General features: G+C 39.6%; 2 protein-coding genes, 1 long non-coding RNA gene and 2 pseudogenes across 3 annotated transcripts; all 5 read left to right on the plus strand.

The window, feature by feature from the left end:
* Positions 1 to 23,116: 23,116 nt before the first annotated feature.
* LOC126790192 (indole-3-acetic acid-amido synthetase GH3.17-like) lies at positions 23,117 to 25,766 on the plus strand. The gene is made up of 4 exons (XM_050516347.1): positions 23,117 to 23,657; positions 23,747 to 23,848; positions 23,952 to 24,799; positions 25,049 to 25,766. The coding sequence occupies exons 1-4, from the start codon at positions 23,368 to 23,370 to the stop codon at positions 25,636 to 25,638; spliced, it is 1,830 nt and encodes a 609-aa protein (XP_050372304.1). The 5' UTR covers positions 23,117 to 23,367; the 3' UTR covers positions 25,639 to 25,766.
* A 13,703-nt stretch (positions 25,767 to 39,469) lies between these two features.
* LOC126791699 (uncharacterized) lies at positions 39,470 to 41,291 on the plus strand. Its single transcript, XR_007671849.1, has 4 exons — positions 39,470 to 39,545; positions 39,691 to 39,780; positions 40,761 to 40,850; positions 41,232 to 41,291. It is a non-coding gene; the product is annotated as an uncharacterized LOC126791699 (long non-coding RNA).
* Positions 41,292 to 47,828: 6,537 nt separating this feature from the next.
* On the plus strand, positions 47,829 to 52,945 carry LOC126790863 (uncharacterized). Its single transcript, XM_050517222.1, has 4 exons — positions 47,829 to 49,160; positions 49,931 to 50,502; positions 50,597 to 50,816; positions 51,113 to 52,945. The coding sequence occupies exons 1-4, from the start codon at positions 47,961 to 47,963 to the stop codon at positions 52,460 to 52,462; spliced, it is 3,342 nt and encodes a 1,113-aa protein (XP_050373179.1). The 5' UTR covers positions 47,829 to 47,960; the 3' UTR covers positions 52,463 to 52,945.
* A 2,693-nt stretch (positions 52,946 to 55,638) lies between these two features.
* LOC126792337 (uncharacterized protein At4g14100-like) lies at positions 55,639 to 56,439 on the plus strand (annotated as a pseudogene).
* A 3,656-nt stretch (positions 56,440 to 60,095) lies between these two features.
* Positions 60,096 to 60,706, plus strand: LOC126791683 (uncharacterized protein At4g14100-like; annotated as a pseudogene).
* The last annotated feature ends 2,567 nt before the right edge of the window (positions 60,707 to 63,273 follow it).

Here is a 63,273-nt window from a genome sequence, read left to right on the forward strand (position 1 = left end):
TCTCTCTCCCGCCATGGCTCCAGCTCCAGTGTTCAAAGAGAAGAAGTTGCTGACGAAACTGGCCAACGTGTTGGAGCTTCTGGACAACATCGAGGCAATGGAGAAAACCTTCAAGCTGCTGGAGTCGGAATCAATGCCGGTGGTTGATCCGAGGCTTTTTGAGAAGCTTGAAGCTCCTCCGGGCTCGGACTGCGATCCTATTGCACATCTGGCCATGGTTGATTTGAACCAGATGAGCAGAGAATTTGAGTCTGGAATTGGACAAAACCTCAAGAGAGCAAAGGAGCTGATGAGGTGTGACTACCGGTTTCTGCTCTAGGTGCTCCTCGTCTCCGGCGGAGTAACAACCATCACTCCGAAGCTTCCTTGCTCGGAAGTGGATGAGAAGGTGCTGGAGATGCTCGGACTGTCTCTGATTGGGGAGCAGCAAGGAAGCAAGGAAAATGCAGAGGCAAAAGTGAAGAAAGCTGTGAGGAATGTGAACATTCCGGTTCCGGAACCGAGCTCAAGTAGCGCCGTCGGCGAGTGGATGAAGAGAAGAGCTGCAGTATTCGGGGAGCATCTTACGACCTGTATCGATCGCACCATTCGAGCCGGTACCGAACAACTCTTCTCCCATGGCTTGAGCCGGATCTCCGGCGGAAGAATGAGTGAGTTTTTAAACTGATTTTCCATCTCAGTTTGGTTTGGTTTGGGTTGATTGAACCTAATTGTTGCAATTGTTCATTAGAATTACTCATACAAGACAAGAAGGGACTTGAAATTGCTCTTCAGGACTCCAAATCTAATGCCGGAAATAGTGGCGGTATGTTCCTGGTTCGATTGAAGTAATTTTTAGATGATATAAGTTATCTTAAATACTACCTGATCCGTCTATTTCGTAATCAGAATCAGTGAAAGGGATTGTACAGGCATTGAAGGCTAAATCCAAGAGGGCGGCGGATGGTGAAGTGAAAGGGATACCGGTACCCAAGGCTTTTCTCGGGGACTTTCCAGTCGATGGCGCTAGTATGTTCCTTGTCATGTCATCCTAATTTTACCTGATCATATTTATATTTTATACTAACTTGTCAATCTAATTGGAATCACCAGAGAGAAGGATAAACGGCATTGAGATTGGTCTGAATAAGTCGGGATGGTATGTGGAGCATGATGGGGATTCGTGATGGTATGATTTTGCTCTGATCTGCATGTAGATTCTAGGTTTGCTTCTGGTTTGGTAATGTTCATTGTTGTTTTCTTATCCAGGCGAAAATGAGCAGTGGACATATTGTGCAGATTCTAACTCATCAGGGAAGTACATAGATTGGTGTTGAAAGTCTAGATTTCTTTTAATGTCAAATTGCTCTTTTGTCAGCTAGAAACAAGCTGTACAGACAATTATATCTCTAATAGGTGATATTTGATGGATTAGGCAAAGTTGGCAAACTCATTTACAACGATGAGCCTCGTTATAGTTTTGGTGATTCTGGCGGATAAGATGAATCATAGTTTGTACCTTGTTCTTGTGTGCTTGGTAAACAAAAGTATATGATACGACTCTTGTACCTATATACCTTTTGGGCTACGTGGTGCAATTGTCAGTTATATTTGCTCTTTATATTTTATGTCTCATCATCCATTTCCATTTTCCCATATCTATAGCTATCATGAGCTTCAGGGGTGAGATGTTTATTTGTTTAAGGGATGTGAGTTAATTTGGATACAGCTAATACTGATGCTTACTTTCTGCAATACTAATTGCTTTTTTTTTTAATCCCAGTATCTGAACTGTTTCTCTTTCGGTTCTGCTTTGAAGTTGTTTAATGTGGTCCTAGTCGTAAGTTTTGTCTAAAGAGTTTTATAGAAGGGAGAGGGGAAGGAATATAGGAGGACAGAGAATCTCATTGTAGCCTTGTGGGTGTGAAGCTAGTGAGGTTGAATCTTCTTGGTAAAGATTTCTTGTCGTTATGGTCTTGCTAATGAGGATTGAATCTTTGTGGCGAAGTTTTCTTGTTGTTATGGTCTGTAGTCACGGGTAGAGGAGAGGGTGAGGGGGGTGAATGTAGGAGGGAGGGCAGTCTTGTTGTGGGTCTGAACTGTGAAGCATATGAAAATTGAATATCATCAGGGTTATTTGAAAGTGGTATGCATCAGTGATAGTCGACTAGGTGGCATGGAATGTAGGGGGAGGGAAGACAATCTTATTGCGGGTGTGAAGTAAGTGAGATTTCAGGTTATTGTGAAGTGGTATACATTAATAAAACTCTACCCCGTGTCATGGTTTGGAGCAAGTAAATCATGGAAGGGGAGGGAATAGACTTGGTGCCTCTTATAATTGTTGAAGAAAGTAAGACTTGAAAGTTGAAATTTATCTTAGTTATCTAGGATATTGGGAATATATATTCCCTTCTATCAGGTATAGATGGCTTCCATGATTAGGAGTAAATCTTAAGCAGGAGAGACTGAGTATTTTCAAGGATATCAGGAAGTTCTCATAAATCAGGGATAGTTGGCTTCTTGTCATGGTTAGGTGTTATATATTGAGAGTTTTAAGTCGTATTGTTTTGGTTCTGGAAGTGCTTACAGTTGTGGGTGGATGGTTTCAGGTGAGATTTTAATCAGACCAAGATGTCGGGGTTGTTGGAGATGAGAGATCCCACATCTAAGAAGTGACAAAGAAAATAAAGCTTATAAGTGGGTGGATAATAACCAATTGTACCGAGACCTTTTGTGATTAAAACCCAACACCTGTGAGGTGGCTAAGTTGGGACAATATCGGTACAGTTGGTCCACGGGCCACGCTTGTCGCTGTTTAACATGATATCAGAGCGGGTCCCTCTCCAGTCGCGCCTCCAATCTTTCGTGGGCCCGAGTTGGGTGCCACTTTGTCATGCCATCGGAGGATTTCCGATTGGATGACCACTAAGTGTCGTTGGTTACTGGACCTTAGTTTCTTTCATCTCAGTATGTGAGATGTTAATCTGTCACGTGCAGACCTAAAAATTAGGTTGCACGTGAGGGGGCGTGTTGGAGAGAAGAGATCCCACATCTAAGAAGTGACAACGAAAATAAAGCTTATAAGTGGCTGGATAATAACCAATTGCACCGAGGCCTTTTGTGATTAAAACCCAACACCTGTGAGGTGACTAAGTTGAGAAAATATCGGTACAGTTGGTCCACGGGCCACGCTTGTCGCTGTTTAACAGGGGTGGTGCTTTACGATCAGAGATAGGTGAGGTATGGTCTTGAGTTTTTTGAGTGGGTACCAGAGAACTCACGGAACAAGTGATTATGGAGTGAAGTGTGGAGTCTGCTGAATATACATATAGTGAGAGTTAAAATCGTACCAAATGCTGGGGAAATGCTTTATAATCAGGGATATGTATGTGTTGTGTTGGCATAGCCTTATGCTCGCCATAATCAGCACAACTATCATCGCATTAAGGCTAGTGTATAGCACAGTCTTACAATACTAATAGCAAGTCAGCCACACTAGCTACGCAATGGGCCTCCCCGCGGCCCAAACTGACTACGGATGCGCCCTCACGCGCATCTCAAAGAAGGCTCCAGAGAGCACCTTAATCGGACGTCGTCCCACATCGAATGGTAGGTAAACGATCTACTTCAACTCAACAATAAAAGGTCAAACTCTTGACCTTATAAGGTAAGTACACTGAACTCCATACTATAACTCTGCATAACTTACCATCGCCCTAACTTAAGCGTCGGAGAGTCGAAGACCACGCCGCCGTGGTCTCTACTTTGACGACGTGTGTTACCTGTGACAGGAAGGAGACGAGGAATACGGCGTACCATATCCACGAGGAGCACGGCGTACTAAATCAAGTGTAGTCACAACATCAACATTGGCGCCGTCTGTGGGAAACCGCAACAAAAAGTCAAAAAAAAACCCCATGCAACACCTAGCCAAACAACTACACTTCGACATGGGCACTACCAATCCCTCCCCCTCTACTCCGGCAGACGATCACATCGAAGACATCACAGACCTTAGCCTCAACCACCCTCTACCCTCCGCCAACGACCCTTTCATCCTCACGCTTACACCCGGAACAGTCGTCAGTACTAATGCGACTCCGGATCCGGCAACCGCCGCAAGAATGGAAAGCATGGCTCGCGATCTAACCGATTGCCAGCAGCGCGAGGCACTGGAACGCGAGAAAACAACAGCTCTGCAGGGCGAGCTTGACAAGATGCGGACACAGCTCGAACGGGCCGAGCGCAGTCATTTACATGGGGAGTCAAATCGCGAGGGCAGCGCGCAAACGAGAGGACGCGAACAAGTTCACTTAAGCATCAGCTTGACCCCCTCCGAACTCGCCAAGAAACGGCCACCATCACCACGGCGTATCCACAACCTTGAGGAAGGAAGCACAAGCGTCACCTCCCATTCTAGACCCCACACAACTGCTCACAACAGCAAGTCTGCCACTCTAGCCCTGATCTTGCAGCGCCTAACAGCAATAAAACAACGGGATGCCAATCCACGGTGCCAACCAGTGTTCGCCGCCAGGCCAGGCCCATTCACTACGAGAATAATGAACACCGTGCGTCCTTCTCAATCCAAGAGCCCAAAAATCACGCCGTACACAGGCGAAGGCGATCCATTCCGGCACATTGATAACTTCAAAAAAGTCACTGCCAGTAGAGAATTCGACGACGCCACCTTGTGCCACCTATTCAGCGAAACACTAGATGGGGATGCCATGAATTGGTTCTTCGAACAACCGGCGAACTCTATGGATTCCTTCACGCAGTTGACCACAACATTTCTTAATCGGTTTATCCTCATGGCCGGAGCCGCCCACACAATTGATGGCCTATTTCAAGTAAAACAAGAGAGCAGGGAAACATTGGGCACCTTCGTCATGCGATGGCAGACAGCAACATCCAAATGTCGAAACCTGAACAAAACGCTCGCCTTGGCCGCTTTTAAGGAGGGACTACGGTCAGAAAACTTCTTGTTCCACATCAATGTGGACCCTCGAATGCGCGGTGCCACATATGATGACATCATGACTGAAGCAGTACGATACGTTCAGGTAGAATACGTCACATACGGAGAGAAGCGGACCCCAGTACCATCAGACAAAACCACTGTGCCGCAGACATCTACACACAGTCCCCCTCCAGCGCGAGCTCTTCCCTAACACAGAAGACCATAGCAAAGGCATGAAAAGAGAGTGGCATCAAGCCAATCACCGTGATACGCGCAACAACGATCGGCACAGAGGCCGGGATAAGAACAGGAGACTTAGCCATGAACGTCGCGACAACAGAGACCCTCGCCAAGTTAACGCAATGGGACGCCGTACTGAACACACACCGCCTAGGGAAGAGACCCTGGAAGACTTTTTCCACAAACATCAGGGCACGCTGAGGAAACCAGCAAGACCACTACGCCCCCAAACCGAAGCAGAAACTGGTAAGTGGTGCAGGTTTCACGAAAATGGAAGCCATAACACGAATGATTGCCGCACCCTCCGCATACTAAGAGCCAATGGCGACACGGGGGTTCACCTAACGCAGCAAAGGGTACAGCAGAATGTGGTCGCCGCAATCGAGAACCTGCGCCGCATCAACGTCATAGAGGGAGGAGCCCCGAAGACCAACATGTCTAACCGAGCAAAAAACCGCTTTGACCGCAACAATCACCCAAAGCAGGTGTACGCCATCACAGGAGGAAACGCTAAGCGACAGAAGGAAGGATGGAAACCGATCACCTTCACTGAGGAAGAGGAAATTGGCATCTCCTTACCCAATGACGAAGCTTTCCTCATAGACGCAATCTTGGGCGGACAGTGGGATGTAGGGAAGATGATGATCGACACGGGATCCGCAGTCAACGTCCTATTCAAGAGCTGCTACGAAAAAATGGAGCGTAGCGGCAAGAAGTTGGTACAAGACCACGAACCGCTAATCAACTTCTCTGGTGACATAACTCAACCCCTAGGCTCGGATTACATGACAGTACGCATTGGGACCGCACCACGCACAGTTTGCGTCGAAGTTGAGTTCATCACTACAGCTCCTACAACGGGATCATCGGCCGACCTACACTTAACCGGATGCGAACTTTCATCGCCGGACACATGATGCTCATAAAATTCCCAACTCCGCACGGAACAGGACAGGTCCGGGGTTCACAATCCGTGGCAAAAGATTGCCAAACACGCGCAATTCGACAGACGCGCAACCGACACGAAATCCTGGCAGTACACGCCACAATAAACTTGACCGACAAGGTCGTCGACGCACGAGATGGCGAAACGTCGAAGGGAAAGAGCAAGCAGAAGGCTACGCCATACGAGGCCAAAACTCCGGCAAACCCTGAATCCTCATTGAAAAGCATTACGCCATTCCCAAACCATCCGGAGCGCAAGATCAAAGTCGGCGCAACTCTGAGTCCCACTGTTGAGAGAGATTTAACAAGTTTCTTGGGCGACAACGTGGAAATCTTTGCATGGTCCTATAAGGACATGCCCGGCATCTCGCACGACATCATCATGCATGAATTGCACATCAAACCTTCCGCATACCCAATTAAACAAAAGCGCCGAAGCTTCGACGACGAAAAGAGCACGGCAATACGCCAGGAAGTTGACAAATTGAAGGGCATGAAGTTCGTCCGGGAAGTACAGTACCCTGAGTGGATCTCAAACTGTGTTATGGTCCGTAAAGCCAACGGTAAATGACGAATGTGTGTGGATTACAAGAACGTAAACAAAGCATGCCCAAAAGACAGTTTCCCCCTACCGAGAATTGACCAGATGATTGACGCAACGGCAGGTCACGAGTTGCTAAGCATGATGGACGCCTACTTCGGGTACAATCAGATACGCATGAACCCGGCGGATCAAGAAGCTACGACCTTCGTCACTGATAGAGGCCTGTACTGTTATAACGTAATGCCCTTCGGATTAAAAAATGCGGGCGCTACGTATGTGCATTGCGTCACACAAATGTTTAACCAACACATCGGTCGGGAAATCCAGGTGTACGTCGATGACATGCTGGCCAAAAGCATAAAGGCCGAAGACCATGTAACCAACCTCCGAAGCATCTTCAATGTGCTCAAAAAATACAAGATGTGATTAAACCCGGAGAAATGTTTTTTCGGCGTAACAACAAGTAAGTTCCTGGGCTACATCGTCAGTCAACGCGGCATAGAAGCAAATCTCGAAAAGGTACAAGCATCCTGGATATGGCGCAGCCAATACTCAAGAAAGATGTAGAAGCCCTCCAAGACAGACTCGTGGCATTATCTCGATTCATATCAAGACTGACTGACAAGTGTGAGCCGTTCTTCAAATTGTTAAGGCGCTCCAAGAGTAAACTGATCGAATGGACACCGGACTGCCAAGAGGCCTTTCAGGGATTAAAAGACTACCTCGCCGCAGTACCATTACTGTCAACCCCACAGCCGGGTGAACCCTTGTACCTTTACCTCGCAGTATCCGCAACCGCGGTCAGCAGTGCCTTAGTTCGCCGTGATGGAACTAAAAAATTGCCAGTTTTTTACGCAGGACAGGCCATGAACGGCCCAGAGACAAGATATCCAACACTGGAGCAATTAGCCCTCGCGCTCATCGTAGCAGCCAGACGACTACGCCACTATTTCCAAGCTCATATCATCCACGTACTTACAAATCAGCCTCTCAAACAAGTACTACATAATCCAGAACACTCCGGGCGACTCAGTAAATGGGCTATCGAGCTGACAGAATTCGACATCGAATACAGGCCACGACCCGCCGTAAAAGGACAAGCCGTAGCCGATTTTATAGCAGAAATGATCCCTCGAGATACAGCGGAAGTGGAACCAGATAATGTCACCAACCCCATCAAGATTTCGCCATGGAACTTGCACATAGATGGCTCCAACTGCGCCAAATCTAGCGGAGCGGGGATCATCTTGAGCGGACCGGGGGGACTCGAACTTGAGTATGCTCTAAAATTCAACTTTGTCGCCTCCAACAATGTAGCGGAGTACGAAGCACTGATTGCAGGACTACAATTGGCCCTCAGTACGGGTGCCACCAGCATTAATGGGACGGACCGTACAAAGTCATCCAAATCATAGCACCAAACACGTACTGCCTAGAAGACAAGTACGGAGAGAGATTAGCCCATCCTTGGAACATGGAACAACTCAAGTATTATTACAAGTAGGGGTCCGCGCGTAGCGCACGACAAGGACTCGAACTGTTTGAGTACTTTTGGCACACTGCTATAGCTATCTTTGTACAAAATGGCTACGGCCAGGCTATCAATGAAATGAGCAATTTTTCAAACCATTGATCCTTACTACGCTAGCGTACTATGGCAATTAAATTCCTTCGACAGACAATTTCATTGTGCGCACAACAAAGATAGAATTAAGCATACAGCCAAAAGTACAAGACAACAACCACAATATTGCTACAGCAATAATATAAAAAAAACACTTGGGTCAAAAGAACTTCTATTCATCAAAAGATAGCAAGTTCGGCACAAAGGCCGTTACAGAAAATGCAAAAAAAAAAAATTACAGAAACATAAAGACTACGGCGACATGAGACGCATTACAACGATCTTATCACCCTATCCTACTCCTCCCTCGCAGCTTGGTACGCCAGCGTTGCTCAGACCGCATCGCCGATACTCGCAGTTTCTAGCCCCGCCGCTTCCCCCGATTCGCCTTGCGGCGGTTGTGCATCCTGATGCTCTGAGAAGGATGAGTAGGAGAAGGAGTCTCCGGATTAGAATCAGACCTGTCATTATCATAAGAAAAACCAGAAGAAGAAGAATCAGACCTGTCATTACCATCTTCGGCCTCCGCAGCAGGAGCAGGCTGCGTAAAGGGCGGAGTCACCTCATGTGGCATGGACGGCGGTTCCAAGCCCTTCTCTGTCAGCCGGACCTCGTAGTCCGCGGGATCCAGCATCTCCAGCTCCTGGAACTGCGCTATCATGTCACCCATGGCCGTGACATAGTACCCTTCCAAGTACTTGGTCATCTCCGTGGATGATTTGAAGGCCGCCACGGCGCTAGACGCAGCCTCCTCTGCTACGCGAGCTTTCTCAGCCTCCGCCTCCTCGCTCATCCGTCTAACGAGCTCCTCAGCATCCGCAAGGGCAGACTGCGCTGCATCCCTCTCCGTTGCCATCTCTCGGGCAAGTGACTCCGCCACCTCCCAACGGGCAACCTCCTGCCGAAGGTCCTCCTGGAGGTTCGCCGCATTTTCCAACTTGGCCCTAGCATTGGCCAAGTCGTTCTCCAGCAGCAACACCCTTGTCGCGTAGGTGCCGTCCCGTTCAACCACTTCGGCGAGATGGCGCTGCGCCTCCAGGGTATCCCGCTCCGCATCTAGCAGGTTAAAAACCATCTTTGCCGCCCTCGTGGTAGCTAGACCGAGCGGACTCCGCAGGTCCAGACCAGACCCTTCAGGTCGCCTCAAGCCCCCGAGCCCGGCGCGCTGACTAAGTAACACCAGCTTCTCCAGTTCCGGAGCTCCTAGATGGCTCAAAGGACTGCGGTCCAAGACGGACAGGTCCTCGAAAACCCGAGACTCCGTGAAGGTGAGGGGCGCCAGTTGCGTAGTCCTCTGTTTTTTAGGAGGTGGAGCCTCCACTATCGCATCCTCCACATCTTCGGGAGCAACAGAGGATTTTGCTCTTTTCGAAGACGCGCCCGCCTTCTGCAGCTTCTTCTTCCTGCCAGTCTCAAGAGACACCGCCGGATCAGCCAGATGCGGATCGGTATCGATACGGCCCACTCCTTCCGCATCGCTGCGGCGCGGCAACCCCTACTCGTTTGGAAGGCTCACGTGCGGGGGAATTGGCAGATCCACGACTGCGGAAGAATCCTCGACCCGCTGCGCTGAGGCATTCCCCTTCTTCGTCGAGGCCGCCACCTTCTTAGACATGACGCGTCGCAACATCGTGATCGCTAGCCCTTCAGTATCCGACGTAACGTCGGGATCTTCCTGCTGCAGAAACCGGGCGTAACAGATGCGCTCTGATTTCTCGAAATTCCTGTTCACCGAGAGCGTCGTAGCTGCACATATAACATCAGATTAGTACGCCATAAATAAAGTAAAGATTGAAGAACATAGCACTTCTACTTACGATGGCGACGGAGTAATCCTTGCTCGAACAGGAGGTACGGGTTCGTCAATACCTTTAAATCGTGAACTAAGTCCTCACCTTGGCACCTCCAAAGATAAGTCACACGATTTACTCGGTCAACCTCTCGCTCGGACAACACCAATCTCCTTCCAGCTACAAAAAAAAAAAAGGTAGCGTCAGCAAACAGTCATTCCGTAGTAACAAAATTTAGGAAAGCATCGAAACCTACAATTAATGGCCTGAAACCGCGAGGGAATACGCTTCCCTGGGATATACTCTACCCCGTTAATGCGCCCATACTCCCACCCCTCCTCCACCACGAAGCTGTTTTTTCTCCAGTTCGCCTCCGAGGTGGGCCAGTTCTCCAAAACCTGGTACTCACTGCGCTCATCCCGCCTCACAAACCGCGCGGTCCCTCCATTACCATTGCGCTGGTTATAGTCCACCTTGAAGAAATGGAGTACCTCCGCCGCAGTAGGAGCCGAACGGTGGAATAGTGAGCAGAGACCGAGAAGGACCCGCCACATGTTATAGCTCACTTGGCCAAAAGCTAAGCCGAACTCCGCCACAAGACACTGCAGGCGGGGGTCTAACGGCAACTCCACCCCAAGTCGTAGTACGGAGGGACTTACTAGCGCATGCCTATTCGGCAACATTGAACCAAATTCATCACGCCGAATCGCACGGGCGACGATGGTAGCAGGTAACTTAAATTCCTCCACATAGCCATGCACTGCGGCGGAGTCAGCTCCATGTGGTTCTTCCACCTCCGACCTTTGCACACCGCTATCTAACCAACGCCTTACAGGCGCTGGCCTCAGCGTTGGGCCTGAGGTGCTAGTCCCCGAAGCACTTATAATACGGTCAGATACGCCTTCACTTTCTCCAATCTCTTCACGTTGCGACTCCATGGCGCTGGACGACTCACTCGTGTCCCAGTTCGCTAGCACTCTCACAAAGACAGTTGCACGATCTTCGCGATGCAAGTCGTTTCCACCACTACGCCGCACCAAGTCCAAGTAGTTGGCCTCCAATTCACTTGTCCACGACCAAGAGGATGACAACGCTGACCAACTTCCTTCTGCAGACGCGGAATCGCTATCAGTTAGTATAATTATCCTAGACATTACGCCGCAGTAAGCAACACCGAAGTCAAAGGCGAACAACCTAAAACTAGAAGTCAGAAAGTCAGTCAGATCTATCCTACGAACCTCGCAAGAACGAGTTTGAAGAACATGAAGAACACGAAGAACATGAAGAACACTAAACCCAGTTTACGGTGAAAACCCATCCGCACCGCCCATACAAACACCCCCACTTTGCCGGAAAACACCCATCCAAAGATCAAATAGACCCAAAACCCACAAATCTGCCGGAAAAACCCAAAACCCAAAACCACCGATTTACCCTACAAACACAAATCTACCAACAAACAACAAGCCACAAACCAAATAAAGAAGGATCCGATCAGAAAACATACCTCAAAAAGCCGATTCACACAAAAATCCCGATGAGTTCACGTTTGGAAGAAAAGGGAGCAGATGAGAGCAAAAGAGAGGGAATGGGAGAATTCAGATTTCGAAAACTTGAATATGTCGATAGTGATAGCCATTCTGTCCCTTTCACTCTCTTATAGTAAACTCCATCTCACGTCCAGCCCGTTGATTCCTCAAAAGCAATCCTTAACCGTCAGATTCAGAAAACCGTTACTCGCATCCTAGCCGTCGACCCAAGAGACGTCGCTCCAGATCTCTCACGTGGCCTGAGTTACCGAGGAAACGTTTCGGTTACATGCCTTAATTACATGCAATAACTGTCTTCTCGGATAACGTCACCCCACGAATTTGAAACGTTCGCGAAACATCCGCCCAATGCATGTACGACACGTGTTGTCCACAGCGCGAATGACGCTGTAATTAGTCTGCAAACACCACGCTCAAAGATAGCGATATAAGATGTCCTACGCTTAAGAACTCACTACGCTATGACGGACGCACTACGCTCAAAGATAGCGATATAAGACGTCCTACGCGTAAGAACTCACTACGCTATGACGGACGCACTACGCTCAAAGATAGCGATAAAAGACGTCCTACGCGTAAGAACTCACTACGCTATGACGGACGCACTACGCTCAAAGATAGCGATAAAAGACGTCCTACGCGTAAGAACTCACTACGCTCAAAGATAGCGATAAAAGACGTCCTACGCGTAAGAACTCACTACGCTTTGACGGACGCACTACGCTCAAAGATAGCGATAAGACGTCCTACGCGTAAGAACTTACTACGCTATGACGGACGCACTACGCTCAAAGATAGCGATAAGACGTCCTACGCGTAAGAACTCACTACGTTATGGCGGACGCACCACATACAGAGAGCAATCAAACGTACTACACAACAAAAACTCGGCATTCCTTAACCGGGGAGTAGGGGGACTACGAGAGGGTCCGCAAGACCCATTGCTGATTATGGCAAAACGCTCAAATATTAACTCCCCAGTCAAGAAATCACCTCCCTAGACTGGGAACTTGGGGGGACTTGTTGGCATAGGCTTATGCCCGCCATAATCAGCACAACTATCAGCGCATTAAGGCTAGTGTATAGCACAGTCTTACAATACTAATAGCAAGTCAGCCGCACTAGCTACGCAATGAGCCTCCCCGCGGCCCAAACTGACTACGGACGCGCCCTCACGCGCATCTCAAAGAAGGCTCCAGAGAGCACCTTAATCGGACTTCGTCCCACATCGAATGGTAGGTAAACGATCTACTTCAACTCAACAATAAAAGGTCAAACTCTTGACCTTATAAGGTAAGTACACTAAACTCCCTACTGTAACTCTGCATAACTTACCATCGCCCTAACTTAAGCGTCGGAGAGTCGAAGACCACGTCGCCGTGGTCTCTACTTTGACGACGTGTGTTACCTGTAACAGGAAGGAGACGAGGAATACGGCGTACCATATCCACGAGGAGCACGGCGTACTAAATCAAGTGTAGTCACAGCATCAACATGTTGCTTAGGATTTCGAGTGGAAGTGTGGAACAAGAGAGGAGGATGGGGAGTAGATTTTCTAGTGTAAGTGAATCAGGAGTTGTTTGGAGTCTGCTTATCATGCATCTAGTGTTGAATATTCGTTCTGATGTTGTGCAGCCTTTAAATTGAATACTTTTGACAATCTTATATGACACAAGTATTGGATATAAGTGAATCCTTGTCATCAGTATCATGGGTGTGTAGTTCAACCCTCTAGTCTCGTCATGCATATGCATTTGGTGCAACTCTGACTGCAAAGTGGGCAGCAGACTAGATATCTTCATTGTTTGTGATTGCAATTTCTTTATGGTCTTTGCCATCTATAGGCCGGTATGTGGGTGCATAAACAGTCGGTCAGTAACTAAGTTTATCTGCTGTATTTATCCTAGGAATGGCTGTAGTTTTTCCTCTACAAGTCCTGAGAAACTCTCCTCCCTGTTTCCCAAGCTTTTCCTGCCTACTTGCAATTGACATCTAGAAGTGCCTTGACGTGGGGGTTGTGGCAATGAGCCTTTTGAACTTCTGGTAGAACTTCATTGTTTGTGATCGTAATTTCTTCATTGTTTGTGATTGTAAGATCGTTAAGGTACGGTAGTTACTTCTAATTCGGACTCTTATAACTGATACTGATCATGCATAATGTGATGCTTAATTCAGGCGTGACATATTGTCCTTATGTCCTATATAAACACCGGTACCCAAACTTTTGTTTGTGCATCATTACTCTTCAATCTCAGTATCTCACATACGGTTTACATTCTGCTAAAAAATGCCAAGTAGCAGCATACTAGCTATCTTTGTGAAAGCATGCGTGGTGTTGCTGGCATGGCCACCTGCAACAACAACAGTTCACGGCCAACTCGATATATGCTCAAAGGTTTGCAACAATCTCGTAATGTCGTGCATGAGCTGGTGTTCTGACGTTAGTGGTAGAGCTAGCGAGTTGCAGGAACTAAGATATGTCGAACAATGTGTTAAGCGCTGTAATGAGTCCTTTGACGGTTGCATGAAATGGTGCAACCAACAAACATAGTCGATCCCCTATGCCAAAGTCATGCTTAGTCCATGTATATATGTACTGTACGCAAATTGAAAAGATAGACTTCGTCTCGGCTTGTATAGTTATAGTTTATGTATGTCCCTCGTCCACTCGATCCAATGAAACCGGTTCTTCTGGTACGTATGTAATTGAAGTTTAATTTTACCGATCGAATATGTTCATTGATTTCGTAAAACTAAACCAAGTAGAGAATATTGATCTGTTATCTTCATTGTCATATATATCATATATTAAGAGCTCACTCTCAATTTGTATACGTATACGAACGACTGATAAAGATGTATTAGAAGGTAATGCGGGACGATTCGAGCTAGGAAAAGGGGATCGGAAATAACATATGTGCCTTGTTATTTCTAGATCATTTTTTAACCCCAAATTTTTTTTGCTTGCAAATTTGATACATGCAAATATATATAACATTGATGTTGCACTTTGGATCCAAAAAAAAAACATTGATGTTGCACGTAAGATAAAAGACGTACAGCTTTTATACGTTACCAGCGTTGGTTAATATATTATGTAATGTGTTTGTTGATAGGCAGTAACGACTACTGAATCTAGTGTACTTGAGTGAGTTTGAATTAGTGCGGTGGTCTTCTCAACCGGTTTGTGGTAGATTTAAGCAAATTAAGTGCTACTCATTGATGTAATCCTTTTGAATGATGAATGAACCAGTACTAAATTAGCGTTTTGAGCCAAAGAAAAAAGTCGAAGCGCAACCAAAGGAAATCAAAAGAAATTTACGACAAAGCTGTAAGGAAATATGAATTAGCGTTCATGTACATGCGTGATCTGAAACTCAACTAATTATACAGGCGCGCCAAATATGTGATGCAACTAAAATAATTGTTAGATTTTGGTTAACGTACAATATATGCATGAACTTTCGTTTAATCATGCATTTAATAAGCACTTTAGCAGGTTACGCCTTGGCCAATTTCTAGCTTGTAGTACTGGTACTGCTCGCTAATTCTGTCAAAACAAAACCATTCTCCATAATAATTATTAGTTTGTTTTTGGTGATCGACAATGAGGTTCAGTGTGCTTATCCTTACAATTTACTTTGTGTCAACGGTAGTAGTGATCTTCCTAGCTTCTTCAGCGGCACAAGTCCACGGCCAACGATCAGGAGCCGATCGCGAACAATGTCTGGAAGGGTGCGTCCCTGCCTTCAAGGCATGCTGGAATCGCTGTGCTGACAATGAAATGGGAGCAATCACAGTCAAATGTGCTGATGGATGCTATGCTGATTCAGCTGCCTGCTCAAACCGTTGCCCTGGATTACCACCCAGTCCACAGCTCTGATCAATGCACTCGGGGCTAATTTATAGAACTTCAGGACCAGAGTATTATGCGTAATTTTACTATATAACTACGTATGTAACACCAAACCAATTTATCTATATATTTGCAGCAATAAAACAATAGAAAATTAGCATGTATAACGTTTGAAGTTAATATATGAACTTCAAGTGTCACCATATATATGAAAATAATTATTTTCTATATTTTGTATCCATCAAATAGTCCAGCAGCAGGAATATATGTACAAGCTCCTGGTATGCATACAGATATAGTATAAATGTACATCCTTGAGATCTTAAACAAATTAACAGTAATGAAGGAGGGATGAGTTGAGCTGGAATTATACGCTGTATTTTCCCTAGCTTGGTGCACAACCATATCCATCTCAATAAGGAAGGCGTACCGTTAGGCTAAACCATACATGCTTCCGGAATGTGATGCAACCATCCTCCACGGAAAATGCTCACTGTTGGCAAAACGTACAATATATGCATGATCATCGATCACCTATATAATTAGTAGCTACCACCAGCTTATGCATAGTTCACCAAATTCGTCTGAGCAAAAAACACTACCCCTTATCAACCGATCGCAATGAGGTCTAGAGTGACTCTTGTACTCTATCTTCTGGCAATGATTGTACTCTTGCTGGGTAAGCCTGCAGCACAAGTTCACGGCCAAATTGACCCAGGAGCCTTACGAAGCTGCCCCTCCGACTGTTACACTGCCCTCAGATCATGCCTGAATCGGTGTTCTAGAGAAAAATGTGATGGCAACTGTTACGAAGACTACGGTGAATGCATAGCCGATTGCTACGATCGCGCACATATAGCGCATCCATGATGAATGAAAATTAGCTGGTTTATGTGCATATTTGCAGATGTATACGTACATATGTACTGCACTAAATAATTCATGTAAGTATATGTACTGTGTCAAATAAGAGTGAGCTGACATAGCCGTGCTCGTTGAAACTAGCTCCAAATCAATATGAAGAAGAATTAATGAAAGAACTGGTCAAATCGATAAAAATGGATTAAGGTGAGCCATCATAACTTTCATACATCGTGGAGTCTACAACAGAACATGCAAATGATCATCTGCACCTTTCAATATTAATTTCCCCAGTCCCCTTAGTTTTCCTGCTGAAATAGACGCTATATCAAGCTCAGTGGCATGTGAACTACCTCAACTACGTATGGTGCGATCGATAATGATTAATACAAGTTGCATGATATCTCTCTATCCCATATCCAGCGTTATTCTTAATCAGATTTAAGTGGCAATCTCCAAGCAAATCATTCGGATTTCAGTCCTATGAATAATTGGTCTATGCAACTGATGCAAGTAGAAAGGAAGAAAACTCAAAACCCCAAAAATAATACTTCTATTGGTGATGATGACCCTTCCGCCATGATGAAAGGTCTTTCATATGTAGAGGCTTCAAAGTTTAAAATACATTTCGTTCCGGATAATCACCATTTCCACGTGAATCAATTCCACATTAATTCTTATAACGATTACAAACGAACTTCGATCATGAGCTTTCTTTGCTCCTTTATGAAGACAGAAATCGAATTATTAGTTTATTACGTACGGTTGTTCAACAAATAGAACATGCAAAGTTCAATGGTAGAGTAGAAAACATGATGAACACACACACACACACACACACATATGATAAGAGAGTTCAGATGTATTTATTTCTCACGACTCACTTGCTATGTCTTTTTCTTTAATGATCTGTATGAACATCCTCTTTTTTACAATTTGGGATATCTTGCTTTTGGCCTCTATCATCTGATGTATTATCACATGCAAGAGGACCATTATTCACGATCATCAGCTTCAAGACATCTGTTGTCAATACTGTTTAGCATGAGCGTATATATACATATATGTCATGAAATGTATAAGAAATTCGAATGAAAAGAAAATTAGCACTTCCATTATTCGTAATGATGAATAAACTAAATGATAGCCACACGAAAAGGTCTTCGGTCTTGCAATTCATTAGATCGAGTTAGGAGCTGATTCCATGATGTTGGAATACAACTACTTGTAACATTTGGATGTTTTATTTAGAGGATGGGACTACAATCTTTCGTTTTGCCATAAACCGTGTTAATTCATTGATGATACACAAATTTAGTTATGCGAATTGATATTATTACTAAAAGCTTTGAGAGATCAGTTAAGGCAAATTGTTAGAATACAATATTGGTTCTAAGCATATGGAAAAGAGATTTGAACTTAGTCTCTTATAACCATGTTCTAAAAACTCAACAAGTACAACAACAACAACAAAAAGAGAGAGAGAGACTGCATTGACCTTCACCGTCCCATATATCAACGGGCATACTGGGCCGCCGTGACCACATGTGATCCATTTTAACAGAATGGTTTTTTTAAACAACAGATGTCTCTGCCCAAACTGTATAATATGCATGATAATAATTTAGTAATATTACTATAATAAAAAGCCCCCAGTTGAATAATTCTAAAAAATGTCTTAATAATGATCGCCCTACTTGGTCTTGGATCCGGTGCTTTCCGGTGCTTTCCGTCTTTGTCTTCATGTTAAGATATTCATTACAAAATTCGCGTCAAATATCGGTTTGACGCCGAGAAATATTAAATAGTGAATAATATTATAATATTATATAGGTTGTACTTGAGGCCGGCTCTCTTACCTTGAGGCATATTTTTGAGAAATCCAATATAAGATTAGGTTAAACAAGGATTATGTTACATGTTCTACCCACCAATGTCGTTGATCAATACTAGCTAATCGATGAGGTTTTTCAGTTAGTTCTAGTCAATGGCCTGCTTTTGCTACAGTAACAGCAGACAAACATGTTTTTATTATTATGAACTCGGATATCTATAGGACTAATCAGGGGTGGTAAGGCCATACTTGATTCATATTTAAAAACATGAATATGTGTGACAATGTGTGTTAGCAATCACATGCTATGATATGATATATATTTTGTTGCGAATCCAATCTCTCTGCTTTGTATTGAGGGAGATCGGAGCTCGATGTCCACTTTTAGTTGTAGCTAACAAAAATCTTACTCAAAATTTGTAGCTGAACATGACTACCCTATCCCTATGCTAATTCATTTGAGATCATTTTGATGAAACCTTATATGCATGTCCCACCTTAGTCAATTAGGGTACTGAAAGAAACTAAATTTACCCTAATTCACTCAAGAGTTTAATGTAAACATGCTTGTAAGATGATAACAATGCAAGTTGTATCGATTAACCAAAGAAAACTCAATATTGTATTGAACGCTAACATAACCACTCACTCATTTTTTGACTTTCTTAAAATTTAAGTTATTACGTCTCTAATATGCATCGTAACATTTGTCTAAAAAATCTCTATGCATTAGAGGTAGCACTTCATTTATTTTGAACACATTGTCACTTTATCTCATAGATACAAAAAGAAATTTAAGTCCGTCATTTGATTACAAAATGAATACACTTCAAAATTGGCCTACATCTTAATTCGTCTGCGTAGCTGTATGATGTGCTATAACTGTATAACACATATATATATATATATATATATATATATAAGGCCACGTAGTTTCTGCTCGCTGAGCCTCACTGACTCAATGAAGATGAGGATGGAGCTTTCATTGTGGTCAAACAATGATATACTAAACCTGTGGGAAAGTAGAGGGCGATCTCACTCTTCCTCATCTTCTTCCTCTATAACATTATTATCCTTACTTTGCTCCTCTTCACCTGCCAATTTCAAGGGCGGTCTGTCCCCCCATAAGACACCTACTTTGTTTTCTGTTTAAACATGAAGACCTAAGCAAACCAAATCTAGCAAATCCCGATCAATATGTCCTAATAGTGCTCATTAGCCTTAAATTTGCTTATCATCCTTCATCTCCACTCTGCTTACCGAACAACGGTTTTCCATTATTTTTATCCCAAAATACAGCAGTGACACTGTGACGCCCTAGTCTTGTATCTTAAGCAACCTCAACCCTCAATGTTTATTTGACCTGCATTTCCTTTTCTTCTAATAATTTTATGATTTTTATCAACTCTCTAGCTACTTGCATCAATGCATGTGAGCTGTTCAATGAAATGTGAGTTACCGCTTTAAGGAGTTTTTAGTAACATGTCATCCTCCGTTGTAAGTAATTTTTTCATGTTATATTATTTTATCTTTAGTGTTTTTGTTCTTTCTAATGAAGGTAAAATATTAGACGCAATGTTTAGAGTTTAGAAAATTTATTTGATCTACGTAGTATCTTTTAGTAAAAGTATCAACTTTTGTTGGATGAAATGTCTCGGAGATACTGCATCAAGGAAGTCTTGATAACACATCCTCTCCATCCTTTGTTGTATACAATTTTCCGATGTTTTCATACTGTGTCGATAGATCTAGCTTCAGTGATTTTATTTGTTCTAATGAAGGTAAAATGTTCGATGAGATGTCTTCGACAATTACTACACAATTCACTGAATTTATAGTAAACCCTTTATGGTGTTGAAATTTATACGCTTTTCTTATGATATTATCCCATTCGTTTTAGCGGATAAAGTTCTCTGGCGTTTATGTCATACCAACAACCAGAGGTTCCTCATTAAGCTTTGAAATCTTTCCTGTTTCTAACATAGCATACTGAAGTCGAATTTGTCTTCAATTGAAACTTGAAGGAAAAAGTACAGGGTTGGTGCAAGAGCGTCACATGCTGGCCAGTTCATCTTGTTTAGACAAATTGGTAAGTTCTAATAGGGCCATTCTTTCTAAATTCATGGGTTTAGGTCTCCACACCAGAAAGGAATTCAATTCCATTTATGGCGAAACTCATAGTAGCTAATAGAGGCGGACCTAAGACACGGCTGCTGGGTAAAATAAAATTGGGGCAAGGTAATTTTTTTTTCCCGTTGGGCAGAAAAGTTATACAACCCAATCTCTATCACAGTATGTTCTTCACTTCACTCTTCTCAACTCAATTGATCTCTACTCTCTACTCTATTGACCCTCCATTCCTTTTGTCGAAATTCTCTCTTCTCAAACCCTCCAATCTAGGTCCCTCCATCGTTTTTAATTATAATAATCAATTCTACCCTTGCTTCGATTCGTATTATTTACATATGAATGATATGATTATTTTATTGTTGTAATTTCTCTTATATAATTTGGTTGTTTCAAAGTTCAAACTAACGTTAGCGGGAAGTTTTAAGGCTGGTAGACTGTAATTGCAATAAGCTTTTAGGTTTTAGCTAAAGCCAAATTGTGGTGGGTAGGTTACATGTGTGTCGGCAATTTAGATTAAAACTATAGATATATAAATACCTGTGAGAATAATTATGTAGACACTATTGACTCATATATCATTTCGAGTTTTACTAGAGATTGAAGAGCGCAATTCAGATATTACTCATTTACTCTTTTGTGATTGTCTTTTGACTTCTCGATGAACATTATAAAAAATTATTTTTTGCGAATACCAAGAGTTTTTTAACAATTTTGTATAAAAAATTTCTGCTCAGCTTTCAGACATTAGATCCACCACTGGTAGGCGGTAGCTAACTGTCATTTGCTGAATGTCTGACCTTTTTATGCAGAAACTCTGACTTGTTCTTCTTTGCCTTTCAAAAATATGAGACTGAACAGTTTTCCTGAATAAACGAAATCAATTTTGTACAAACTACAGTGTTAAGTTCTTAAAGATCTTTTTTTTTCTCTTTGGAATGAAGAAGTTAAAGATCTTGATTGAGTGTATTGGAAAAGAAAATGGCTTTACTTGGGAGATGAGTGGAGCCTCTGGAAAGATTTGATCTTTAGCTCTATGTGAGGCGTACGTGCGTTTGTTTTAGTGTGGTTGATAATGTTACTCAATGATATTATGATAGTAGGTCTCTTTCTGTACTCAGATCCTTCAATTACCAGGTAGCTGAGCTCAGATGCAAAGCCAACACTTTGCTTGACTCAATAGTCCTGAAATTGATAATGCAACAGGGCTTTTTACAGGTTTGGATCCCAATAAATTTTGTTCCTCATGGTTGGTCCAATCTTTCATGATTACACACAGTAGGGTCCTTGAAATGACAGATGATTCACTACTCACTACTCACTAGCATGACAAACATTTCTCCCCCCCCGCCCCCCCCCTCTCTCTGCATACATACATATAAAACAGACATGAAAAAAACAAGCAAAGAGCCATCGTTTATTCATCTTAATAGTTTCGTTTTGCAACATAACTCTATTTCTTGCCTACTGTGAAACAATTCATAATATAACTGATGTGAACTGTATAGTGTTAATGGCTTACCAAAACTGTGAAAAGGGCCACTGTTTAGTGATTGCAATGGAAAAGGGTTTCTGATCTTGATTAGTCTTTCAAGACTGTGACATTTTCTGTCCATGCAAGTGGAGATATGATTCATGTGAAATTAAGATTGTGACTCTTATAGTCCTAGCGTGTTGTTGCAAGTCATTGGCTTATGGAGCACACACTCATTTTTAAGACTATATAATTGCTTTACACTTGCTGTGCTTTTGAAACTCTGTGACTTATCATCTCCTGATATTGTATTAGGAATAAGATTTTTGATTTAACCGTTTAAACAAGGTGGAAAATCATTAGCTTGCAAAGTTTCATTTTCTGAGAGCCACAGAAGTCTTTATGTGGGTCTAGGACATCCCTGGTGTTGAACTTCTAATTGACCTTTGGGACAGCTTCTGTCTGATTGATTCGGTCATAGTAATATCCTAATAAACCCTATTGGTTTTTGGTTTTGGAGCATACATTTTGGTTGAGAATGTGACAACCAGTGCTTAAATGTCTTAATATGGCCGTGCGAGTTGTGCAATCCATCATGCTATGCTGTAATGCATATCATCATGTGTAATACCACCAAATGTGTCAACTAAACTTAGCAGACCATGATTTGATTAGATGTTTCCTGTTATAATCTCCATGTCTGCAGTAGCTGAAGCTGTGAAGCAAGTTCTCCATGGACCATGATTGCTGTTTTGATAGAATTGTCCTATTCTGGCATTGACATTTGGATATATTGCAGGGCCTCTTTGTTATTGTTCTTCTCTTTTGCAAAGAGAGTTGTTGTTTTTCTTATTATTTCTCATTCTATCTGTCTAATATAATCAGAGGTATTCAGAATAGCTAGGTTCTTGGCAGCACTGGCAGGTATGGCTGAATGATTAATAAAAGACCAAGCTTATCTTAAGCAGCTGTTAATTTGAGCTTGCTATTCTTTGGTCATCAAGACTTTGTCATTGGTCATGAATTTGAGCTTGCAATTCTGTAAGAACTATACCATATAATATGGTCTTTAGGAAAAAGAGGTAATTGAAGCAAGTTTTGACCATCCATTTTCTAATATATTCACATCTTACCAGACAGGGCAACGTGTGTAGGACCTCCATAGCCTCATCTTCCTTTACATTTCCTTTCTTCTGATTTTATGATTTTTGAATATGCATCATTTCCCAAAATCCCCTCCAGAATCTGTTATTTAATCATTTCCCTCCACCCCTCTTATCATAAGCTATGCAGAAACACATTCAGAGAAGTCTTCTAGTATAAGACAATGTCTCTTACATTATGTACCAATTTCTCTTCCTTTGTTCTCAAAGCACTTTCAGCCTTCTTCCTTTGATTTTCTGCTAAGTCAGCTTTACAGATTACAATAGTTCAGTTCAAAAGGAAGGAGATTCTGTCTTTCTAAAAGTTTCAGGGTCTTATTTGATCAAATAAGATTGAAGTTAGCAAATGACATGTCCTAGAGCCAGCTCTAAACCAAAGCTTGCATTTTAATTGTTTTTTCCCTTATTTTTCCAAAGATGATTCCCAGTTATGATCCACATGACAGTGAATATGGTCTGAAGCTTTTGGAGGATCTGACAACAAATGCATATGAAGAACAGCAGAAGGTGTTAGAAGAGATACTAGCAAAGAATGCTCTCACTGAATATCTTAAGAGCTTTCTCAATGGTCACTTTGACAAGAAGCTTTTCAAGCAGAAGGTTCCTGTTGTAAGTTATGAAGATGTCAAGCCATATATCGAGCGAATTGCCAATGGAGAGCCATCCGAGATCATTTCAGCTCAAAAAATCACTGAGCTTCTCACAAGGTATGAAAAATATTATGAACAGCTTATTTTCTCGACTTCTTTCCCGGAATGCTTGTCTAAAAGGTATAACTAATCTTTCTTAATCACAGCTCGGGAACTTCAGGTGGGCAGCCAAAGATGATGCCTTCAACTGCTGAAGACTTGGAGAGGAAGACATTCTTTTATAATCTCCTTGTGCCTGTGATGAACAAGTGAGAAGCCGGCTTTAATTTTCTGCCTTCTGCATTATGTTAAGTTTTATTGATGTAGCAGCGAAGAAAAAAACAGGATCAATTTTTTTTTCTTTTAATTCAGGTATGTGGATGGCTTGGACCAAGGAAAAGGAATGTACCTCTTGTTCATCAAACCAGAAATTAGTACTCCTTCTGGCTTGGTGGCGAGGCCAGTTCTAACTAGTTACTACAAGAGCAATAACTTCAGAAACCGGCCTTTTAACCGGTATAACGTTTACACAAGCCCGGATGAGACCATCTTGTGCTCAGATAGTAAGCAGAGTATGTACTGTCAATTACTCTGTGGTTTAGTACAGAGGGACCAGGTCCTGAGGGTTGGTGCTGTTTTTGCTTCTGCTTTACTAAGGGCCATCAAGTTCTTAGAGGACAACTGGAAGGAGTTGTGCTCAAACATAAGATCAGGTGAAGTCAGTGACTGGATCACTGAACAAAGTTGCAGAAATGCTGTGTCCTTAATCCTTGGGAAACCAAATCCAGATATGGCTGATTTGGTTGAGCATGAGTTTGATAACAAGTCATGGGAGGGCATTATTAAGAAGCTTTGGCCTAGAACAAAGTACATTGAGGTTATAGTCACAGGTTCTATGGCCCAATACATCCCGACACTTGAGTTCTACTCTGGAGGGCTGCCTTTAATTTCAACAATGTATGCTTCGTCTGAATGCTATTTTGGGATAAATTTCAACCCGCTAAGAAAACCGCATGATGTGGCTTACACCCTCCTTCCTAATATGGCCTACTTTGAGTTCCTACCTGTGGAGAGAAACCATGAAGAGGTAGTCGTGTGCAACGGTGCTTCGGATCAAAATTGCGTGCTCAAGGGAGATGAAACAGAGAAATTAGAAACAGTTGATCTGGTGGATGTGAAACTTGGTCACTACTATGAACTTGTTGTCACAACTTTCACAGGTATTTTACTTCCACCTTCAGATCCGACCCACATGCTTCAAGTATTTTCTGTTTTATTTCTTAAGCATGCATGTGAAGAAGTATAACTGAGTTTGTTCTTTATGTGATATTACAATTCAACAGTAAAATCTCACACACTGGATGACCAAAGCCAGTTAGTTGCATTATTAAACTTATTATACATTCTCGGATGAACAAGCCCCAGATGTAGGCCAGCTTTGTTTATTAGCTTTTCTTCATTGTCTACAGGGCTATACAGGTACAGAGTTGGTGACATTCTAATGGTGACTGGTTTCTACAACAATGCTCCTCAGTTTCGTTTTATGCACAGGAAAAACGTAGTGTTAAGCATCGATACCGACAAAACCAATGAAGAAGACCTGTTAAATGCAGTGACACAAGCAAAGCTACTCCTGGAACCCCTTGGCTTCCTCCTGATCGAGTACACCAGTTATGCTGACACTTCCTCAATCCCTGGTCATTATGTGCTGTTTTGGGAGCTTAAAGTGAAAGGAAACAATGACTTAGAAGAGCTAATACACCCCAGTATAATGGAGCAATGCTGCTCCACAGTGGAAGCGTCACTTGATTCTGTGTATAGGAGATGCAGGAGAAAGGACCACTCTATAGGGCCATTGGAGATCAGAATTGTGAAGCATGGTACTTTTGATGTGCTGATGGATTTTGCTGTGTCTGAGGGATCTTCAGTGAACCAGTACAAGACACCAAGGTGCATCAAATCTGAGGAAGCCATGAAAATACTGGATTCAAGGGTAGTGGGCAGATACTTCAGTAACACAACTCCTTTCTGGGAGCCATTTAGAATGGAGACCGACTAAATAAAAATCCATGGTGAAGATTTGCATGGCAGCTTGGGCCCTTAGGGTATTCATATCTTCCTGGATTATGTATCAAGAACCATATTTTTATGATTTGATTTGTAAAAGTTCTTGTCTTATATGTTCTGTGCTTTCCCTCTCATTGTGTGTGTGTTGGATTTGGATAATTAAAATTTAGACCACTATTCAGAAGGTTTGTGTCTCTATGATCTTGAATTCACATTTCTGCTCCTTGTTCTTTGAAGATCAGGATCACTATTCATGACTAGCTATGAAGATTAAATGGGATCAATGCTATCGTAATCAGGTAGTTCTAGAATTCCAGTGCTACATGGAACTGATATCACATGCTCATTAAGTAGTTAAAGCTTTCAACCAGACACCCACTATCATTTTCAGTACTAATTCAGGTGAACCTCATCTATGATCAAATATCTTAACACCTCCCTAACCCTAACCTCACACTGACATATACTTATAACAAACAGGTCAAAGATATCGATAACCGGCATGACTTTAGGTAATGGAACTTGATCAAGGATGGTGTTCTGGTATAACTGCTATATGTCCAATGTCGGCATCCCCATAAGATGGAGCTGCATGAGGTAGCTAGGCTTCTATGTGTTACTGAGGGTGAAGGCAAAGTTGAGGCTCAGATTGAGCCACACCAAGTTTAGGCATAGAAGAGAGTGATGATCAAAATTCTGAGGAGCAATGGAGCATAGTAAGGGAATGGATAGATAGGCAGAAGGGGACAATGAGAGCAACTCATGGGAGACATGAGAAACTGGACAAGCAAGAAGAGGGGGCCATAGGCCATTATAGAGGCTGAACAAGCCAAGCCAAGCCAATTTGCCCCCTTTGGCATATCCTCAAAAAGAGAGAGGCATGCATTTATGGGGAACATGTGGTCTTAACCACCACCAGCTCTACCCCATCTGCATTTAGAATCCAAGAAGTGAAGCTGGGTAAGGGCCTCCTAGCCTGGACAATATCCTCCTCCTGTTTTTTCAATATATGGCTCCCACTCATTCATATTTTTAAATGAAGCATGTTTCCTTGGTCTCTATTCATCCAAAAAAGTGATGCTAGCAGTTTGTGAATACATACAAATACATGCAAAAGATAATATCTATAATCAGAAAAAGATTCAATTATGTTGTTCAACATTCAACGCTAAATGTTAGGAGTTATTAAGATAGTAGTTAATTGATCGATAACCAACGCTAAATTATTAAGAGTTAATCGATTGGAAACCAACTCGTCTAAGTATGCAATCAGGAAGGATTTAATCTTCTAAGTATGTTGGAATAACTAGTCCATAATCTATAAAAAGTCACAGAACAATATTCTTCCAATTTTGTCCAAAATTTCTGATACTAGAAAAGCCAAACTTCAGATATGCATGGGAGCTCTAGTGTGGAACCTTATAATAGTGCGGTTGAGTTTGTTTTGATTAGAGCTTATACTATCTTTGTACTTTGGGTGAAGCTACTACTCTGAGAGAAGGAATGCATTCGGAGAGGCTGCAATTTCATACCAAAGTAATCGTTAAAGAAGATTCTAAGGTTCTTATTGACGTTCTGCTGTAAAAAAATACACTTCATGGTAAGAATGGTCGCTTATCCAAAAGACCAGTGGTAATTGGTTGCTTATGTACAGTGTTGTATCGTCCGACATGTGCAGAGAGAATCAAATTTTATCACAAATTGGGTTGCGGCTTCGAGTCTTTCTTCTTCCTCTACTTGTATTTGGTTATACTGTCTTCCCCTGTATGTGTCTCAAGTGTTTCATCTGGATCAGTTGTGAAAGGAAAGTTACTAAATATTTTCTTTTTAGAATAATGAAATGTATTCCAAGGGTAAGACCGTACGTAGAGTCCTAATCTTATGAATATTATGTTTCTTTTGGAAAAAGCAAAAACTTTAAAATATCTCTAATGTAGTTCTTAAGAACATCAATACATGAGAAGCTAGTCATCTTCAAAAACCAAATTCTCTTCCATTACCGCTCTTAATTTGATCCCTAAACTTACTTTAATTTGTTACTTTTGGACAATTTCAAATTTCTCTAAAAAAATTATGTCATATATGTAGCAGTATTTATCTTTCAATTACATATATGCAGCGATTAACATCAATCGATCTGGATAGCTGGATAATGTACTACGTGCTTGAACGAGCAAAAGTGGTAATGCCAATCTTATTACTTATTGGTGGCACTATGTTCTTTGACGTGATCCTTTGTTGGAGTGCCTGCATATTCATATTTGATTAAAACAATGAGAATTTCTTGAATATCGATTAAATAAATTAGATCGACTGGTTGCTGTGAAATTCAAATGTTGCTCTAAATTTTGGACATAAATAACTAAACAAAACCTAAACAATCGATACTTACATGCCCCTATATTCAGTAAATTATCCATTAGTACTTGTCGTTTTGAACCATTTTTAGCACACCCCCAATACATACGCAACTTCTGTTCCTCTTATTTATGGAGACGCTGCCATGCGTAACCACTGATTGTTGAAACAATATTCAAATTCCACGAGTAAAGTCTTTGATTATTGATGTACTTGTTTAGCCATAAATGGAACTGTGATGTACTTGATTAAACGTATCGTCTGACTCTTTCATGCATAACATTTGCATGAATCTCACCATATTGCAAATGATATGTCGTGACAAATTAATTAATTATCTGCATGCTCTACGAAAAATAAAATGAGAGACTTATGCCAGTGACGAGCAATGTTTAAGTATGATACTCTGCATAAAATGCATACGTACAAGTTGGTAACTGTTCGATAATTCATGCAGTAGATATTATGATAAGAAACAGATACTTAATCGGAAAATGGAATTGATACTGTTGGCGTCATTAAGTTTGGATGAGTGTCGATGAGGGAAGGAACCGAAAAAGTTGGGGGTCGTGATCAATGTCTAAAGCTGAAGGAGATGGATCTGTCTAAGTCCCCATGTATTGTGAAGTAGTTGGCATTTGGCAATTAGTTAAAAGACGGATGATCGCCGGGCACACGTGTGGTGAACTCGATCGGAAGACGACAAGCCCTGTAGAATCCCGGAAGGCTGGTGTGTCCTTTCAAGAGCCCTTAGCTCTTCCCCAGTCCCACCACCTCTCCTTCTTGCCCTAGCTCGATCATTGACATAAACCCTTCATTACAAGAAGCCATGCATGCAAATAGAATCGGGATGGAGACTTTTCCTGGTTGCTCTGTTTCGGGGATAAGGTCATGTCGTTCTGCCATGTCGAGGAAAACGAAAGGACTATGAGGATGGGACATTCATGCTTTTGGATCCCAATCAATTGACTTGTCCTATCGTTCGATCTCTGGAATTGAAAGAGTTGTATACAACTGCTGTACGTACTAGTCCACAAATACTGCACTACGAGTTGATCAATATTGGCATGGGGGTTAATGGATTTTTTTTTTTTGGTTAGCGGGGTTAATGGGGTTGTATATGACAGTTCGACATAGGCCACAGACATGTAAAAGCGACTCAAAAACGAAGCTGGTCCGTAAAGTGGAGATTGGAGAATCAATGGTAGGGGTCCGGGAGGGATATTCGAAAAGAAGCTTTACAATCACATGTTAATATAATACGTACGCACGTAGAGTCGTAGATGACATGTCGGTACGAATTGAGATTTCATACATCTACAGATCGACGTGCAAGCTCAATGTTTATTGGGAAGGGTGTTTGCTACAATTTCGACAATATATTATAGGGGAAGATGGACGTTTGTCGATCATACCGTACTATATATATATATATATATATATATATATAGTCTATATCTAGAGTGAAGGTTCACTCTGAAGTTTCAGAGTGAAATTCTAATTTTGGCATATTTTTCGGTCAAATTTTTTCAGTATAAGCGATTCAATATTTAGGTATGCTATTCAAGATCATCTCTACAAAATTTCATCTAATTCGGACATCGTTAAGGTATTAAAATTAAATTAAATCAATGAATGAATTAAAATTGTTCAACGTGAACTGTTCGTGTAAATCTCAAATTTGAAAGCTCAAATCATTGTCAAATTGGATGAAACTTTATAGAGATGATCTTGAATAGCATACCTAAATATTGAATCGCTTATGGTGAAAACATTTGACCGAAAAGTGTGCCAAAATTGGAACTTCACTCTAAAACTTCATAGTGAACCTTCACTCTGGATAGAGACTTATATATATATATATATATATAAGTAACGTTGTCTTTGCTTACTAAATTAAATTGTTCACAAAATTATTGAATGCCACTGTGGGCTCAGTCGACTACGTACCATGATATGCGTATACAGTTTTCTTGTAAATACGTGAGAGTTGCTATCACTATATCGGCGTCAATGCCGTTAGGACTCGTAAACGGGCCATACCAGGTTTTATTACCTTTTTTAAAAATAGCAGGCCGGGTTTTTACAAAAAATCTAGGATCCAAGCTCGTCTGTATAAAGTGAGTCTTGGGGGGTTTTATAGGCTGTACCGAATAGCCCATCGTGAATCCGGACAGGTCGGGCTTTATTTATTAATACATTTATGCTAATTTTTTTTTGGTTTGGAACCCAGCAAGTCCAGGAGGCTTATCCCCACGCCTAGATGAGTTCATTGAAATAAAAACCGCAAGATTCAAACTGTTGATCCTCATAAGTGTACACTCCCATATTTGGATCTTATAACTACTTGGTTCTTCCTTTGGCATGATAGAAAGACAACTGTAGAGAATAGATTAGAGAAGTGTTTATAGGCTGTACTGATAGCCCACCGTGAATCCGGGCTGGTCGGGCTTTATTTATTTATACATTTTATGATTATGCTAATTTTATTTATTTTTTGGTTTGGAACCCAGCAAGTCCAGGAGGCTTATCCCCACGCCTAAGTGAGTTCATTGAAATAAAAACCGCAAGATACAAACTGTTGATCCTCATAAGTGTACACTCACATATTTGGATCCTAGAACTACTTGGTTCTTCATTTGGCATGATAGAAAGACAACCGTAGAAAATAGATTAGAGAAGTGTTTACGTGTGTTTTGAAATGAAAGAGATGTTAAGATTATATAGGAGTGAAATATTGTAACTCATAAAGATAATAATAACATTACAGTGTTACAAACAAATAAATAATTTGTAACTACTTAACTCCCATATATATTATGAACATGATAAATATATAAAAATATGAATAATTCATTAGCTTGTAACACCCACTAAATACTTTGAAAATGAAACGTGTGTTCAACTTCAGAATTTAAGGTTATTCAAAATAATATTATATTTTAAAATTAAACAAAAATTATAATAAAATTTAAATTCACATATTCATGCATGTTGATATGCTATACACGTAATGTACCAAACCATCCTTAATCGATATATTAGAATCTAACTTATTATATTATATATATGGCTCGTCAATAGGCCGGGCCAGGCCTTAGTACATTTAGATAAAGTGATGGGCCATGTATTTGCACAAATATGAAGATTCAAGCCCGTCCATCTAAAGTGGGCCTTGCGGGCTTGTATTAGAAAAAAAATATAATAGTCTTATTTAAGGGTTTTGAACAATAAAATAATTCTTGAAAAATATTTCCAAAAAAAAAATTCACATATAAATTCTAGTTTTGAAATATTATCGCAGTAGATGTGATCGATATATATATTTAGGGACCCTGTAAAAATTTCGTCCGTTTTGGACATTGTTTAACCGTCCGTACCTACGATCAACAAAAAAGATGTGTTTTGACATATTAAAACCCCATTAACCACGGCTTTCCCAAATGGGTTTCCTTGGGGCGACCACGCATGATCGGTGACAAAAATTAGGTGATATCAAATATGTAAACAACTTTTGACATTCGCATCTTGGTAATATGTCTTCTCTTAGAGCATATTAGTGGTGTTTGTGGTTTACCGGAAATTCCGATGGTCAAACGAGGTCCGAATTGGATGAAATTTTTTTACAGGGTCACTAAATATATATACCGATCACATCGGCTAGTGTCGATTAATCCTGAAAATTTTCCTTTAAATAGTCACTTCATAATGCGATAATTTATTCTAAACTTAATTTAAAGGTTATAATACATTAGTGGACATTTCGGCGATCAACAATTCCAGTTCGAAATATGATCGATCGACACCAACAGATGTGATCGGTATATATATATTTAGGGATCCCGTAAAAATTTCGTCCGTTTTGGATATGGTTTGACCGTCTGTACCTATGGTCAACTAAAAAATAGGCATTTTGACATATTGAAACCCTCATTGACCGAAGCTTTGCCAAATAGGTTTCCTCAGTACGATCATGCATGATCGGTGACAAAAATTAGGTGATTTCAGGTATGTAAACGGCTTTCGACGTTCGCATCTTGGTAATGGGTCCTCCCTTATGGCATTTTAGTGGTGTTTTCGGTTTACCGGAAATTTCGACGGTTAGACGAGGTCCCAATTGGATGAAATTTTTACAGGGTTACTAAATATATATACTGATCACATCGGACGGTGTCGATCGATCCCAAGAAGTTTCCTTTATATAGTAACTTCACAATGCGATAGTTTTATTCTAAACCTAATATAAAGGTTATTATACATTAGTGGACACTTCGGCGATCGACAACTCCAGTTCAAAATATGGTCGATCGACACTAGCATATGTGATCGGTATATATATTTAGGAATCCCATAAAAAGTTCGTCTATTTTGGACTTGGTTGGCCGTTCGTATCTATGGTCAACAAAAAAAGAGGCATTTTGACGTATTAAAACCTCATTGTCGGGGCTTCGCCAAATGGGTTTCTCGGTGTGACCGCGCACGATCGGTGTTTTTTTTTGTGATTTTAGATATGTAAACGGCTTTCGGTGTTCACATCTTGGTAATTGGTCATCCTTTAGGGCATATTAGTGGTGTTTTCGGTTTACTGGAAATTCTAACGGTCAGATGAGGTCCGAATTGGATGAAATTTTTATTGGGTCACTAAATATATATACCCATTATATCGTCTAGTGTCGATCGATCCCGAGAAGTTTCCTTCATATAGTCGCTTCATAATGCGATAGTTTTATTATAAACCTAATAGAATATGTATGTATATTATTTTATTACTTAGCGGGCTTTTGTCGAGCTGGGCTGGGTTTCACATTTCTAAATTATGCCCAGCCCTCTACCCATGGAAGCGAGTTTTCTCGCGGGCCGGATCGAGTAAAACCCCATCGGGCTTGCGGGCCGCTGTGTGATTCTCGGATCCGCGAGCTAAATGATGAGACCTATATATATATCATGTGCTTAATTTATTTTTATATATTTTTTGTTTAAGATCATCCTCTTTTTTAGAAAAATAGATTGTAACCAATAGCGACTACTGCAAATATGTATGTATTTCAAATATGCATAAGTTACAATTTTCGTCACTACTTGGAAATTTCTATTATTTCTCTTTCTTTTTTACTCTTTTATTTAAGTGAAATTTACTTAATTAATAGAGATATGTACTAATATTTGAAATACATACATATTTGCAGTAGCTTCAAAATGCAAATAAAGAACGTCAACAACCTCTTTAGTATAATTGTCTAATGATCAACAATTAACATACTCAATTATTTAAAAAAGAATTGAGATAGAGAGAGAGACTGCAAACCTAAGATAATTTGGATTATAGGGAGTAACAAAATAATAGAGGAAGTCAGGACGTAAGGCAACTCGAATATGGTTTTTTTAAAAGTTTATATAGTGATTAGTAAAAGTCTAAGAAGTAAAGAAAAGAAAATAATGAGAAATGCGACGACGAAAGATGTTTCTTTTAGAGATTTTTCTTATATCACTACTACGGCTGTGTTTGGTAAGGCTTTTGGCATCAATGATTATAAGTTAAGCTGTTGCCAATCATTTGGTAAATGAGCTTATCATCTTTTGTTTGAATAAGCCAGTATTTTTAAGCCCGAAAAGGAGAAGCTCCTCCTTAGGTGCTTTTAGAAGCAGAAGCTGCTCAGCCACTGTAGCGCGAAACACTGTTGTAAATGAATTTTTCGTAATACTGGTTCCTACCCTTTTATGTTTTGATGAATTACGGGAAAACGCCACTGAAACCCTCGTCTTCAACCTCTCTTCTGCGCCGCTCTTTAGTTTCTCTTATGCGCCACTCTTCAGTTTCTCTTCTCTTCACTCTCTGCTCTCTCTCTCTCTCTGAACAACATCACAAGCTCTCCTTATCTTTTCATTGTTTCGTTAATCACCAATCACGATTCTGAGTTCAAGAATCCAAAGCAACGCATCTTGAGATCACGAGTTTGGGTACAATAATCAAAATCAAGGCCGTGTTTTGAGAATTTGATTGAAGGTTAGTAATTTAGCAATATCAGTTTCAAATTTCTTTAATTTCTTTGTAAAGTTGGCTTCAATTTAATCTGGGTTGTATGTAATTTGGGATTAGTGGTATGATTTTTATGATTTGAAGTTTGTTTTGAAATGTGTATCAATGAAACACGAAATTAGTGAGAGTTAGAAGCTAGAGAAAGTTTTGTTTTGGTTAGATTGCTTTGAGATTTCTGGTTCATCTGTTATTGTTAGTTGTTAGTTTGGTTTGCAGTATGAATCTTGATTCTGTGCATATTGAGGTTTGCAGTATGATTCTTGTAATTTGGCAAGTTTAATAGCCTTTGCTAGTTTTAAGAAATATGATTAATAACTTTGATAACTCATCTGAAAACTAACTTGCATAGTTATATTCAATATGTCTAGCTACAACTACTTTGTACCTTTGATACCAACAAGCATGTATAACGTTTACTGGGGGTAGTATAAATTTACTAAAGTTTACTACCTCTAGTAAACTTCTACTGGGGGTATTAAACTTGAAAAACAGTATTTCTAAAGGCCATAACACACCTTAAAACGGAGAAAAATCAACTTAGATGCAAAAAAATAAAGTTTACTAGGAGTAGTAAAAATTTACTAAAGTTTACTACCTCTAGTAAACTTCTACTGGGGGTATCAAATCTATGATGCATGCATCTGTAGTATTGGTTTAGGCCTTACATAATAAAAGGTATAAAACTACTTGATGAAGGCTTTCCATGATTGTCACCTTCTTGATGTGGCAGCTTGACTGCTGTTTACGTTTTCCTAAAAACAGCTGTCTAGGTTACCACCATATAGAGTGCTCCAATAATTGGTGCATTGTGATATAATGATAGTCTGATATACCATATAGGTTCAAGCAGTCTGTCCAATCAATTAACCAAATACACAGGTGCTTGCTTGTACCTTATGATTACATTCAGGTTTAGTTTTCTTCCTCCATTTTTTAGTTCATATGTCGACCCTCACATACAGATATTATGAGATGCTTCATTTCTGAATGGAAACTTATCACGATATGGAAATATTATCATTTATAGGTAGATTAATATATCTTGAGTTTAAGTTTCAGCTTTTCTCACCTTTATGCAATGTTTATGGAGTGAGAACTCTTACACGGTCTTGATATTAGACACATCAAGGAGTGGTGGTTTTGCCAAATCTTACCGAAAGACTTTGATTAAGATGCTAAGTACATGTTATGTAGTACTGTGTTAGTAATACAATCCCCAACATGTTAGTAGTTAGATCACTTAGATGCATAGATTTTTAGTGTACCACATGTGTATCTAAATAAGTTCAATTACTGTTATGATTAATTTAAACATCTCTTGCTGTTTTGAATTCAATCAAATTAACATATATTCATCTTCTTCATTCTTTAGGTAAATAGCCATTCTGATTAAGGAGAGAGCTGCAGTAACTTACAAAACAGCAGTGTTCCCAAGGTATCTCCTCAAATTCGAACATTAACAACAGATGAACTATATTCTTGAATATCATGTTAACTTATGTATTTGGTGACATGTGCATGGTTCCTATATAGTTGTGTACTTGTTTGTGTGTTTTCATTACGTATATGTGATAGATGGCAAATTCCAAAGAACAAGCTAGTTGGAATGAGAATTTAGTTGAAGTTTTTGTTGACTTGTGTATCAAGGAGGTGCATAAAAATTCAAAACCAGGTTCTCATTTTAGTTCAGCTGGATGGAAGACTATTGTCAAATCTTTTGTTGAACAAACCGGAAAAGATTATACCAGATTTACAATGGGCTGTTTTTCATACATCTTATGATAAATGCTACTGTTTTTATGCAGAAAACAAAGGAATATGCAAGGTTTAGAAAAAAAGGAATATCACCCGAGTTTGAAGCCAAGTTGGATCAGCTGTTCTTAGGTACTACATCCACTGGAAAGCATGCATGGGCACCATCTTCTACACTTCCTATCCCAGATGGAGCTGAGCAGGGCACTAGGTTGTGGTTCTTTGCTACTCGACTGTTTTGAGTCCAGAGAAGAGAGAGATGTATTGCACTATGGATGATCCTAACATGAAGTTAGAATGGTTGAACTTTGAGATGACCGAGAAATGAGCTTATGCTATTTATGAGAAATTATTAGTTTTGTATTTTCATATCTTACCTCAAGTTGGAATGTTACTCAAGATCATGAAACTATGTTTTATCTTCTATTTTTCATCATGTTGACACCCTTTATATATATGCATTTGAGTTTTGTTATATTTGTGTCTCTATTAAAATGTTGATCATTACATTATATGAATAGTTTTCATTTATATGATTTACATTTTAGCCCTTGAAATTTGCAGGTTTTGTCATTGAATTATGAACAATCCAGGTCATGACGATGAAGTTGACGAAGAGATATTCTTGCGAGCTGTGCAACTTAATGCTCTACTGATTCAACATTATTATGAGAAGTATGTCCACAAAACTCCTTGTATGACATCTGAACAAACAGGTTATAGGTGGATGACGGAAGTTTTATGTGGGAATGAAACCCGGTGTTATAATGCTTTTAGAATGCAAAAGGACGTATTTTATCGCTTATGTACTGATTTAGAAGTTATCAACAAGGAGTTGTTAGGTTCAAATATAACTAGTCATATGGAGGTCGTGGGAATGTTATTGTATTTGTTAGGACAATGATGTGGAATTAGATCGGTAGGAGAACGATTTCAACATTTCAGTGAAACCGTGTGTAGATATATTAGTGAAGCAATGGATCTAGTGTGTGAGTTAAGTAAAAAAAATAATTAAGCCAGAGGATCCTGAGTTCAATGGTGTTGCACCGGAGATAATGAGGGATAGAAGATATTATTCATATTTTAAGGTAATTTTATTGTTTGCTTACAAATATTAGACAATATAATTATTTATAGTAATTTTCAAATAACAACATTATTCACAGGATTGCATTGGGGCTATTGATGGAGTGCATATTCCTGCTTCAATTTGCGATGACGAAAAAACTCCATACATTAATAGGAAAGGATTTCCATCACAAAATGTTATGGCGGTATGCAATTTTGATATGCAATTTATCTTTGTATGTGCGGGTTGGGAAGGGTCAGCTCATGATACAAGAGTATTACAATCGGTTCTTCGAAATCCTAATATGAACTTTCCTCATCCTCCACCAGGTAATATATTTAATTTTAGTCAAAAATTTCATTTCAATTCATGCTTCAAATGACATTTTCACAAATTTTATTACATGATAATTTTGAAGGAAAATATTATGTAGTGGATTCAGGATATCCCACTCTGTCAGGGTATTTGGGACCTTATAAAGGGCCACAACAACACTTCCAACAATATCGTGGCCGAGAACTAAGAAATAAAAGAAAACTATTTAACCAAGCACAATCTTCACTTAGAGGAGTTATAGAACGCTCATTTGGAGTTTGGAAAAAAAAATGGAAGATTTTAAAAGACATGCAAGGATATTCATTCGAGAAACAAGTGAAGATTGTCATCGCTACTATGACACTTCATAATTATATCCGGAGATATGCACATCGTGATAGACATTTTGTCCGAGACGAAGAAAAGGAAGGTGGTGGAGATGAGTAAGATGATAATGATGATGATGATGAACAAAATCATCATGGCGCACAAGAAATTGATATATTAAGAGACATGATTGCTCAAAGTTTGATGAATGCACGTGATTGAGTATTTATGTATTGACATGATCCTAATGAGAACCAAATTATCAATATCAGAGTATATTGGTTTAAGATAATTTAAAAATTATCAAATATTAATATGCCATATATTTTTAGACATTGTTTTAAACTAAAATTAACTAAAAATTATCTTACATGTCTAAATTGGTCATTTGACAAATTAAAAGCATAAGCTAATTTGAGTTTACCAAACGCTTTGCCATTACTTCTGTCACTAACAACTACTTATATAAGTCTGCAACTTTATTTATCAGCCACTTATTTTCAGAAATCAGCATAAGCCGACTTTTTTTATAAGCCCAGTTGTACCAAACACGGACTGGGATCCTCTCCTCATACATTGTCTCCTAATACTGCCTAACAAGTAAATTGTGGCCATCTATTATTGATCAATGGTGAAGATAAGCTCAATGTTAATAAATGTCTCCTACCCTTGTCTCAGCTAATTCTCTCCCCCTCATCCCCAAGACCCCAACCCTTCGACCCCTTGCCCGAAAGAAAAGTCCTCATTTATGCCAGTCTCTCCTCTCTTCTTCCGTCGCCAAATCTCCACCGCGATGCTCAATATTTTCTAATTATTTTCTCTATTTAGACTCTCTCTTTCTCCTCTCATATCCCAAATTATCTGTCTGCAATTTGCTCTTCATAGATGGTGTTCAACTCTGAACAAGAAGAAAATATTCGTATATAAGAAGATTGAAATTTGCACCCTCCGAATTCACGATTGCCAGCTGACTTCGAAGGCTTCCTTTGAAGCTTACCAAGTATTTTCTTGATTAATTGATGATGTTGAATTAACAAAATGACCACAAGCACAAATCCTATCAAACGCAAGCTCCTCCTAACCAAAACCCAATCCACAATCAAAGAGTCATACCCCAATCAAGCAAATTATTCCAATTTATAAACATAACCCATCTTATTAGAAACTGAACACCCAGATAGAGACCTATTTCAATAGTTTGTTTGTTTTTCTTTTCTGTTATTATTGTTCTCTGTTGTAAGAAAAGAAGGATCCAGAAAAGAATTACTGAGTTGGGCGGGATGAGAGGAGAGAAGAGAGAGAGAGAGAGAGAGAGAGAGAGAGAGAGAGAATCAGGTTTAGAAAAGAAGAGAATGAAGGAGGAGAAGTGATCTTGCCGTTGATTTACAATGAATGGCTGAGATTCACTTATGCAATATTAGGAGGTTTGTATTAGGAGAGGATTCCGGTCCACCAAACACACCCTACAAAGTTTCCCATGAGCACCTCCTTGTGCAGTACATTAGTGTGAAAATGATTAATGTACCTCCTTAAACAGTGCATCTGTGTGAAAATGGTTCAGTATACCTCCTTGAACAGCTTTTTTCTTTGCGGGGCACGTCAAATAGAGGAAGAAAAAAGAAAAAATAATTCACAGCCCATTTTACTTTTGTTCACTCCAGCACACGCCCGAAAGACCGAAACCTTATCCTCTCTCTTTCTCTCTCTCCCTCTCCCTCTCAGAGAGACCGATTCATACCTGCTCCAAATTTTATCTCATGGATCTCTCTTTACCCACCATCCTTCTCTCACTCGATTAAGAGGTGGACTGGCGAATCTGGAATTTGGATCTGCCGACGTCGTCGACGGTTTGGATCTCTAATCGCTTACCGTCAATTAGGTGCGATCTAACGTCTCTGATTTTCAGCAATGCAGATCTGCTTGTAAGCTAACTTTTCTCTCCCCTTGATTCATAGTTTTTTTTTTAAATTCAGCTAGTTATTGTTTTGAATGCAGATTACGTCTCTCACTCTCATCTTTCGATAGTCTGCACTTATTAAAGGTATTTAATTTCATACATCTGTTGCTTTTGAGCTTGTAATACGTTTCAAATTTAGGGTTGAGCATGTTTTGTGAGTTGAGAGTACCAAATCTTTTTGTAATTCTGGGTTTTTTCCCCACTGAATTAGTTACTACATCATATGCAGGCTATACATCTATTTTGATGCTATCCATTTGATGCTCAAGTGGATGGAGAGTTGAATCTCTCAATTGATGATTATGCTGTGGTTCGTGAGGTACTTCAAACACTGCTAGTTCTACTGGTCTAGCAACCCGTCATTTTGGCACTATTCAAACACTAATATTGAATATTATTGTATTTGCACATCTTATTACCTTTGGCACATATAGTTAAATCATGATGATAGATTCTGACATGTATTGATGCTATTATATTTTTGACTTGCAATCTGAAGTGAGTATGTTAACCGTTCTTTGTTTTGTGGCTCGATGCTCTAGTTTATTTTCCGGATTTTAGCTCGATTGCTTTTGTATGGTTGGGGGAAAAAATTTATATAAGTAGGATGCAGGGAAGTTGGTTCACTTGACAATTATTAGTCAGTGAAATGCTAGTTAGATAGCATCTGATAATTGTCTAGATACTGACTGTGTATCTGCATATTGCAAATTCATCCCTGGGTCGTGTATATCAATGTAATGAAATAATGAGCACCGAAAATTAATATATATTCAAGCCGATATTATTCATCTGCATATGCACATGTGCGTCTTTGTGTGTGCTTCAGACGCTGATAGTTTGCCTTTGGATCAGTGACTCTATTTTTTATTTTAGCTTTTTTCCTTTTTTACATGTCCAACATGTGCAGTAGCTGTAGGGATTGCCAGCCAACTATGTATGCCTTAGAAGATAGTTTACCTTCCCTCACAGAAAAGGCCATTTTTAGTAGGCAATCGAACACATGATTTTGGTAGGCTCGTGGTAGAGAACAATTGTCTAACACAGTATTTTATAGATTACCGGTAAACTGAATATTGATAGTTATTCTTTTCCTCTTTCAAGTATGTTGGCTTTTCTCATCTTATCTAATGCATCATGCATGTTTTGATCTCTTTTGAATTTAGTCTCTCTCTCTCTCTCTATTTGTTTTTTTGTAAGGGATGGGTTTCAGACCCCCTCCTTTGTTTAGCATGTTCAAGTGTCTCATATTGCCTTTCTTGATATTCTTTTCTAATATATTCTTATGTGCCTTTCCAGGTACTACCATATGATCAGCTAATGCAGGAGTTAGATGTTGCAAATGTACGTGAACTCGAGGATTTTCTCATTAATGAGTGCATGTATGCGGTAATTGTTCTTTCATACTTCTACCCCAATTTTTTAGCATACTGTACTGAATCATATTGTAGTGGGGTCTGAGACAAACAATATATATATATATCAAACAAAATAAATAAACTTCAGTTCTGATAGGAGTAATGAGTTTGGTGTTCTATTTGTACTGTAAAAACCAGTAAATCAGACATGAGTGATGTTGGAACCAATTGATCTAATATCGTATAAAAATAAACTTGAACATTGATATCCTGATTGGAACTAAATAAATCACTCTCTCACTTGGTAATGTAGATAACCTTTTAAAGATAACATGTTGTTATGTGGATGGTATAAAAATGTAGTGAAACATGAAGAAGTGCACTGACTATTACATTGGTTGGTTTCTTTCAGGGCATAATAAGAGGAAAGTTGGACTAGTTAAGAAAATGTTTTGAGGTTCGAGATTTGTCTTGCTTTAAGATTTGTTTCTCCTTGTTCCCCTCCATCCCTCCTTTTTGTTTTGTTACAATATGAGGTATCTAATATGTAATCTTTAAACCGCAAGTCCAGTTTGTTGCAAGGAGAGATCCGAGACCTGAAAAACTTGGGAGTATGATCCAAACACTATCGAACTGGTAACTCTCTGATTTTAGTCATGATAGTGTAGCTACTCTTTTTTGGTTAGGTTGGCTGTCAGTATATATCTTTTTTAGAGAAATTGATTACCTTAGTGGAACAGTTGCTTATTTAACTCTATGCATTGCTGGAAAGTTTCCATAACAAATGAAAAGTTCAGAAATATGAACTGCCATTGTTGCATCTATCATTTGTAAAATTCATGTTGACAAATCCTGCAGCCTTGGTTTTTTTTCTTTTTGTTGCATCTATCATTTGTAAAATTTCTTCTTGACATGTAAATATATGTGACTTAATTGATCTATGGTCTTACATAGGTTGGTTACGTCAGACAACCTTCTTATTGTCTTTGGCACATATAGTTAAATCTTGATGATAGACTCTGACATGCATTGTTGCTATTATATGTAAAAATAGAGAATTTTCTTTACTTAGCATATCTGATTGAAAGTTGTGTGTAAATGAAATGGTCATACGTGTACCACGTTCATGATTGCTTGCTGAATTTTTAACAAGTATCATTTGCAACATAATTTAATTATCCAACATTAATTCTCTGATTTTTCTTCAGGTATCGGACACATGTTGCATTTGCTTAGAAAAAGTGGTGTTTCAAAGACAGTTGGAGACCTAGGATGAATTTTACCATTTCTTGTGTTTAGATTTTGATGGTTATGTATATTTGTTACTGTTATTTAGTTTCTGGTTGTACTGTATAATACTCTAAGAATTTAGAGAGGTGCCCCTATTGACACCTTTTTTTTTTAATAACTCATTGTTACTTTGCCACTGATGACAGTGTCATTTTTGAAGCACTATCACACTGATATCAGTGGCTAGGCACTGTTTTTGATGGAACCTGGTTTTGGTTAAAGCATGCCACTGTTAAATTATTAGTGTGTAATACCCCATTAGCACCTCTTATATAGGGCACTGATATTTTATTAGTGGCTGCAGGGGTGCTAATGAGATTACACACTGATATTAGTATGTATTGCCCCCAATAGTTACTAATTTGCATCAGTATGCATTGGGGAACTTTGTAGTAGTATATAGTTGTGAATATTCGGTTCTAACGGTTTCAAAATCATTTTCAAAAATAAGAACCGGAATTGAATCAAATCGGTTGTTTTGGTGCGGTTCTTCTAGGGTTAGTAATTTATTTTTTTTAGAATCAAATCGAATCGACCATTTCGGTGCTGATGGTTCTAAATGGTTTTCGGGTCTAAAGTCTCATGCCTAGAAAAATCTGATATGGTTTTCCAACTGTTTTTACTGTTTCTGTTGCTCAAACAACTCTAGATATTTTGTGTAATTTTAGTCTAGTTTAAATTCCTACTTTTAAGATATTTTGTAGGTTAATCTTTCTCTTGCTCCCCTATATAAGGGTAGAGATGTTTGATCAATATGAGAGAAGAATTCTAGATTTGAAGTTATCAAAAGCTGCATAAGTTCAGCTCCATTTCAACGTTGATCTTTTTTTTCCTTCATACTCATCTTGCTACTGCAAGATTTGTAATAACCTTAGTTTTCAAACAATATTTGGTTTGATTTGGAATCTATCAAGTTGAGAAATTTAATTAGAACGAATGTGATTGTTTGCGATGTTACGAAACAAAAAACGGAAACGTTCTCGGAACGTTTAATTCGAAAAACGTGACGTTACCGCAACCTATATATCGACTTTTATGCGGCGGCGTGAACAGTGTTTCCGGAAGGGTAATTTTGTAATTTATTTACGTACGGTAAATGTAATGTAAATTTTATTTACGTACGGTAAATGTAAATTTTATTTACGTACGTTAATTGTAAATATAAATTACTTTTAGTAAAGGTAAAAAGTAATTTTAGAAGGATAATTCGGTAATTATTATTTACTGAGACAGTACGTACATTTGAATAGTATTTATACATACATAAATACGTAAACAGTATATACTCGTACAGAGATACGTATTGGATGTGTATTTGTACAGTAATACACAAATAGTAAATATGTGAACATTTAACAATGAATAGTGAACAGTAAATTCGTAAAACCGAAAATTGCTGAACAGTAACCGATTATTACTGTTTCGGCATTTAAAGGTTTACGAAACGTTTCTAAATTCTTTTCTTATCTTTTCAAGGTGATCGATAAATCAAGGAAAAGAATTATCTTCGGAAATTGTGGAATTACGCTCGAGTCGATAAGGTGAGTAAAATCTCACTTATTTACGAATCTACCCTTGCGGTGAATTTAAGATTTTTGCAAGAGTTTTAAATATTGAAATACGATATGTATATGATATAGTGGAATATATATATTCGTATAAATTGTAAATAAGTACTTATATATATAGTTTGCTATATTATATACTGTTATGAATTCATTGGAATTAGTCATTTCGATGACAAGAATTATATGACGAGCATGTGAATTAAATTGTACAATATGATGTGAGATTATTGTACGTGATTTTAATATGTGTTTGTTAAACGTTTTGTCTTCGGACGTGTTTACTAATTATGACACGTATACGATATAGTAGATTATATATATATATATATTGTATAAATGGTAAATAAGTACATATATATATAGTTCGCTATATAATGTACTGTTATGATATTATCGTGATGATGTCATTTCAATGACAAGATTTTAACGAGCATGTGATTTTTGATTTGTACAATATGATGTGAGATTATTGTACGTGAATTTAACATGGAGATTGTTAAATGTTGATTTGTCTTCAGACCTGATTTTTGTACAATATGATGTGAGATTATTGTACGTGCTTGGCAAGTCGGAACCTAGCCTTTGGCCGGGCGAAAGTTACGATACAGTTAGAGCTCTAGTCTGTCGGCCGTAGTACTCCATGTGAGGTAACGGGTGGTTATCGGCTCATGAGTACTCAGATTGTTTTGGATATTGGATAGCGGGTGGTTGCCCAATATCAGCGGTGTACTATGTGAGGGGTAACGGATGTGTACTAGCATTCATTAGTACCCGTATTATAAATGTGTTTGGGTAACCAGAAGGGTTGCCCGATTTCTCATGAGCACTTTCATTTCATATATTTTTGGGACAACCAGATGGGCCGTCCATTGACTCATGAGGGCATTTATATTTGCTGATTTGTGATTTTTCGTATATATATATTGATATGCGAAATATATTTTCATTTTACTCATACGAGCTATAAGCTTACCGGGTTTATGTTTACAATCCCGGTGCACCAATTCGATGGTGTAGGGGATAATTCCGCAGGTGTTGATTAGTGGAGATTGAGTGACGACTCCGGAGACTCGAGGTCGTTCGTATCCTGCTTATGGTGAGGTTTCTAGCGTGGATTTGTGAGTGAGAATTGGTGTGGATTTATTTGTGAGTTTTGTGAGAGATTGTGAGGATTATTACATTTCCATCTTATGTAATGTTGAATTATAAATTTGGGTTGTAATAATTGGTTTTCTGAGTTGTATTGAGAACTTAGTAATGATCCGCTGTGCATTTTAAATGATTTCGATTTCATTGAAATTGTTTAGTGTTTAACGACTTTGAAATTTTGAGTTTTTCAAACTTGAAATTTTAGGATCGTCACAAGATTAATTGTTTCAATTTTCTCAATCATATTCTGTTCAAATGCAGGATAGAGAGATCAAATTCTAACAATATGTTGAGTCGTTGAGAGAATTCTAGCTAATTCGTTTTGTTATATGGCATTTGCACTTGTGCATGCATTTTTTGGAGGTGTGTACGTATCTGATATTAATATGCAAATTAAAGTTAATATAATAGGTCTCATGCTGTCATGCATATATTCATGATCGATCCGTTAGCTTTATTCAACATGTAAATATATACAAGTAAGCTTCAATTCTTTCCATATAATTTAATTAGTTGATGAATCATATCGAATGGTTCAATATATATCATTCGAGAACTAGGTATCATCAGATCAGCTAGCTATAAACGTACAGTATTGCAGCGAAACCCTAGGGAGCTTGATTGATTATTAGTTCATCGATCATTTATTCAATCTTCATCTCTATCCATGCAAATATAAAATATTCCCCGGATGCATAAATTAAAAATGCAATTATGGTACGTTATTGAGAATATATAATACACCAAAATACAAATAGTTAAGTTGATCGATCTATCATATATATGGAAATCTGCACTGTACTATAGCAGTGATCTATGCATCTGGCTTCAGCATAGCTGCATTTATAAGCACACTGAAAATGTGGTTGCCCAATTCCCATTGCTGCGACAGACACCCCATGCCAGCATGCCTCCCAGGCATCTTCGCATTGACAGAGACACTCTCCACTGCTATCTTCACTGCCGACTACTACTGGTGCTGCAGGCAAAGCTAGTAATGCTAGTGTAGTCGCTACTTGAACTACTAGTATAGAAAACTATGTACGTACTAAACCTCACAATATTGGTTGAGACTTGAGAGAACTCTCTAGCTATTTATATTTCGTATTGCTATATAGCATTTGCACTTGTGCGAGCATTATTCTTTGGAGGTGCGAATCTGATATTCAACATACAAATTGAAACATATATGCAGGTGAAGCTACAAGTTAGGTTCTTTCCATATAATTTGATTAATTGATGAATCATATATATCGAATGGTTCCTTAATTTTTTATATTATGTACGTCCCAATCAATTAATTAAGTATAAAATGCTGGCATTGGATAAAGCTACGTACTGGAGCTCACGGAGGAGTTCGCTGCGAAGGTGAATCATCCCCCTCGTCCCTTGAATAATCATCCTTCTCGGCCTCCCTACATATCTTTTATGTTGAAATAGCATATCATATACATGACGAGTTAAAATGTCTGCTACATGCTTAAAATGGTAGAGATTCTTCTGTTCTGTGCTTCCGCATGTTTAAAGAAAGTTACAGTAGCCACTTGACCAGAAAGAAAAGAGGAAGATGATCAGGGGGGACAAAGCCAAAGGATAATATATAACTAAAAAAGATCAAAACTAGCTAGTTACAAAAGAATATCATATGTCATCACATGGCATGGCATGGTGATCAATTGGTGATCACACGACTGGCATTTGAAAGGTTGCTTAATTTCCTTTATTTTTGTCTCACAACAAGATTTCTCTGATAATTTTGTTCTGTTGCAAAACCTCTGAAAAAACTACATATCAATCGATCAGTCGATACTGCAATGCAGATGATGATAGTGTGGGCAGGGGCCGCAGCCCGCAGGGCAAACGAGTAATACACTAATATATACTGCATGTAATAGTGATCAGTTGATCATCAATCAGATTCTTCTACTGCAAGCACCCCTTGACAAATAGCACCAATGTTCAAACATTTTTGATTCCGAACCAAGTACTCTCAGTTTCTTCAAATCCTCCATGCATGAATGATTTTCAGAATATATAATACCCTTTTACTTTGATCCTCTACAACACCCAGAGTGCCCGAGAGATGCCTAGCCGGCCAGCTGATCGAACTTTAATTAGTACGTGACATCGATCTTTCGAACATTAATTACATCTTAATTAAAGCCTTTCCAAAGGCCTAATTACTAGAGTTGTTCTTTGATAATTATTATACGAGCTAGCTAGGTTCAAGAGTTTTTTGCATGGAGTTTAATCATTCCACAGGGACGGGTATGTTTACCTAGTGGCAATTAAAGGTGAGCTCAAATACATGGAATAGCTAGCTAGGAGGTCTAGGCGGAAGTTAAGCGGGAGCTGGTCGGTCTCTAAACCAATTAAGCGGGAGCTAGGTGTAAAGCAGACGCTAGGCGGGCTTTATGCAGTATAGGTGAGCGCTAGGCGGGTCTTAGGCGGTCTAGAGGGAAAGATGATACCACGACGACCGGACCCTCTCTTTGTTGCTAGAAAAGGTGATCGATTTCGTATACATGGAGTGCCTCACACACATATCCAATATTAGAAAAGACACAAACTACTTGGATCTGTAGAACGAATGTAATGACTTTGAGTCTCATTTTTTCTTCACGCTCACTTAAAATTATTGAAACCATCTCTCAAATCTCTTTTTTACGGAATAGAAAACTCTAATGTTTCGACTATTATTTCATCCGAAACCCCTTATTCTTACAAAGAAAGAGATGATGTTATTGCACCAGATGGTACTCATCGATTTTACGTCTAAAAATAAAAAAAATTCCTCTACTGAATTTTTACAGTCCTACGTCATATGAGAATTAGTAAAAAACATACTAAACCCCCAGTGAAAACAATGAAACACGCCGCAAAGTCACCCACCCATTCGGAGCCTGCACTGGCCAATACAGCCCGTCTGATCATGATCCAACGGCCAGAACCTGCCGAATACACGTCACGGCTTCCTCCCATTTCCAAATCTCCTCGCAAACCTAAGAAAGGAGAAAATAATCGCCGGAAAAGTCTCCCCTCACTCGTTTGAGCAGCTCAGACACACTCCCACTCTCCTCTTCACGACTGACCACAGCGCGTCCAGTCCTAACGGACACCAGCCGGGTCAAACGATGATGCCGCCGGAGCTGCAGCCGCGGTATTTCCATCCCTCCGCCGCCTCCGCCTCCACCTCCTTCAGCAATGGCTCCTCCTCACCAATCCCTAGCCCCTTCAGCAACGGACCTTCTAGATCTTCTCTCAAGAGCACCACCAACTCCCGATTCACCCCCGCCGCCTTCGCGCACAACGCCAGAGTCGCCGTCGCGCTCGTCCCCTGCGCCGCCTTCCTCCTCGACCTCGGCGGCACTCCCGTCGCCGCAACCCTAACCCTAGGCCTCATGATCTCCTACATCATCGACGCCCTCAACTTCAAGTCCGGCGCCTTCTTCGGCGTCTGGTTCTCCCTCGTCTTCTCCCAGATCGCCTTCTTCTTCAGTTCCTCGCTCTCCTTCAACTCATGGATCCTCGCCGCGCTCGCCGCCTTCCTCTGCGCCGAGACGAACTTCCTCGTCGGCGTTTGGGTCTCCCTCCAGTTCAAGTGGATTCAAATCGAGAATCCTTCAATCGTGCTCGCCCTGGAGCGCCTCCTCTTCGCCTGCGTCCCCTTCGCCGCCTCCTCTCTCTTCACCTGGGCCACCGTCTCCGCCGTGGGCATGACCAACGCCTCCTACTACCTCATGTCCTTCAGCTGCATCTTCTACTGGCTCTTCTCCATTCCTCGAATCTCATCTTTCAAGACTAAGCAGGACTCAAGGTACCACGGCGGCGAAGTTCCCGACGAGAATCTCATCCTCAGTCCACTAGAGAGCTGCATACACACTCTCTACCTCCTCTTCTTCCCTCTCCTCTTCCACATTGCCTCACACTACTCCATAATGTTCTCCTCCGCCGCCGCCGTCTCCGACTTGTTCCTGCTCTTCTTCATTCCCTTCCTGTTCCAGCTCCTCGCCTCCACCAGGGGAGCACTGTGGTGGATCACCAAGAATCCGAGCCAGCTAAGGGGGATTCAGGTCATGAACGGCGCCATTGCGCTTGTTGTTGTTGTAATCTGCTTGGAGATTCGAGTCGTTTTCCATTCGTTTGGGAGGTACATTCAGGTGCCGCCGCCGCTGAATTACCTTCTGGTGACTACTACAATGCTTGGAGGGGCAGCTGGAGCTGGTGTCTACGCGCTTGGTATGATATCTGATGCTTTCAGCTCCCTGGCTTTCACTGCTCTGGCTGTTGTAGTTAGTGCTGCTGGAGCTATCGTTGTCGGATTTCCTCTTTTGGTATGCAATCGCTTCCTAAAATATATTTTGCATGTTTTGTGATCATCAATTGTTATCTATTTTCAATAGGTAGTTAGGTGTTGTGGTTTTGTATATCTTTGTTCATGAATCTGTTTGCTTCATATTCAGTAGTCCAGGTTTATTTGACGGTTCAAGAGTTCTTTGTCGATGTGGTGAGCATCAAGTAATGAACACTTATCTTACAATCTTCTAAAATGACTTGAGAGTTGAATTCAATCCATTGACTGGTCGCGGAATCATTTTTAATTTTAGTTTGTTGCTATACTCAGTGAATAACGGCTATGTAGCACACTTGGTTTCTGTAAACTTTCACTTCACATTGTACTGTACATCTAACATTTGCAGCTTAGCAGAAAACACACCAGCTTTTTTTTGTTTTTCATCTGTTGCGATGTTGGGATGTTTGAGCTCGCTTTCTGCTTATAATTCATTAGTGTATTGGTGTATTAGTCAGTAGAGTGCTTCAATATATTGTCTTTCTGATATTACCATTGGAAATTAGGCGTGTTGGGCCATATTCATTCCGTGGAGTAAACTTCATGTTCATATGTGGTTGTAATCTTAGGTGCCATATGATGCTAATGTTTTGTAGGAAAAATTATCCAAACTGAATGTTATATCAACTGTTTAATGTATTTTCCTATGGTGAAAGGAAAGTGGAATGGATGAGAAAATGGATTATGCTATGTCTTATGTATAGATCATTGATGTTGAACAAGTAATAACTGTCGCATCCCTTTGTCCTACAGTTCCTTCCACTGCCTTCAGTTGCTGGCTTCTTTTTGGCTCGCTTTTTCACGAAGAAGAGCATTCTATCATACTTTGCTTTTGCTGTGCTTGGGAGCTTGATGGTTACATGGTTCATAATGCATAATTTCTGGGATCTAAATATTTGGATGGCTGGCATGTCCCTGAAGTCCTTCTGCAAACTTGTGATTTTGAATGTTGTCTTGGCCTTGACTATCCCTGGCCTAGCTCTACTTCCTTTGAAGCTTCACGTTTTGACAGAAATTGGTTTAGTTGGCCATGCTCTGCTTATTTGTCACCTGGAGAACCGATTTTTTAATCACTCTGGCATGTACTATTATGGGTTTGAGGAAGATGTAATGTACCCAAGCTACATGGTTCTCTTGACAACATTTGTGGGTTTAGCTTTGGTGAGAAGATTGGCTGCAGATCATCGAATTGGTGCAAAGGCAGTTTGGATTTTGACTTGTCTTTATTCTGCAAAGCTTGGTATGCTAGTGATTTCATCAAAGTCTGTTGTATGGTTGTCAGCTGTCCTGTTATTGTCTGTAACACCACCATTGCTTCTCTACAAGTAATTACCCACTTAACTTAGTTTTTCAAGTTTCACAGGTCTTTGATTTGCAGACATCTCTAACATTCTAGCTTTTTGTTTGCTGGGGTTTCAGGGATAAATCAAGAACAGCCTCAAAGATGCAGACATGGCAAGGTTATGCACATGCAGGTGTGGTATCTTTATCAGTTTGGTTTTGTCGTGAAACAATCTTTGAAGCCCTGCAGTGGTGGAATGGAAGAGCTCCATCTGATGGCTTACTCTTGGGTCTCTGTATTGTCTTGATGGGCTTGGCTTGTATTCCTATTGTGGCTCTCCACTTCTCTCATGTCTTGGTATGGATTATTCTTTTATCAATAATCGTTGAACACACACACACACACACACACACACACACACAAACCTCAATTCCTATTTTAGTTGAGTGAGCTTATAATGATCAAACCTAATTATTTTATAAAAGGTTAGATTACTGAAGTTGTGCGTACAACTAATTATTTTGTATGCACACACAAACCTCAATTCCTATTTTAGTTGAGTGAGCTTATAATGATCAAACCTAATTATTTTATAAAAGGTTAGATTACTGAAGTTGTGCGTACAACTAATTATTTTCTATGCAAATATGCAGCCTGCCAAGAGATGCCTAGTGTTGGTGGTGGCTACTGGTTTGCTGTTTATCCTTATACAACCACCTATCCCAGTATCATGGACTTACCGGTCTGATCTAATTAAAGCTGCTCGTCAGTCAGTCGATGACATCTCCATTTATGGGTTTATCACACCAAAGCCTTTGTGGCCATCATGGCTGCTAATTGTTGCTATCCTGCTTACTCTAGCTGTTGTTACATCTGTGATACCGATCAAATACATGGTTGAGTTGAGAGTGTTTTACTCCATAGCCATGGGACTTGCCCTAGGTATCTATATATCTACTGAGTTCTTCCTTCAGGCTGCTGTCCTGCATGTCCTCATTGTTGTAACTATGGTTTGCACCTCTGTGTTTGTGGTCTTCACTCATTTCCCATCTGCCTCAAGCACAAAGCTGCTTCCATGGATATTTGCTTTACTAGTGGCTCTCTTTCCTGTGACATATCTTTTGGAGGGCCAAGTGAGAATTAAAAGCATCCTTGGGGAGGGTGGATTTGGAGATCTGGGAGAAGAAGAGAGGAAACTTACAGCACTTTTTGCTGTTGAGGGGGCACGGACATCTCTTCTTGGTCTTTATGCAGCGGTTTTCATGCTAGTAGCTCTAGAGGTAAAGTATGAACTTGCCTCGTTATTGAGGGAAAAGGCTACTGAAAGAAGTGGAATTAGACACAGTGTATCTGGTCAAAGCACATCTACTAGCTTTCCTTCAAGAATGAGATTTATGCAACAGCGCCGGGCTTCTAGTATCTCATCCTTTACGATCAAGAAAATGTCTGCTGAGGGAGCATGGATGCCAGCAGTTGGTAATGTTGCTACAGTGATGTGCTTTGCCATATGCATCATCTTAAATGTCAATCTCACAGGTGGCTCAAATCGTGCAATATTCTTCCTGGCACCAATTTTGTTGCTACTCAACCAGGATTCTGATTTTGTTGCTGGGTTTGGGGACAAGCAGAGGTACTTCCCTGTTACTGTAGTTATATCGTCCTACCTAGTCATCACTGCCGTGTACAGCATATGGGAAGAGATCTGGCATGGGAATGCAGGTTGGGGATTGGAAATTGGTGGGCCGGATTGGTTCTTTGCTGTGAAGAATTTGGCTCTCCTTATTCTTACATTCCCGAGTCATATCCTTTTCAACAGGTACGTGTGGAGTTTAACAAAGCAAACAGACTCAACTCCATTGATAACTATGCCCCTTAATTTGCCATCTGTAATAATAACAGATGTGCTGAAGGTTAGGATATTAGGTCTCTTAGGAATGATTTATTCCATAGCCCAGTATCTAGTATCTAGACAACAGTACATCTCAGGATTGAAGTATATTTAGACAAGCACATACTCTGTACTATATGTTTTGGCAATTTTCAGATCAGGAGTGGAAAAAAGTTCAGGTTTGTTCCCCTTCTTTAGGCTCTTACTTGCCCTGGAATGCCTGAACTCTATCCTGCCTTTTGAGCCATTGCAGCAAGAAATTATACCGAGACCTTACATTATATGTGTTAACAGTCCAAGCAAAGATCAGGCTTTTGTTGTTTCCCAATTTGGCCATACAAGAATAGGCTGCAAGAATCTTTATACTGTTAGTCTGTCACAGACTCGCATGCACTTATAATTCTAGAATGGCGGAGGTTATTTGTCCAAACTATCTGCTTTGCTGCTCAAATTACTTTATTGTGCATTGTGACTTCTGTTGTACTTGCAGTGTTACTTGTTTAAACATGAGTAATGTGCCTCTTCCCGTTTCCGGGAAATTATTCTTACGCTAATAGTTTCACCTTCTCGCTGGCTCAGACTTGTTGGTGAGCTTTCAGATTCATGTTTACTGCGTTTCAGTTGCTATTGTGTTTTATATATAGAGATACAGCGACTGTTTGGATCAGTTTGTGTTGAATGCTACCATATTCCTTGATTGTTTCAGAGCAAATAGCCATTTGAACATATGAAAATAATCGATATTAAGTGAAGTTGATCAATTTCCAAATGAATCTAAGCCAGGGACAATGCCATTTCGTGGCCCGCGCCATAATTGAAACCCCCTGATATAACTTCTCCTTCCTTTCAAACTCATGTGTGATAACTCCAAACATTCAGAGAGATATTTTTGCATGTGCAATAGAAGTATAGAACTTCATGATGCATGATTGACAATGGTGATTATAATGTAGAGTTCCAGCCCCTAATCTAGACACCTGCATCAAAATCCCAGAATATTCTGGAAATCCAGATGTTTTTGAGATAGTCCCTAATCAGATTTTCAACTTGCGGTGCAAGTTAGAATACTTGATCCCCAATATATACATGAGGCCTTTATATATACATACATGTATACTTGGTTAAGTATTCGTTGAGAATCCATGAGTTCACAGTTGCAGAGATTGAGCATTTTGTTGATCCTGAAGACAAATGTCACCTGAAATTCCGTAGTGTTGAGAAGTTGGAACTTCCACTATTCCCTAGGGATGAACAAAAGCCCGGCCAATCTGCAAGGTTAATCTCAGGGTGAAGCAGTGCATTCTAAGGTTCGTATCGATCACATTTTGTTTACTTCCTTCTAGTTCTTTTGCGTCTCTCATTACTTGGCTGGATCGAGTGCGTTGGTATTGCGGATAGATCTGCATATGACTTGAAGGCTCATTCGGTTAGGATTTGTTTGATGTTATATTGTTATTTAACATGTTATGCTCTAATTTAATAAGTCCATGCTCATAGACTATTGTTTTCTCTCTTGGCAAGAAAAAAGCACAAGTATTCTCGAGGCATATGAACAACTTCCAGAACCAAGAGAAGTGGCGGTAATGTCTCTTTGCAGTGAGATTATTTACTTCCCTGATCCGTATTTATCTCACACAAAGCGCATGATCAATGTATGTCACAAAGCATTGGAAGAGGATTATATCTGAACAAATTTGATGGTAGGATGCAAGAGAAATTTGTATGACTGAACAATATTTAGCTATGGAGGAACCTAGCTTGTTCATCATGTATGTAAAATGCTGAATCTCTATTTAGTAATTAAGATATGGGAGTAAACTAAAATTGATGATTGAGAGAGGTCAATTACGCAAGTTATAAATTGAATTATCTCAATATCTAATACTTTTAAAACCATAAAATATTATGGCACTACTTCCAAGGGGCAGTTGAATATCTAACAAACTCCAACTTGCTATTTCTTATTTACTATTTGGATCAGGTTTGTTTTTGTTTTGAATATAGTGTTATTTGCTTGGATTTATAAATAAAACAAACTATGAACCAAGATCATATGATTGCACATACAATAAACACAGAACAAGAATAATTAATATTAGAAGAGAACAATTATTGTTGCACATCCCATATTCTGTGATTCTCTCGAAAACTTCTATTTATGAGGCTCGCAGAATCACATATATAGAGAGAGTAGAAGTAATAGAGCTAGCGTTGTTCTGTATTCTTAGGTTTATTAGTTTTTATAATTCAGTTTTCATGTTATCATAACATATTAATAGTTACTATATTGAACAGATTACTAGTTCTACACATTTATATCTGACGTAATCATAACATTAATAATCAATAAAACTGTCTAAGTACTAACAGTTGAGCTAAACCATTAACTAATACCACAAACAAACAATCAAAGTCGATCACGCAAATAGCCATGATCATTAGAAAGAACTAAATACAGTATAATGGTATATAACACGTATATACTGGACTACTGGAGTCAGGTTAATTATTTCCTTAAACCATAAATTGTGAGTCTGTGACTGAAGTTTGTGTGACTCTGTTCAGACAAACTGTATGTCTGTATTCATAGATACACGTCCGAAGAATGCAAGATAAATTTGTGTGACTAGACGGTAGTTAACCCATGGGGCTAGCTCATCAAATCCTTCAACTTTACCCCCAATCTTCATAGTCGGACAACTCATAAGATGGGTTTTTTGTTTGGTATAACTGATATTCATTAATTAAGGAAAAACATACAACCAAACCAAAAGGCAAACACATGAGGGAAGATCAAGCAAAAACTAAGGGAAAAAGAACACGTACTGTAAGGGAAAAAGAACACGTACTGGTTGTCTAGATGGATTTGGATTTGGATTTAGATTTGTTCTTGTATTGGTTTCATAAGATGTTGGAGTAAATTTAAATCCATGAAAAATTACGACTTTTAGTTTTAGTAAACGACTTTCTTCAAAAATTAAATTGGATTACCATGGGAATTTAGTTGCTCATAAGTCTAGGTGGAAAAAAACGAGAATAACGACATAGAGAATCTAATCATACACCGTTTCATAGTGATAACGAATTATTGGTACCGTTTCATTTTCTAATTGTGTAGTGAAAAATTATTACTTTTGTGTTTACCCTTGTGTAGTTGTACACTCGTGCTAAACTACAATCAAGAATTTAGTTACATGATTTGACGATATTGTTCTCAGAAAAGGAATTGACAGTTTGACAGTGCTTATGAAGATTGATACCTAATCAATTTTGAGCTGGTTTCAAGCCGAAATGTGTACTACCATCGATTCATCGATTGATACTCTCATATTTGTTTACTGCCACGACCCCTCACTAAACTACGAACTTCACCGCAGCAATGTCATCTTCCATGTCGAAAGCCATCATCACCACCTCCATCACAATCGTCATCCTCCTTACCTCTCTTCTCTCCGGCCGCCTCATCCCGACCACACGAACAAGACCCAACACCAACCCCATGGCCACGTACACCAGTTCCACTCGATCCTAGCGATGAACTACTCCGGAATCCTCGATATAATTGACCTCTGGTACGTACCACTGGCCCAACGGTCGAAACTTCAACATCATACACCACCAGCTGGGCTCAACCGTCTACGACCTCGGGCGGAACAACGGCACCTCCTTCGTCTATAAAGTGCAGCCTCGCGCAGCTTGAAGTTGGTGTTCTCCGATCGACCCAATGGGCTCGACGGAGCCGAGTATCTGGGTCAGCGCCACGTGGATGGGTTCCTCTGCAACGTTTGGAACAAGGTCGACTTTCTTCTGTATTATGAGGACGTTGTCACCACTCACCAATGGACCTGTTCATTGGGTCTTTTACACAGGTAACTGCTAGTAGTGGTCATTTCATTACTTGATCAATGGCTTTCCGGTTCATGTTTGCTGGATCTGGATTCTGATTTTTAGCGTTAGGGTTTATTGGAGTCGGAATTCGAGTTGATTTGTGTGTTTAAATGTGTAGGGAGAGAGGCACATGTGATGACATTTGAGGTCGGAGCCGTGCTTGAAGATGCAAAGTGGCAAGCTCCAGTTTACTGTTTTGATTAGAACGTCGAACGGGGATCGGAGTTTTCGATCACTAGTGCATATGTGGATGGATCGGGTAAGAAGTCCTTTTATGAGGATTTGATGTTTGTTTATTTGGTTTACATGTGCTAATCTGTTATTTCGTCTCCTGATTTATACTCCAATCCGGCAGTCATTCTCTGAAAAAGCTTGTTAGTCCTGGACACCTGGTAATCACTAATCAGAAATTCAGGAAGGGAAAACAGTCTCAGTTATCAAACTCATAACTGCTTGTTTCTGTTGCACTACTGGTGAATAGTTCCAGTACACCACCCAAAAAGCTTGTTAGGACGCACAAAGGTGAATGCCAAACAATACTAGCTAGATAACCATGGATGGTTCATCATGGGAAAACATAATGTAGTAGAAACCTCTTAATCAGAATTTAACAACGAAGCCTCCAAACCACAAGTTAATAAAGAAATTAAAGCATACTTTTAACATCCTTGCTAGATTTTTCAGACAATAACCATTGTACCAGCAGTTCGATCAGCACGAAATGCGGCCATGGGCATCTGTAGCAGTTTTAGGAACTGGTTCGTGTCTTTGAAATACTCACTCATTGTGCAAAGGTTTCACTTGAGAAACATTCCCTTGATACATCTATACATAATATCTGAATCATTTGGATCGAAATCGAGACAGACAAGACAATCTTTTTAATCAAACTGAATCAGGTCTGGTGTCAAGTGTTTTGAACTGAATTCCAGCCTTCATTTGCTCAAGTTTATCTTCTTTCAACTCCAAGACAATAGTCTTCCTCATTGCAAGTAGTTGTGATCGTTCAACCGCAGGGACAAATCTCGTGCTTGGACTAATTAATTATTAAGCAGTTAGTTATGACTTGTGAATCATAAGCTCAACTGTATATTCGATTTTGTGCAGCTGCCTCTATTGCCTATTGAGGAACATAAAACATGAACTGATGAACTCGGTGTAGACGGTTGATTCTGCATCCTCAATGAACATGAGAGAGAGAGAGAGAGAGAGAGAGAGAGAGAGACGGAAGAAATCAAATCAGTTTTAGTGTGAAGAAGGCAACGTTTATATTAAGGGAGCTCATACAGTATAGTGATTGAGAACTTCGGAAGAGTTCCTGGCATTCCTGCTGGAATGTATATTTCCTTGAATTCATATTGGCGATATTGCGTATAAGAAGCCATTAGCCAAGTTTATTTTTTTTTAAGTAAAGTTCATTCAATAGAACTTGCCTGCATAAGGCAAGAGACTATACAATACCTACGAATAGGAAATTGGCGGGTGAACAACCTGTAGAACGGGAATCTGAAAACAAATAAAAATGCAGACTTGAGCGATTTAGCCGCTTGATGATTCTTCGTGGATTTGAGTTTGGATTTGGATTTGATGAAGAACGAGCGATTTGATAGCTTGATAATTCTTCGTGGATTTGAGAGACTTCGGGATTTCTCGAGAGTGATATTGCTCTCTTCTTCTCACTCTCTTTATGTTAAAAGGGGTATTTATAGTGTCAAGAATATTCTATTTTATAGAATATTTTAATGACACTAAAATAATAATATTTCTTTAGTTGTATAATTAAATCAATATGTATTTTCTGATTAATTTAAATAATCAAGATTCAAATAATTGATTTAATTATAACCGTAAAGAAATTTATTAATTTAATTAATTGTCCGATTACCATTTCGATCGTCAATGACATTTAATTTCTAATTAAAGTCAGAATCACGTAACTTTGATTACGATAATCTGTTTATCTGCTGACGCGAATTTTATTCGGGTCTCTACTGACTTTATTGACTTTTAGACCACGTATGCAATTTTGTCGGGTTCTTGATCGATTTAATTATTTAATAAAAATGATTTACTTTATTAAATTTCTTGTGTCTAGACGACCAAAACCTTATTCAGACATTCATAGCTCGTTACAAACTAAGTCAGGTCGCCGTAAGGCGAGTCTAATAGAAGATAGAACAATCTCGTCTCTCAAGACATATTACATTTATATTCTCACATGTCGAAAACACACTCGTGGCACAAGCAACAATACAAAAGCACCCTAAAAAACATAAAGACTACTCTACTCCGTATCAGCCAAGTTTATTGTTTAGACTGCCAACATAAGTTACTCCAGTTTAATTTTTGTTTTCAGCTCACGAAAAAATCATGAATCATAATTACTATGAAAGTGAAATTTTGATGGTAAAATGTAAGAGATAAGTATGAGTAGACAATAATTCACATATGGGGCACGCCACCCTCTTCACCATGTACGTCTGGAATTGATACACACTCTCAACAGTCATTTCTAGAATTTGTTTATGGGTGTCTTAAAGACGACAATGGGATTAATAGTTGCCTATTTCTTTTCTATACTTGATACTGGAAATTTGGATAGTGGGGTAAACTGAAATTTAGTTTCTCATAGCTAGAGTAATCATAGCATATGTAAGCTTTAGAATTTCAGTGTGACATATAACATCAGAAGATTAATAATTATGTATTGATCTAGAAATCTAATGACAAACTTATAATTTTTTGATTTTTTCAATTTTTTTTAAATGAAGGATTGAATACTTGAAAAGTCGAATTTGTATTGTTTCGTTGTAGGGACATATTTTATGTAAACGCTTTTTTTCAGACAACCTGATAAACATAAGAATTTTGGAAACAATTTTGCTCGCAATTTCTTCTAATGATAAATGAAAAACTGAAAACATTTGGTTTGTGGCTTTGTGCATATCATCAAATCCAACTATCCAAGTGTAGTATGTGAAACCAGTGTTTTCAAAGGCGTCGCCGGTGCACGCCTTCAGGCGAAGCGACGAAGAAAAGCTCCGTAGGTTCAAATCCAGGCGAGGCGATGGAAAGGCGACCAGCAGAGCGACGGAGCTAAGGCAAAGCGGAGGCGGGCGATGAAGATGCTGAATTTTTTTTTATGGGGCCAAAACGACGTCGTTTTGGCATCTGTTTATATACACACAACCCTTAACAAATTTCTTCCAACATTCTTCATTGTTTAAATGTTTAAATGACCATCAGGTTGAAAGCTGTTAATGTACTGCTCAAGATCTCTCGGAGAATCTAGGAACTGTACAAGCTGGGCCCCTCTGCTTAATGTCAAAGCTGAATACCATTTCCATAATGAGATTTACGGGATTTCAGTAAGAGATGGAAATTGTAAAGTACTTGTTGAAGACGTGTCAAGTACATGAAATTTTCAATGAGGACGAGTGATGATCACATTATTTCCAATGAAAATTTGATTCCCCCAAGAAACCTACGCTGGTGGGTAAAACCCCTTGCATTCTAGACCTTGATCATAACTACTGCTTTCTTCATTTCATGTATGATTGAGATATGCATTTTGGGTATATTGTTGTTGATTAGTTTTGTTTTTTTTTTGGGGGGGGGGGAATATTAGGCTATATTAGGCTATTAGTGGTTTTTAATTTTTTGTTTGAGACAAATTTAGTATGACATATTCATATATTTGGAAGGATATTCATATTATTTGAAAATGTATTGTATTAAATTAGTGTTTGTTGGAAAGACGATCGTCTTAAGTCGCCTTTGCACGTCGATGCTCTCGCCTTATGAAACTTGATCATGTCGCCTTCGCCTTCACCTTCGCATCTGAAAACATTGTTTGAAACCCCCTCTCGATATCCACTTCTAGGACTCCCTACCGACTTCACGCAAGTACGCAGCAATGCTATCTTCCATATCCAAAGCCATCATCACCACCTCAATCACAGTCCTCATCCTCCTCTCTTCTCCTTTCTCCTCCTCCTCTTCATCCCTCCCACACGAACCAGACCCAACACCAACCCCATGGCCACACCAATTCCACTCAATTCTGATGATGAACTACACCGGCACCCTCGAAATCATCAACCTCTGGTACGACTGGCCCAACGGCCGAAACTTCAACATCATACAGCACCAGCTGGGCTCAATCCTCTACGACCTCGAGTGGAACAATGGGACCTCCTTCTTCTACAGCTTAGACTCATCCAGAAAGTGCAGAAGCTCTCAGCTTGAGGTGGGCATTCTCCGGCCAAATTGGCTCGACGGAGCAGATTATCTGGGTCAGCGCCAAAGTGGCAAGCTCCTGTCTACTGTTTTGATAAGAAAGCTGAAAGTGTCAATAATAAGGCAGCAGGGTTTTCAATCACTCGTGGTTCTCCTGTGGATGGATTGCTAAGAGGTCCGGTTCGACTTGGGATGTGAATTTTTTTGTGGTGTTTGTTTTCTTACTTTCTCTCCATGCGATCTTATGGTGCTGTTAAGAATAAATTATTGTATAGTGAAACACTTCAATCGTAATCCCAATTCTTTCACCATTCCCTAACTTCGTCATCTCTATACTGTTGAAATAATTATCATGAGGAAACTGTGGTTGAATGAAACAGCCTTGAGAAAAACAAAAATTGTGGATCGGGTTAATCAGAGATTGATCTGGCAATGAGTCGGGAAACAGAACATTTTGTCCTAATTCCAACTCTTAATTGCTTGCTTCAGCTACACTACTAGTGCATGAGTGCCAGAGCTAGCCAGTAAAAAAGAAATACAGCATAGATAGGACATAAGATGAAGGTTAAGCAACAAGCTACTGAATAACTGTTTTGAGTTTTGACAGAACTGGGTTTGAGAGTAGAAACCTTGAAACAAAAGTTGAGAAAGCAGTACATGCACCTCATGTTGATGTTGATATTTATCGGCTTTGACATTTATGGTCTCTTTTATTGTTACTATGTGTAGAACGATAATCTGAAAACAAACAAAAATGTAGACACATGTACAAATAAAATGTGATTTATTGAATATAAAACGCGGAGTTACAATCTTTGTGAACTCCTCTGATTCTATCTCCGTATATGACTTGGCTCAAGGGTGACGTGCACTTGATCTTGAGAATTTGAGTTTGATTTGGATTTAGATTTGATGAAGAACGAGCGATTTGGCCGCTTGATGATTCTTCGTGGACTTGAGTTTGGATTTGGATTTGATGAAGAACGAGCGATTTGGTGGCTTGACGATTCTTCATGGATTTAATGATCTTCGTAGACTTGAGAGACTTCGGGATTTGTCGAGAGTGATCATGCTCAAGTAATTTTCTCTTTTCTTCCCAAGTCCAAAAATCCCCCTCTTCATGTTGAAAGAGGTATTTATAGTGTCAAGGTTTCTGATTTGTAGAATATTTTAATGACATTAAAATAATAAATTTCTTTTAATTACATAATTAAATCAATATTTATTTTCTGATTAATTTAAAATTAGTTATTCTCATAACTAAATTTAAATATAAAATAATTGATTTAATTATAACCGTCAATGAATTTATTAATTTAATCAAATGTCCGATTACCATTTTGAATCGTCAATGACATTCAATTTTCCGATTTACGTCGAAATCACGTAGCTTCGATTACGATCATCCGTTTATGTGCTGACACGAGTTTTATTCGGATCCGCACCAACTTTGTTGATTTCTGGGCCACGTGTGTAATTTTATTGGGTCCTTGGTTGATTTAATTATTTAATAAAGATAATTTACTTCATTAAATTTCATGTGTCTACAAATGCCCCTACTTTCAAGTTGTGTTGCAGACATGTCGTCGTCACGTGCCGAAAGCGCAGCTTGAAGTATATACTTTGATTTGAAGAATTTGCGGAGCTAACTTTCGAGGCTTCACAAATTTTGTAGTAATTTTTGGAGGAACATATTGAGTTTGAAATGCATCAGAAAATGTGTCTTTTGGACTTGAACCTGTCGTAGTGAATACTTATCGGATCTACTTTAAGAAATAGTGAACTAAAATCTTAAACTATCCACTTTTTGTAGTAAATCGAGACAACAAGTATCACACATATCATATCTATACACATTTTAATTCTTACGGTTGTGTTCATTTCGGTCATGAACATCTCCTTACTTCATGAGGATTTTAGAGAACGTAGCCATCTTGGTTCCCAAAGATACGACCCCACATCAATCTCATATAGGTAATGCCAATTAAGAATAGTCTGTACTATCCCACCTTAAGTAAGACTATTAGCATTATTAAGAATAATTGAATATTCATCCCTCATACGTCAACGGAATAACACGTAAATTTCATCATAGGAATGAGCATATGTGTGTTTATGCTTCTTGAGTCTTCCCCAACTAGTTTGCCTATTGAACCTAGACCATGAGATTTCCAATGTTGCTAGGTTAGGTTTCCACCAAGTAATGACTCAATTATTGGCTTTAAGCCCATTCCCCTCGATGTAAATACAACTTGCTCTCTATTAAGGCATTTTGTCAAATGATCCGCAATATTTTACTTTGATTTTACGTAGTCAATGGAAATAATTCCATTCTTGAGCAAGTCTCGTATTGTCTTGTGACGTCGCCTTATATGCCTTGATTTGCCATTGTAGATTTGGTTCTTTGCTCTTGTAAGAGCAGCCATGCTATCACAATGAATGCAAATAGTTGTAACAGAATTTGGCCATAATGGAATGCCCTCTAGGAAGTTTTTGAGCCATTCCGCCTCTTCGGCAACTTTGTCTAAGGCGACAAACTCAGCTTCCATAGTTGAACGTGTATTCACGGTTTGCTTCGATGATTTCTAGGAAACGGCTGCCCCTCCAAGTGTAAATACATAACCACTTGTAGACCTACTGTCCGAATGATTGGAAATCCAATTAGCATCACAATATACCCTTCTAATACAGGAGGATATGTTGTATAACACAATCCATAATCCATTTTATACTTTAGATATCGTAACACTCTTACTAGTGCAAACCAATGATCTTTTCCGGAATTGTGAGAGTAACGAC

The sequence above is a fragment of the Argentina anserina genome, chromosome 4, assembly GCF_933775445.1.
Source record: "Argentina anserina chromosome 4, drPotAnse1.1, whole genome shotgun sequence".
In the NCBI taxonomy this organism is placed as follows: domain Eukaryota; kingdom Viridiplantae; phylum Streptophyta; class Magnoliopsida; order Rosales; family Rosaceae; genus Argentina; species Argentina anserina.

Coding starts and splice junctions, on each gene's coding strand:
- LOC126790192 (XM_050516347.1), top strand. CDS start 23,368: ATGATTCCCAGTTATGATCCACATGACAGTGAATATGGTCTGAAGCTT. Junction 23,849..23,951: donor CTTGTGCCTGTGATGAACAA/GTGAGAAGCCGG, acceptor CTTTTAATTCAG/GTATGTGGATGGCTTGGACC. Junction 24,800..25,048: donor TGTTGTCACAACTTTCACAG/GTATTTTACTTC, acceptor CATTGTCTACAG/GGCTATACAGGTACAGAGTT.
- LOC126790863 (XM_050517222.1), top strand. CDS start 47,961: ATGATGCCGCCGGAGCTGCAGCCGCGGTATTTCCATCCCTCCGCCGCC. Junction 49,161..49,930: donor TTGTCGGATTTCCTCTTTTG/GTATGCAATCGC, acceptor TTTGTCCTACAG/TTCCTTCCACTGCCTTCAGT. Junction 50,817..51,112: donor TCCACTTCTCTCATGTCTTG/GTATGGATTATT, acceptor GCAAATATGCAG/CCTGCCAAGAGATGCCTAGT.